The 71,477-nt window shown below is 44.1% G+C and overlaps 2 protein-coding genes across 6 annotated transcripts; one reads left to right on the top strand and one right to left on the bottom strand.

The window, feature by feature from the left end:
- Positions 1 to 34,887: 34,887 nt before the first annotated feature.
- On the bottom strand, positions 34,888 to 40,417 carry ZIC1 (Zic family member 1). Its single transcript, XM_516806.8, has 3 exons — positions 38,373 to 40,417; positions 36,763 to 36,926; positions 34,888 to 36,089 (listed from the first exon to the last, which is right to left on the bottom strand). Exons 1-3 carry the CDS (start codon positions 39,352 to 39,354, stop codon positions 35,892 to 35,894), a joined length of 1,344 nt encoding a protein of 447 aa, XP_516806.4. The 5' UTR covers positions 39,355 to 40,417; the 3' UTR covers positions 34,888 to 35,891.
- A 2,327-nt stretch (positions 40,418 to 42,744) lies between these two features.
- ZIC4 (Zic family member 4) lies at positions 42,745 to 63,414 on the top strand. 5 transcript variants are annotated; one of them, XM_009446648.4, is made up of 5 exons: positions 42,745 to 43,122; positions 46,659 to 46,743; positions 53,002 to 53,619; positions 58,213 to 58,528; positions 60,601 to 63,414. In XM_009446648.4, coding segments are annotated over exons 2-5 (1,005 nt in total). In that variant the 5' UTR covers positions 42,745 to 43,122; positions 46,659 to 46,673; the 3' UTR covers positions 60,602 to 63,414. The 5 variants fall into 5 exon arrangements, with proteins under 5 accessions (XP_009444923.1, XP_063663336.1, XP_009444921.1 ...); XM_009446646.5 differs by lacking the exon at positions 42,745 to 43,122 and adding an exon at positions 43,607 to 44,100; XM_526339.9 differs by lacking the exon at positions 42,745 to 43,122 and adding an exon at positions 44,791 to 45,509.
- Positions 63,415 to 71,477: the final 8,063 nt, after the last annotated feature.

Below are 71,477 nucleotides of genomic sequence, written 5' to 3'. Positions count from 1 at the left end.
ATGGTGGCAGAAGAATGAAAAAAGGAAGATTATTTGCTTCCTATTTATAGAAGAAGAATGATTTTGTCTGCAAAGATTGAAAAGTTTGACAGTATGTAGTCTGAAACCAGGCACTTTCAAATGTTGTTAGTGAAAGAGTACATTGAAGCAACTTCATTAAAGGAGAATTTGGCAATAACTATAAAAATGAAAATGCTTAGAGGCAACAATCAACTTTAGGAATGTCTCCAATAATTATCTTCATACATCGGTATGAATGCTCACTGTAGTATTATCTTTAGTAGGAAAAAAAAGTTTTTTAACTGAAAATAAGGTTGTTCATAGGATATTTATTCAATAAAGTATGTAAATTTATTTAAAAATTGCTAAGAGCATAAATTTTAAATGTTCTCACCGCAAAAAAAAAAAAAATATGTTTGTGAGGTGATGGATATGTTAATTAGCTTGATTTAATCATTCCACAATGTGTGTGTGTGTGTATATATAAACATTACTTTGTACACCATAAATATATACAATTTGTATTTGTCAACAAAAGAATCTTAAAATGTGTAATCAAACCCTAAAAATAAATATTTATCTTAATAAAAAATAAATAGATAAAAAATAAAGTATGCACATCCATGCAATAGAATACTATGTGGCCAAACATAGTTTTTAAAAAGAATAGGGTAGACATGCATGTGCTATCTTGGAATAATAGCCAAGATACACTTTACATGAAAATAAGCCAGATACATCTGAGCCTTTGGAAAGGATATAAATTAAAGTATATAAATACAAATATATTTTTGATTGTAAATATAAAATTTATGGATTGATACACAAGAAAATGCTAGCTGTTGTTGCCTTTGGGAAAGAAGTTTAGACACCTAAAGTAGAGGGTCTTAACTTTCAATTTTGTACTCTCTTGTGTTGTTTAAAATTATATTATACTCTTTATCTCTTTTTCAACAGCAAATAAATGAACAAGTGAAGAAAGCATATGTACAATCATACTTACATATATGCACACAGGAGAGGGTGTTTAACTCTAAATTCTAACCCTTTCTAGCTGTTCCAAAGTAAAAATTCGGGGGGAGAAGGCAGTTAAATTTTTTGTTTGTTTGTTTTTTGTTTTTTGTTTTTGAGACGGAGTCTCGCTCTGTCGCCCAGTCTGGAGTGCAGTGGCGCGATCTCGGCTCACTGCAAGCTCCGCCTCCCGGGTTCACGCCGTTCTCCTGCCTCAGCCTCCCGAGTAGCTGGGACTACAGGCACCTGCTACCACGCCCGGCTAATTTTTTTTGTATTTTTAGTAGAGACGGGGTTTCACCGTGTTAGCCAGGATGGTCTCGATCTCCTGACCTCGTGATCCGCCCGCCTCGGCCTCCCGAAGTGCTGGGATTACAGGCGTGAGCCACCGCGCCTGGCCGGCAGTTAAATTTTTTTAAGTAGCCTGAATTCTGCAGTTTCCTAACATAACTATGAGAACAGAAACAAAAGACATGGCCCAGGTTGATACTAATAAGCTGAACTTGAACTTGGCCATGCCCTGAGGCTGACTACTTGGCTGTAACCTAGTCTGACTACGAATTGTGACTGAGTGATTGAGGACTAAAGTACCTAATTCAGAACACCTGGGAGAATGAACGGTCACTCTGGCAGAGAAGCACATCAAGCTTACACTCCATCTGCCTAGCCAGGCAAAGCAGGAGATGTACAAGGACTAGATAATTTAGTAAAGTTCAAAAAGTAGGAAACTCATTCTCAAATGATCCCACAGTGGAATACTATAAAGGTATTGGAGACAGACACCTCCTTTTCCCAGGGCAGTAAAACACATGTTGGCACACACACACATGCATGCACACACTCTCAGCATTTTGTCCTTTCTTGTACTCCTTGTAGGATTAGAAAAAGACACCTGCAAAAGTCAGAGAAAATCCAGAAATGACAAATGCATTGTCATGGCTAGCTTTACAAATAGAAGGGATAAGTCTTCAAACAACACAGGATTAAGAAGCTTTTAATCTTCATATAGATATATATATAAAATATGTTGAATATATATAATTGGTATATTAAACATGTTGAATATATTTAAATATATTATGTTTATTATAATATATTATTTCAATATTTAAATATATATGAATATATATGAATAATGAAGTACAGACAACAGACATGAACTCCAAGAGGAAAGAGGAGATTTGAAGCAAAATCTTTACTTGTTTCCAAATATTACCCAAGGTCTGTCCTGGCCAAAAAATTTGTGGGTACAGTAAGGCTACAGATACTTGTATCAATAACTAGAAAAAGAATAATTCCTTTACTTTGTAATATCTTTTTTCAATTAAATATATATATATACACACACACATATGTATGTGTTTTCCAAATGTATTTAAGGATTATGAAAACTAAAAAACACCACAAAATGATATTAAACAGGAAAAATATGCTGGGCGTGGTGTCTCACAACTGTAATACCAGCACTTTGGGAGGCTGAGGTGGATGATTCACGATGTCAAGAGATAGAGACCACCCTGGCCAACATGGTGAAACACTGTCTCTACTAAAAATACAAAAATTAGCTGGGCGTGGTGGCATGCACCTGTAGTCCCAGCTACTCGGGAGGTTGAGGCAGGAGAATTGCTTGAACCTGGGAGGCAAAGGTTGCAGTGAGCCGATATCGTGCTACTGCATTCCAGCCTGGTGACAGAGCAAGACTCCATCTCAAAAAAATAAAAAATAAAAAGGAAAAATAAAAATAATCATATACCATATGAGGATGTAAGCAACTGGTACTGTCTTACAGTACTGGTGAAAAATTTAAATGGTACATTTTTGTAGTTTTCACAAAACTAAACTTATACTTGCCATATCAACCAACAATTCAACTCTTAAATATCTACCCGCCCCCATGAAAATAGATATCCAACAAAGACTGGTATCAAAATGTCTGTAGCACATTTATTCCTAACAACTTAAAACTGGAAACAACCCAAACAGCCATCAACAAATATATGGAGAAACAAATTGTATATTCATACAACTGAATACTACACAGCAATAAAAAGGAATAAAATACTGAAATAAACAACAACATCATGTGGAGCAAATGAAGCTATCTGCAAAATAATACATACTATATGTTTGTGTTGATACGAAACTCTAGAAAAGGCAAAACTAATTTAGTGACACAAAGCATATCAGGGTTTGCCTGGATCCAGGGTTTCAGAGAATTCATTAGAATAAAGTGATGAAATGTTTTTATATATCTTGATTGTGAAGGTTGTTACATAGGTATATAAATTTGTCAAAACTTTATGAAACTTTTGCAAATGTGCACTTAAAATGGGTTTATTTTATTGTATGTATACTTCAATATAGTTAATTTTTAAAGCAAGCAAAATATGGCAATGCTAATATTTTAAACTGTGCAGAAATTATCTAATTGTATAGTTAAGGAAAGATTGGGAAGGGAAATGGATTAATAAAAACAGTTTTATTTACTGAGTAGAATCAGTAAAATGAAATTGGTGGAATTGTGGCCAAAATTTTTCCGTAATTTATTGAGAATGCTATTAATGTTGCTAATATCTTAAATGTTTACTATGTATAAAATTGTAACACATATGTACTTATTTATATTATGGCGAGCAAGTACATAGAAATAAGACTTAATTTTTCCTATGTATATTTTAAGTCAACAGCTATTTGGAGAGTCTACCATATTTAAACTATATTGACACATTGACACAGAGATATAAAAGATTGGGATTCTGGTCTCAAGATGCTTTCAATCTAGAATGAGAGATATATGTTTATCAAGAATACATTTAATAATTTAGTGGGGTTTGAAATGATTAAAGTGTAGTTCTTAATATTAAGCTACATATAGCATATGCTTTTACAAAATTTTGAAGTTGGACCTGTGTGAAGATTGAATAAGGGGGGAGGGAAGGAAGTGCAAGTGGAGACTTACCAACATATAAAGAAAAGAAAAAAAAAGTAAGACTCAATAAAAGAGAAAATACTAATATAAGTTATTGAATAATATCATCTCTAGAAAAGAAAAATATAAATAAAACATAGAAGGAAATCAAAGAGTAGTAGAAATGTAAGACTTTTTACCCAGGGTTCCCAAATAGAAAAAATATAAATTAATAAACAGGTTTATTTCAAGAAGCAATTATTTGTATTATCAAATTATATATACATGTATTATACAAAGTGCAGTCATAGATATATATAAAAAATTAATCCAAAAGTTAATCCAAAAATCCAAGAAACCCTAACACAATAAAATTATTTTGAGCTCTTAAAAAAGTTATCCAAGTTTAACAAAGAAGGAAACAACAGACACTGGGCTCCACTTGAGGGTGGAGGGTGGGAGGAGGGAGAGGAACAGAAAAGATAGTGGGTACTGGGCTTAATACCTGGATGATGAAATAATATGTACAACAAATTCCTGTGACACGTGTTTACCTATGCAACAAACCTTCAAATGTACTCCCAAACCTAAAATAAAAGTTAAAAGAAAATGTTTTCCAAGTTTAAAGACCATGCTCGTTTTCTCTGATTATTTGCAACTCAGTTTATCAAAAGACATAGTTACCAGAATACATGTACCTAACCAAAAATGTCTAAGTAACAATATGAACAAGAGATCTTCATAGAATTGGAATCTGGGAAGAATCTTCCAAGTATATAACATGTCTATGATATAAATTCACCAAAAATCATCCAAGAGAAAACCCAATGAGCAAATCAAGATTTGACAAGATAGATGCAGTTGAAGGACTAGAAAAAATAAAGTTCAAAATTATTTGTCCTTGTTAGTCACAAATATTATTTGATATTCTCCTAAGCAGCAACAAATATTTAACAACTTCTAAACAGTTCTCAAGAAATACTCATGAAGTGCCTCTGTACTAAGATTGGGGAATAAAAGCACAGGCTCCTGGTGGACAGTGAAGAAAGGAAAAAGGCTAAAAGGAAATCAAGGTGTTGGGAAAAATAAGGACAGTTTGAAATTCAGTGGGTTAAAATTTAAATGTTCAATGGTAGATTGTTACAAAAAAATTGATTTAAAGGGCATAAGAAATTATGGATGAAATGATACCAACTCTGGGATTTTCTCGATAATAATATAGGAATGGGGAGTAGAGTGAGAGTATGAAAGAAACATGAGTGGCCATTAGTTGACAGTTGTTGAAGCTGAGTAACTATTAATACATGGGGGTTGTTATACTATTCATCCAGTTTTTAAATTTTTTTATTTATTGTTTTATTTTTTGAGGGAGGGTCTTACTCTGTCACTCGGGCTGGAGTTGCAGTGGTATGATCATAGCTCACCGCAGCCTTGACCTCCTGGGCTCCAGCAGTTCTCTCACTTCAGCCTCCTGAGACTGAAGGAGTCTGCAGGCATATGCCACCATCCCCATCTAATTGTTTTGTATTTTTTGTAGAGATGGGAGTCTTATTTTGTTGCCCAGGCTGGTCTCAAACTCCTGAGCTCAAACAATCCTCCTGCCTCGGCCTCCCAAAGTGCTAAAATTACAAGTTGCCTTTCTATATTTAAAATGCTCCGTGACAGCTTTTTAAAATGGAACAAAGAAGAAATTAAGTAATAAATGAGGAAGAGAGACAAAAAGGACAATTTAAGATGTCTTTATAATTGACTGTCCATGCTGGAACAGGTTGGGAATGAAAGGGAGCAGGATTAATAGTTCTAACTTCTATCAGCCTAAGCCAGGGTTGTCTTCAGCAGTTTAGGATATATGGTCATTCTACTTTTAACCATCAGGTTTCAAACAACAGGGTACTAGGATTTAACATTTTAACGAAACAGAAAACGTACAGAACAACTTGGAATTGACAACATTTAGATCATTAGCAGCCAGTTGTTCTTTAAGTCTGTGTGAAGAACTAGTTTCAAATGATTGTCATGATTATTGATCCTTCTGTGCTATATAAGTTGAAAACTGCTTACCGGGGATTGAATCTAGCCTACAGAAGTATGTGTGTTTTGGCCTGCAATGTACTGGGCAGAGGGCAAAAAAAAAAAAAAAAGAAAGAAAGAAAAGAAAAGAAAAAAAAAACTTTGAGTTAGTTGACATTTCCAAGCTGAAAGATATCATATTAAAATCTTCCCTTAAAAAACTTGAGAGAGTGTTAGCGCTAGTTGGGCATTGTCACGTGTCAAAAACGGGCTGCAGCACAGCATCCTCTCTCTGGTTTTCCCCACTTCTTACCTCTCCCTAGTGATTTCTAACGCTGAGAAGCTTTGCTTATTTTCCTTCTTAGGCTCCTACAGGTGTCTGAGTTTTCAACCTTCATTCTAGATCATTGTGTCAATGCCAAGAGCATTGACACAATGAAAGTAAGGCTGGCTGTAGAAGCTGTCATTTTATAAGTAATTTGAAATATAAATCAACAAGTCCAAGCAAATAATTTGAGCATTTTTTAAGATTTGTAGGGTCTATATTGTACTACAATCGTTTAAATAAACCCAACAGAGGAAGTAATTCAATTTGAAAATTTATCTTTAATTTGTCTACATTTCAAATTGTTTCATAACTGCCAAGGAAATTTAGCCTGAATTTATATGAGTTCAGAGCTCTCTTACTAAAAATGACAACAGCCAATCTATAGTCCATTGGCAACATACACAGTTCCAATCTACAGCCCACTGGCAACATACACTTAGAGGCCCTGGCCCAATAACGGCTGCTCACCTACTTTTTTCAATAAGCTCAGAATGTCAATGGGTGTGCAACTGTTGGCAAATCTTTATTAATTACAAGGCTCATAAGCAACTGTGCAATGTGGAAGGTTGGGGAGAGAGCTCCATTCTGAAAAAAAGAGTTCAGAAATAAATGGGGTTTCCAATGACAAAGCATTCCAAAATAAGATAGTTTTGACAGTAGAGAGAATAGCATAGGAAAGCAAGGATGCTCGTCATGGACACTGGTGTCCAAAAAACAACTAAAAAAAAGGCTTTCAGCTGGGCACGGTGGCTCATACCTGTAACTCCAGCACTTTGCAAGGCTGAGGCGGGTGGATCACTTGAGGTCAGGATTTCGAGAACAACCTGGCCAACATGCAAACCCCATCCCCACTTAAAATACAAAAATTAGCTGGGCCTAGTGATGCACACCTGTAGTTCCAGCTACTTGCGAGCCTGAGGCAGGAGAATCACTTGAACCAAGGAGGCGGAAGTTGCAGTAAGCTGGGTTTGCACCACTGCACTCCAGCCTGGGCCGTAGAGCAAGGCTCCTTTTTTTTTTTTTTTAAAATATAAAAAAGACTTCCAGTCTCTAGCATAGGCCAGGCATGATGGGTCACATCTGTAACCCCAGCACTTTGGGAGACCACACGGCAGGAGAATTGCTTGAGGCCTAGAGTTCAAGACCAGCCTGGGCAACACAGTGAGACCTCATCTCTACAAACAATTTTTTTAAACTTAAAAAATTAGCCAGGTGTGGTGGTGCATACCTTTATTCCCACCTACTTAAGAGGCTGAGATGAGAGGATCACTTGAGCCTAGGAGGTCCAGGCTGTAGCGAGCTATGATTGTACCACTGCACTCCAGCCTGGGTGGCAGAGCAAGATTCTACCTCAAAGCAACAACAACAACAAAAATCTTTAGCACAAAGGAATCAAAAAGGTACAGGAGGTTTCATAAGAGTGACCTAAATGTTTTAAATATATACACATATTTCTGGCAAAAGTATGTGTGACCTGAACTGATGTATCTTGTGAAGTGAAGAACTGTTTGCCTTCTTAGTGTTGGTCCTAATGCAGAGAAAAGAGGAATCAGAGAGGCCAGTTTGGAAGACTTTAGTTCCTACTGGTTTCCATGATGAAATTTCCACTGCAGGCAGGCTAGTGTCCACATTTGTCTCTGTATGACCATTCAAAATGTTTAGCCTCACCCGCATCTCTGGATTTCCACTGAACATTTTTTATATTAGTATTTTAGGGTATGGGTTATTGAAGTTCTTGGTGATAAAGTACACGAGCTAAAACCTATTTAGACACCCATCTTAAACACTTTGTATTCCTTCATACAATTAAAAACTATGAAATGATTAAGAGAAATAAGTTAGAGCTATAAAGAACAGCAGGAATCTCAGTACATATTGTTCAGTGACAAAATTGTGTGATACCCAATGTGACTAACTTATTCACTGTATATACTCACAATCTCAGAGTCCTCTCTTCCTATTGTCTCCTTTCAAACCCCCTCCAAAGACATCTTTATCTCCATGATCATATCTCCCTTATTCATGTTCATGTTCAGTCACTAACATCCATGTTACTGAATTGGATGATCAGCTCTCTTATTTCATCTGAATTGACCTGCCATCAATATTGACACAGCTGATCACTCCCTCCTTCTTGAGACATTGTCTTCATATGACTTCCTGGACACAACCCTCTCCTGGATTTTCCTTCTCTTCACTCAATATTTTCAGTCTTCCTTGTTAGCTCTTTTATATCTTTAGGACCTCTGAATGTTTGAGTGCCCAAGATTCAGGCCTTAAACTTCTATCTATGTATTAATTTTGGTGGTCTCTTTTAGCCTCAAGGCTTCAAATACTGTGACTATGCAGATGGCTCAAAAATCCATCTGCCTGTTCAACTACTCCACATAAATATCTGAAGGCATCAACTAACTTGACATCCCCAAAACTGAGTTTCTGATTTTCACCTAATACACACCCCCAAAACCTTCCCCTTCCACAATCTTCCATATGCCAGTTAATGAAAACTCTATTCTTCCAATTAGTCAAGGTCAAAAACATGTCAACCTTGACCTCTCTCTTTCACATCCCAAATATAATCCATAAGAAATCACTGTGCATGCTACCTTCAGAATCATTCCAGAATCTTGACTGTTTACCACTTTTTCTGCTACTTCTTTGTCAAACTTACTAAGCTCTCTTCCCTGAATCATTGTCATAGCCTCCTAACATCTGCCTGCCATTAGCTCCTTCAGTCTCATCTCAACACAGAAGCCGTAATAATCCACTTGAAATATGTCAGATCAAGTTACTTTGCTGAAAACCTTGCAGTGCCTTCTACCTCACCAAGGATAATATCCAAAGTCCTTACACTTATTAACAAGAACCTAAATGACCAGTTTTCTCTCTCCCCCAGTTCTCCAAATCCCTTAATCACTCTGACCTCTCCTACTTTTCCCTCCCTTGTTCACTATGCTTCAGACTCATAGAACTCCTTGATATTGTCTAAGCATTCAGGTCATTTGCTGTTTCCTCTGCTTATGATGGAAGTCTTGGCTCAAATATTACCTTCACATTGAACTGTCCTATAACCACCTCTTTTGTTTCCTATATATCTTCATGACTTATTTTTCTGCACAGCATGCACAGTTTTTCAAAGTATCATAGTGACATACAGTCATATGCCATATTTCAATGACAAGACCGCATATATGACAGTGGTCTCATAAATTATAATGAAGTTGAAGCATCCCCATCACCTAGTGATGTCTAGCCATTGTAGTATTGTAGCATAACACAATACTCACATGTTTGTAGCAATGCTGGTGTAATCTACTGCACAGCCAGTTGTATAAACGTATAGGTCTGCCAGGTGCAGTAGCTCATGCCTGTAATCCCAGCACTTCGGGAAGCTGAGGCCAGTGGATCACCTGAAGTCAGGAGTTTGAGACCAGCCTGGCCAACATGGAGAAACACCTTCTCTACTAAAAATACAAAATTAGCTGGACGTGGTGATGCATGCCTGTAATCCCAGCTACTCAGGAAGCTGAGGCAAGAGAATCGCTTGAACTTGGGAGGCAGAGGTTGCGGTGAGCTGAGATCATACCATTGCACTCCAGTCTGGGCAATAAGAGTGAAACTCCGTCTAAAAAAAAAAAAGTATAGGTCTACCTCATTTTATTGCCTTTCACAGATATTTTGTTTTTTCACAAATTGAAGGTTTGTGACAACCCTGCGTAAAGCATGTGCTCACTTTGTGTCTCTGTGTCACATCTTGGTAATTCTCACAATATTTAAAACTGTTTTATTATTATTATTATATCCATTATGGTGGTCTGTTATCAGAGATTTTGGATGTTACTATTGAAATTGTTTGGGGGTGCCACAAACCATGCCCACACAAGATAGCAAACAATCAATAAGTGTGTGTTCTGACTTTCCACAAACAAACCATTCCCCAGTCACTCTCCCTCTCCTTGGACCACCCTATACCCAGAGATACAATAATATTAAAATTACGACAATTAATAATCATACAATGACTTCTAACTGTTCAAGTGAAAGGAAGAGTCACACATCTCTCACTAAATCAAAAGCTAGAAATGATTAAGCTTAGTGAGGAAGGCTGTCAAAAGCCAAGCCAACAGCTAGGCCTCTTGTGCTAAACAGCCAAGTTGTGAATACAAAGGAAAAATTCTAGAAGGAAATTAAAATTGCTACTCCACTGAAAACACAAATAATAAGAAAGTGAAACAGCCTTATTGCTGATATGGAGAAAGCTTTAGTGGCCTGGATAGAAGATAAAACCAGCCACAATATTCTCTTAAACCCAAGCCTAATCCAGATTAAGGCCCTAATTTTCTTCATTTCTGTGAAGGCTGAGAAAGGTCAGAAAGTACAGAAGAAAAGTTTAAAGCTAACAGAGGTTGGTTTATGAGGTTTAAAGGAAAAAGCCATCTCTATAACATAAAAGTGCAAGGTGAAGTAGCAAATGATGATGTAGAAGCTGCAGCAAGTTATCTAGAAGATCAAAAAGGTGACTATACTAAACAACAGATTTTTCAATGTAGAAACAACAGCCTTCCATTGGAAGAAGATGCCATCTAGGATTTTCACAGCTAGAGAGAAGTCAATGCCTAGCTTCAAAGCTTTGAAGGATAGCCTGACTCTCTTCTTAGAGACTAATGCAGATGGTAACTTTAAACTGAAGCCAATGCTCATTTGTCATTTCAAAAATCCTACGGCCCTTAAGAATTACGCTAAATCTACCCTGCCTACGCTGCATAAATGGAAGATGAAAGACTGAGTGACAGCACATCTGTTTAGAACATGGTTTACTAAATACTTTAAACTCACTGTTGAGACCTACTGCTCAGAAAAAAAAAAAAAAAAAAAAAAATAGGTCTTTCTCCATATCAGAAATCAGGCTGTTTCACTTTCTTATGATTTGTATATTTACTGGAGTAGCACTTTTAATTTCCTTCTAGAACTAAATAGTACTGGTCTTTGACAAGGCAACTAGTCTCTCAAGAGCTCTAATTAAAATGCACGAGATTAATGTTTTCATGCTTGCTAATACAGCAACCATTCTGTAGCCCATGGATCAATGAGTAAATACATTTACATCTTATTATTTAAAAAATACATTTTGTAAGTCTATAGCTACCACAAATACGGATTCTGCTTATGGATTGGGAAAAAACAAATTGAAAACCTTCTGGAAAGGATAAACCATTCTAGATGCTATTAAGAACATCCTGGGCTGGGCGCGGTGGCTCACACCTGTAATCCCAGCACTTTGGGAGGCCAAGGCGGGTGGATCACCCGAGGTCAGGAGTTCGAGACCAGCCTGACCAACATGGAGAAACCCCATCTCTACTAAAAATACAAAATTTGCTACGTACGGTGGCACATGCCTGTAATCCCAACTACTCAGGAGGTAGAGGCAGGAGAATCTCTTGAAACTGGCAGGCGGAGGTTGCAGTGAGCCGAGATCAGGCCATTGCATCCAGCCTGGGCAACAAGAGTGAAACTCCATCTCAAAAAAAAAAAAAAAAAGGAACATCCTGGATTCATGGAGTGGTCAAAATATCAACATTAACAGGAGTTTGGAAAAAGTTGATTCCAGCCCTCATTGATGACTTTCAAGGGTTCAAGACTTCAGTGGAAGAAGTCACTGCAGATGTGGTAAAAATAGCAAGATAACTAGATTTAGAAGTGGAGCCTAAAGATGTGATTGAATTGCTGCAGCCTCATTATAAAACTTGAATGGATAAGGATTTGCTTTTTATGGATAAGCAAAGAAAGTGGTTTCTTGAAAGGGAATCTATTCCTGGTGAAGATGCGATGAACACTGTTGAAATGACAAGGGGCTTAGAATATTACATATATTTGATGAAGCAGTGGCAGGGTTTGAGAGGATTTACTTCAATCCTGAAAGAAGTTCTACTGTGGGAAAATGCTCATGGCCAGGAGTGGTGGCTCACGCATGTAATCCCAGCACTTTGGGAGGCTGAGACAGGAGGATTGCTTGAGCTCAGGAGCTCAAGACCAGCCTGAGCAGCATAGCAAGATTCCATCTCTATTAAGAATTTTAAAAGTTAGCTGGGCATGGTTGTGTTTGCCTGTAGTTCCAGCTACTTGAGAGACTGAGGTGGGAGGATTGTGAGCCCAGAAGGTCAAGGGTGCAGTGAGCTGTGATTATGCCACTGCACTACTCCTGGGCAATAGAGTTAGACTCTGTCTCAAAAAATAGAAATAAAACAAATAAAAATAAAATAAAATGCTTTTAAACACCATCTTGTGCTATACAAAAATGGCTCATAAAAGGAAGTGTTAATTGATGCAGTAAATTTCATTATCTTATTTTAGAAAATTGCCGCAGTCACCCCAACCTTCAGCAACCATCACCCTGATCAGTCCACAGCCACCAACACTGAGGCAAGACACTCTACCAACAAAAATATATTACTTGCTGGAGGCTCAGATAATCATTAGCATTTTTAGACATAAAGTATTTTTAATTAAAATATGTACATTGTTTTCTAACACATAATACTATGGCACACTTAACAGACTAGTATAGTGTAAACATAAATTTTATATGCACTGGAAAACCAAAAACGTTTATGTGTTGTGCTTTATTTTGATATTTGCTTTATTGCAATGGTCTGGAACCTAACCCTCAATATCATTGAGGTATGCTTGTACAGCACATACAATTATGTGTGGTACATAATACTTGGTAATGATAATAAATGGCTATGTTACTGTTTTACAGATTTACTATATTATCCTTTTTTGTTATTTTAGAGTGTATTCCTTCTACTTGCAAAAATATATATATATTAACTAGAAACAGCATCAGACAGGTCCTTCAGGAGGAATTCCAGAAGAAGGCATTGTTATTAGGAGATGACAGTTCCATGCATGTTATTGCCCCTGAAGACCTTCCAGTAAGACAAGACGTGGAGGTGGAGGACAGTGATATTGATGAACCTGAACTTGTGTGGGTCTAGGCTAATGTGTGTGTTTGTATCTTAGCTTTTAACAAAAAAGTTCAAAAAGTAAAAAAGAAATAAAATATTTTAAAAATAGAAAAAAGCTTGTAGAATAAGTATATAAAGAAAGAAAATACTTTTATACAGCTATGCAATGTGTTTGTGTTTTAAGCTGTTACTACAAAAAGAAGTCAAAAATTTTTTAAAAAAATTTAAAGTTTATAAAGTAAAAAAGTTACAGTAAGGTAAGGTTAGTATATTATGGAAGTTTTTTTAACAAATTTAGTGTAGCCTATGTGTACAATATTTATAAAGCCTATACTAGTGTACAGTAATGTTCTAGGCCTTTACATTCACTCACCACTCCCTCACTGACTCACCCAGAGCAACTTACAGTCTGAAAAGCTCCAGTCATGGTAAGTGCCATGTACAGATGTACCACTTTTTGTCTTTTATACAGTATTTTTACTGTACCTTTTCTAGGTTGAGATATGTGTAGATACACAAATACTCACCATTGTATTACAGTTGCCTACAATATTTAGTACAATAACATGCTAATACAGGTTTGTGGCCTAGAAGCAATAGGCTTTACCATGTAGCCTACATGTATAGTAGTCTATACCAACTAGGTTTATGGAAATGCACTCTATTATGTTTGTAAGACAACAAAATTGCCTAATGATGCATTTTTCAGAACATACCCCCATCGTTAAGCAATGTGTGACTGCCCTTACTTATTTAATTTTATGTCTGTTTGCCTCCCCTAGAATTTAAGCTCCATGAAGGCAAGAATTTTTGTTCATTTCTTTCAATGTTGAATCTCCAGTGCGTTCAATTAATATTTATCAAACAGAGAAGTGAATTTATATGATACTGTATGTTTTCTATGGAGCATGTGTGTGTGTCTTCAAACCAAGTTTAGCTTAGGGAGGGTTGGGAGTAGAATAATGGTAAATGGGTCATGATTGGCAGTGGGTGAAGGAGACTATCAAAATACTTTATCCCTCTATTGTTTTCAGTTTCATTAATTATTTTTATATAATGGAGTTATTATTTGTTAATGATAATATAACGCATGACATTACAGTATGCCTGTGGACCAGGGCATATATCTAATTCAAGCTGTGGAAAATCTGATTATCGGCCGGGCGCCGTGGCTCATGCCTGTAATCCCAGCACTTTGGGAGGCCAAGGTGGGCGGATCACCTGAGATCAGGAGTTCGAGACCAGCATCAACATGGAGAAACCCTGTCTCTACTAAATATACAAAATTAGCAGGATGTGGTGGTGCATGCCTGTAATCCCAGCTACTTGTGAGGCTGAGGCAGGAGAATTGCTTGAACCTGGGAGGCGGAGGTTGCGGTGAGCCAAGATCACACCATTGCACTCCAGCCTGGGCAACAAGAGCGAAACTCCGTCTCAAAAAAAAAAAGAAAAAGAAAAATCTGATTATCTTTCACAGGAATTTAATTTAGAATTGGGTCAGTGTGGACTAAGTCAGTCAGAGAACTGTGAGGACTAGAACCATAGGCCACATGAATTTGAAACAAAGGTCAACCAATACCACATATCAGGTGAATTTATGGAGAGATAAAGGGACCATGGATAGGGAAATAAAGCTTACATGAAAGGAAAAACAGGAGCATAGATGCATCAGATGAGTGGAGACAGAAAGCCCATGGCCTCCTACTTCTCAGTGTCATTCGCATGTAGAAACTACATTTTGTTTTCTGTCCATGTTCTTTCCTTTCATAAGAATCCTTCAACTTAAACTACTTTAAGTAGAATTTTATTCCTTGAGATAGTAGATTCTTAACTTAAATACACAATATCTTTTCCTCTGGATAAACTAAGGCAATACCCCAACAGTTAAAAAAATGCAAAATACCAGAAAATGTACTCAATGCTGAATACAGGCTTTTAACCAAAAGGTATGAGAAGGCCAAAACCAAGGTGGATTCTTGCCTTTGCAGAGTTGTTCAAATATATATTAATTTGTACTACTCTCATTATTTCTTTTTAAGGTTAATTGCTATTAAAACTATTCTTTAACAGAAATCCCTTAATTCTGCCATACTGTCCCATCAATTAAAACAACTATTTTCAGCCTCAATATCCCAAATGCTTGGTGTGTAGATTTGCATGTAATTCACTACTAATAATGAAGTACCTAAATTTATTAGCTGTTTCCCCCTTTCTATGAATTCAAACAATTTATAAATTCCCGTATGTGTTCATAAGTAGAAGAGAAATTAATGGGGGTTACAGGTAGCTCCACAGAGTCACACATTATCCTCAGCCTAGTTTACTATGTCCCAACCCCGACTCTGGAATATCCAAAGGCAGTATGTGACACTAGTGTGAACATATTGCCACCTTCCTATTGTACAGGTTGCTTACTCAGAAAGGCATTCTCTATCCTCTCAAGTTAAGGTAACCAACCAAAAATGTCTATCATGTTGTTCTGTCTCAGTATTATACTTAGCAGTATCCAATACTTTTCTTGTTTGTTTCTTTTTCTTTCTTTCTTTTCTTGTCTTTCTTTCCCACCAGAACATAAGTTCTTTGAGACCTGAAACCCAAGATGCTGTTTTGTTTATCACCATTCCCCCAGCACAATATTTCCCCAGTAGAATATGTTATACTCAGCACAAAAGAGGCTTTCAGCAAATATTTGTTCAGAAGAATAAATGACTGGTTTAATTAACATGCCAAGCTAGGTGCCCCCCACACCAGGGCCTTTACCTTTCTCTTTACTCAGCTAGACTCGCCTACTCTTGTTCTTTTCATGGCTGGCTCCTTTACATCATTTAGGTCTCAGCTCAAATGTTGCCTTCTCAGGCAGGTCACGACTGGTTACCCTAGCCTCTCCACCCTCTAAAACCTTCTCTATCCCGTCACCCTGTTTTAGTTCAAGGAAAGCACTTGTGACTATCTGAAGTTACTTTTTCTGTCATTTCAGTGTTTTTGTTGTTACCCATCACCCTACTAGAATATAAGCTCCATGAGGAATTTTGACTTATTCATCTTTATATTTCCATAACCTAGAAGAGGTCCTGGCACATAGGAAGCATTAATAAATGCTTGTTAAACATGTGAATAAAACATTGAATATTGCAGTTTAAAAATACATGCTCACACATGGTATCACCATTTTTCAGTATTGGGATACAGACAACAAAGTAAATTGCTATATGTGCAAGTAGTGTTTTCAACAGTAAAAATTTCACACATAACACAGATTAAAAGATTGCCAAATTGTATTTTTAAGATGCACTTAGAATCTCGTCTGTGCGCAAGTAGCTTAGGATCAGTAGCTGTTCAACTCTGATTACCCTCATTTAGCTTCTAAGAGAAAATATTTTCTTGTATAGATTGGAAAATGAAATTGCAAAGGAATCTCTGCTACAATTAAACCACGTCTATTCAGAGCTAAAAAACATGTGCCACTATCCAGCGTATATGTGAATGCAAACATACACAATTCCTAGAGGAAGAAAATTCCCAATCCAAAAAATCCCTCCCATGCCTACATCCCCAAATGTAATTAAGTCACATTTCAAAACAGTCTCGGATCTAAAAGAAAAAAAGTCCTTCTATAAGCCAGATAACCACAATTACTACCACCAAAAGTCATTGGTTACTGAGTTGCCCATAGCTGACTGACTGGAACTGTCAAATGTAGAGATAGTCACTACTAAGATCAGTTCTGTCTTACAGTCCTGCAGGTCTCCAGCTTTGTAACCATTCCTAGTCAATCTGTAGGCACCTGTGACGTCTCCCTTTCACTCATCATCTTTTGGGAGCCTTTCCTGATTAACTTCATTCAGTCAATCATTTGGTCAGTCAGTCAATCAACTATTATGTATGGGGTATCTATTATGTAACAGTCATGTTTGGTATGCTGGAAATATATCAGTGGACAAAAAAGACAAGAATCCTCACCTTCATGGAGCTTACATTCTAATTGCATTGCATTCATGTTAAAAACAGGTAAATACAGAGATGGCGAATAGTAGATATTTGGAAGAGATGAATATAGAGAGTCATAGATAGATACACCAACAGATGGGAGTGTTGATACATAATTATTCTATATCTCCTAGGACACCCCGAATTATATAACTAAAGATTATATTTGGTATGAATCAGGTATGTTGCTTTCCAGTTGTTTTCTTGTAACATTATGTGTGCATGTGATCTTCATTATGGGTTTCTCTTGGGCAGAAAATATGTTCTTCATTATCTTGGTACTATATTCAGGGAGCAAGTTGTACAGTGTCCCAAAATAGACTATGAGCTCATTAACTGACTGTTAAACAATACGTTGCATTTATAAGATGCTTTTTAGCTTTTTAACTTTTTAAAGGCACTTTCCCTCATAGAAGTAAAAAGCAGAACACAAGTTACCAGAGGCTGATAATGGTAGCGGGAAGGGAGGGATAGGGAAAGACTTGTACAGGGTACAAAATTACAGCTAGATAGGAGGAAAGACTTATAGTATTCCATACTACTGTAGAATGACTGTAGTTAGCAATAACATATAGTTTCAAATAGCTAGAAGGAGGATATTGAATTTTCCCAACACAAAGAATTGATACATAGCAACAAGAAGAATTGAAATGATGGATAGGCTAAAATTACGCTGATCTGATCACTATACACTATATCTATTGAAACATCACTATGTACCACATATATATATATGATTATCATATATCAATTCAAAATTTAAAAATTTAGAGGCATTTTCATGTACATTATTATTATGAATAACATGTACATGTTCTCATTCTAATGCTAGATCAAAAAGAAGGCTATGGATTGCAGTAAGGGCCATAGTACAAGTAATATGTTTGAGACCACCCGCTTTGTTTGCTAAGAGCCCAACCAGAGTCTTGTTTTGCTTTTTCTGAATGTCTAACAAAATTCAGACTGTAGAAAGTACAGGCATCAGGCAGTTTTAAAGCACAACATTTGGCCAGGAGCAGTGGCTCATGCCTGTAATCCTAACATTTTGGGAGGCTGGGGCAAGTGGGTCATTTGAGCCCAGGAGTTTCAGACCAACCTGGGCAACATGGTCGAACCCAGTGTCTACTAAAAAATACAAAAAAAAAAAAAAAAAAAAAAGCCAGATGTGGTGTTGCACCTGTACTCCCAGCTACTCAGGAAGCTGAGGTGGGATGATTGCCTGAGAAGTCGAGGCTGACTGCACTCCAGCCTGTGAGACTGGAGTAAGACTGTCTCAAAAAAAAATTAAATATAACTTATTAAAATGCAGATTTCTGATCACCACCCCTACCCCAGGCATTCTGGTTTATTAGACTTAAAGTGATGCCCAGGAATTTTTAACAAACACCTCCTAGGTGATTTGGATGCAAGTCCTGAGAAACACTGGTCTAGAGAAAGCTTACTTGAGTGCAAAGGATGGACGAGGGAAGGTCAGTCAATTTGATGCCAAACTGGGCATGTTCAGATATAGTTTGGTACCAAAGCTCTGTTTCAGCAGGCATAAGACAGTGATAAGCCACATTTTCTAAGTGCTATAAGAAGAACCACTGCTGCTGGAGATGTGTTGACCAGGATCTAGCTCCAATGAGGAAAGAACTAGGATGCTTCTAATGTCCTAGTCTCATGGTAGGGTCTAGGGCTATAGACCTTAGATGAGATTTGGGTCTCAGGCAGTAAAAGCTGGTTATAGCAAGCTCAGGGAAGGAAACTAAGACAATACTACACTTTGTGAGCCAGATAAACTTTGGAAGAAAGATAATTTTGCCACTTTGTAGGACTTGCTTGTTCTCATCTCTCATATTCCAGATCTGGTTATAAAATGGGGAACAACAATGTAAACTAAAAATAAAGGCCTATCATAAAAACCCAAATCCAGAGATTATCATTTAATCCCAAATTTTATAATGAATTATAGCTGAGGATGTGAATGTGTTTTCAAACTCCAGCAGGAATGTCCTGGAAATAAAGTGTAAAGGTCAGCTATGTTACGGAAGAAGAAACAATGAGGCAGGAGTTAATTCCAAACTCCAAAAGTTCACGTTTTCCACCAGGAAAGTGAATGGCCCAGCATTATGCTATAGCAATAATCTCATTTTAAAATCTATAACTATCATTATTTTTGCCACACACTGAGAGAAGTTTTGTCATAATCAATGCACAAAACAACCACTAGCAGAATGTAACAACTAGATATTTCCATATATGTCAGAACAATTAGATGACAAACATTCAAGTAACTGCAAGTTTAAATTATTAAACAATATCTTTTTCTTGCAAGGTGTTAGAAATTGATATGTAATGTATAAGGGGGCCTGGAAAAATATGAGTCCCTATTTAAACCAGAGGGAGCATTTTTATACATGTGAAATTCAAGATTGAGAGAGGTTCACTGCTTTGTTGAACTACATATCCAGGTTGTCCAGGTTGAGAGAAACAAACTTAATACCCTTCTAATTTTAAAGTTCAAATATTTTCTTTAAAACTTCTGACTTCTCTGCTGATAGATAAATGGATATGTCAACATTTAGGGGGATTTTTCCTGACTTTACATGTCATATTTAACAATTTTTAAGAAAAAAATTTAAGCCTATGCAGAAGAAGAGAAAATACTGTCATGAATTCCCAAGTACCCATCACCCAGCAATGAAAATCTTGGTTCTTCTTACATTCACTCACTTCCTCTTCACCTACACCTATTTGAGGCAAATTCCAGGTATGATATCATTTCATCCATAAATAGTTCAGCATAGATCTCTAAAAGATAAGTGCTTTTTTTCTAAAAAAAAAAAAAGCCACAACATATGGTTTTATATAATTTAATGAAATTTTTAAAAATTACAGCTAAATCACAGGCATAAACATATGAATTATTTTATTGATAATTGGGAGGTTGCTCTAGGTGGTTCAAAGCTGAAATCCAGTGGTTTTCAGTGACAGTTTTTCATACCATAGTTTTCTTTATACCAGTACAAGTTCACATGATTTTTTTTTTCAAAAAGCCCCCACAAATTCTTAGTCACCATATCTTCTTACACTCAGAAACTTTTGAATGAATTATTTTTATTCTACCATACTTATTGGGCCCTGAGAATTATGAGATTTCCCACTTGAAGCTTCCATTTTCATTGATTATAATGATAATCAACTAAATTATCCTCTTCCTCTGGAGAGCTACAGAGCTTCTTGATTCCAGTGGTTAATAAAGGCTCTGGTATCAAAAGCAGCACTTTGTTAAAAGGAGTGAGAATAATGACGCAAAACCTCAAACCGGGCAGTGTTCAGAAAACATACTAGTTGTCTTTGAAAGCCATTTGCTTGGTAACAATTGTTAACTATATATCAGTTAAATAATAAATAGTTGCATATAAATATCTAGGATGTGCTTCAAAATAATCTTGAAGGAGAATAGTGAAAGGAAGTATAAACTAAATGAGATTGACCATAAATTGATAAATGTTGAAGTTGGATGATAGAGGTTTATTATACTCCTCTCTATATTTGTATATGTTTAAAATTGTTCAGAATAATTTTTTTATAAAGAGAAAATAAATCACATGAAAATGACAAAATATACACAAAACAAAGTACTCAAACACTCTTTGCAAATGCTCCTGCCCAAAGCCACTCATCTAAACAGCTAGCAAGTACTAATCAAACTGCTGTATGTTACACCACTCTCCAATTGAACCAAAGAACAGCAACAAAGGAGTGAAAACAGGAATTTATAGAATTTGAATGCAACCAGTTTCAGAGAACATGAATTATTCCCTGGTTTCATGAGGGTTACTATCGATGTTAAAAGCAGGACATAAAATTTTCTTTAAAAATACTGCCAGAGAACAAGTCAGCCTCAGGGAAAGGAAAAATGTGACTTAATATTGCAGAATAAATTGAAAATTTATGAAAAATTTGTCAGTATCCCAACACTTTTATAGTAAATACTTTAAGCTGAATAAAAATGAACAACTAAACTATAATAAAAGTAAGAAAAGGCTTATTTGTTAGTGACAAGGAAATCTGTATTTAAATCTAACAAGTAATAAAAGGGGGAGGAATACTGTACTATTCTGCAAAGTTTAAGTGTTCTGATGGCCAAGCAGTGTCTTTTTTTCAAATCCTTTTCTGGAGTTGTTAGAACTTGATCTCTGCTTGATCTGACACCCTTCAACCATGAAGTGGACATCCTGGGAGCAAAATGCTCTGACCAGCCCTGGGGCCCAGCACTCACAGAGCCTAAGCCCATCATGGGAGTCCAAGCTAGCTAACTGCAGATGGGCATGCCGACAAAACTGCCCCCAAAAGACAGAGGCCTAGCGAGGATTCAGACAGAAAGCTCACAGCACCTTTTAAAAATTTCATATTGCCTTAGGTTCCAGAGCAAGGATGAGGAGAAGAGAAGGAGGAAGAGGCAAAAAGGGGAAGGGAACAGGGATGAAGGAGAAGTTTGGGATACATTTTGTTCTTACTTAAAAGAGCACGTAACACCCAGTATCTTCTAAAGGGAAGCAAAAAGTTTAAAAATTCTAATTTTATGTATGTTTCTCTTATGGCAAATACTATATTTTACTTTGTATATGGTTTAACTATATATGTCTCTTCTGTTAAATTCCTGGAGTGAAGAAAGTATTTGGAATTTATTTTTGAAATGCCATAGTCTATATAACAATGGTCATATTTGTCTTTAATGTTTGTTGAGTTAATTAATTAATCAATCAATTAATCCATGCAGGTGCAGTCAGCTGATAGGTAACAAGCCACAGCTGCAGAACCTGTAGGTTGAATAATGTACTCAATATATTTCACTCTTCACACTGATCCAGCAATGAGAATATGTAGAAGAGTTGTTATGCTTTCTTCTTATTTTTATTACTTAACATAGTGGGATTTGTATAGCATTCAGTGAATATAGCAAACATATTTCACATCTATTTACCAATGTCCAGAACCTAAAGTTCACACTGTACCAAATGCATGCCTTTTAACAATTGAATTTAACATTGCTTCCATCTTGTAGGTACATTCTATCCCCGATTCAGAAAAATATGTATTATTATTCATATAAATAAAACATTATGACAGTATTTTGTTTTCAAATTAAGAGAGAAAGGTAGGTTTTCTGTATTTTCCCTTGTTTAATAGAGTGCTTATTTCTGAAACAAGACTCTCAGAAAAAGAAAAATTTTAACAATGAGGTTTTACAGTATGACTTGTCAGTTAACTGCATTTATACCCAAGTCAATTAAGTAGACTACCCTTATTTAAATGTTTTTACAAATAAAATTCTATCTTTAAAAGTTTTTTTAAAAAATCTATAAGCAACAGTAAGCCAAATCACTCCTCTCAGAACTGTATAAAAATTTAGAAAGCCTCTTGTCCAGGGCACTGAAGTTCACAAGTAAAAAAGCTAAGAGCCAAGGACATCAACTGACTTTACCAGATCAGAGAGTGAAATCATAACTGAAACATCACCAAAAATCACATAACCCTGATAAAATATTGTCTAAATTGTAAAAATCACCTATTTGAAGACAAACACACATAATGACATTAAAATTTGGCACTTCCATTTAATTATTGGTGTAAATCTGTAAATATTTATTGATTTGAAAACTATAATAATATTAGCTGAATTTTTTAATCTAGTGGATTTCCTGGGATTTTTTCCCGGCCAAAGTGTTATACACATAGTCTGGAATATATCTTAGACCCATAAATTTCAGCCTGCTGTACCAAAAATAGCAGAGCCCTCAAGAAAGATTTATAGTATGTGAAAGAAGTGGTATATAAAATAGAAACACAGCACTGAAGTTACTGAATGCTGATTAACTGTTGCCCTCAATTCCAAATATTTTTCAATCTCATTAACACACATGTTTGAAATTTAAAATAAAAGTCTAAGTATTACAAGCCATAAAAATAGTTAATAATTGTTAAAGAAAAAAATTTGGACCCTGAACTTTTGCTTGTTTTTATTTATCCCAAATGAGGTTTATATTCATTGTTCTTATATTTGTGCAGGTATCTCTTTTTTTCTAATACTCTTAACACACCAACTCCTGAGTTATTTTATTGATGCATGTTTATGAAATTTTATACATGTATTATTGTGACCAATTTAGCTTTCTAAAATTCACCTTCATAAAGATTTAAATACCACAAATAGATTATACTTTATATAAGAATGAGCTTCCTTTTCACTCATATTTTATAAAATAATTATTACACATTTCTGAGAAATAAATATATATGTGTTGTGTTTACCATGTAATTAATGGTTAAAAATAAATTACTAATTTAAGAATAAAATCATCACCAACATAATTCTGGATAAAAGACCATCTACAGTGATATGAAATTTCCAAAAGAAAATTAAAATTTAGTTCATGATTTTTCTGTCTATTAAACACTAAACAGTTTGCCCTATAAGTACTTTTCATACTTTTCTGGATATTTGTACCTCCTATAAAGTATAACTAAACAGCTTTTTATTCTGACTCTGTAGATACTGACAAATACATTTACATGCATACTTATAAAGATAATCTTGTATTTTCAAGAACTGCTATTTACTGACAATATGCAATGACACATGTGAGTTCTATTTTTATACACAGGTTCTTCCAGGAGGAGTTTTTAATTCAGTTAGTTAATTTCAAGGAAATTAGTTATGACAAATGAGATAATATTCAAGCCATTAGAATTTGCAGAGCATTGTTTCCACTTACATAAAAATTATCTAAATTTGGGTGGGTTTTAAAGTTTAATTCTAATTTCTCTTTGTTCTTTTTCCAGCAAATCACTTTAGTATCACCTGTGGAATTCCGTTATGAATGACATTTTTTTTTTTCACTTTGCAAGGAAGAGCTCAAGAGAGAATTCACTTCACAATGACCCTGCTCTGCCCTGTATTTATTCGGCAATGATCCTCAGAAGAAGGATTTTGAAAATGCACTGGAACTAGAACCAAGAGCGAATGTGATTTTGAAGACTTTATTGCTGCCTAAAATTCTATTTTAAGCTACTTATTATAATTCTTTTTAAAACAAAAGAAAAAAAGGAAAGGTGCTTTTGCTGTTACAAATGAAAGGCTGTGTTCCTGATGCCGAATTTCACTGCTCATTTCTTTTGGCCTTGTCGGTATGGGGAGGGGTTGTTGTTTCCTTTTTACTTAATAACAACAATAATAATATCAGATATTGGCTAAGGATCTGACCAAATGGAAGGGGTGATATGAACAAGATAAATCCAGCTTTAGGAAGCAAATACCCCCTCGGCTGACAGCCCCTTGTGCTGGAATCTACAAGGAAATTGTAGCAATGCCGTTCCCACAAGAACAAATATTGGCACTTCCACTAGGAATCCCCCAAACCAAGTGGAAAGTGCGGAGCTCATAAGTACAAAAGAGTGGACCCAAGGGGCAGACCTGGAGGGAGGAGGGTGAGAACTTAGTAACAATGCCTTAAGAAACCAAATCACTGTTTCTTATTGCATTTTACCTTTTCCTTTCCCGCTGCCTCCTCCCAGAAGAAAAAGATATATATATATGTATCAGCTGCCAGCAGAATAGCTTGCGCTTTCTTTGCAACATTTCGTGCCTGATAATTAATGATGCCCACGCCGGGCACCTGTGGCCTGGACTCGGGTTCCAGCCGCCAGCAGCCCCTGACGTCAGTGGCGGAGCTGCCTGCGTCAGGTCCCCAGCAGCCCCCGGGCGGCCCGGACTGGAGCTCCGGGGGCATGCAGGGAGGGAGTCCCGGGCAGGGTCGGATAAAACCTCAGAACTGTCGAAAGGGGCTTTCCTCGCACTCGCTCGAAAGTCCTGTCGCAGTTAGAATGCCAGTGTTTGCTGCTCCGGGGGACTCACAGGCACCTCAGACTGCGACAGAGTCTGGAGGCCCAAACCCGTTATAGGCTCCTGGGGTAAAACGGTGTTGAAAGTTCTAGAAAAAAGGGCCAGGGAGAAATAGGGCAAGTCTATGAACAGTGAGTGCTTCCTTCCCTCCACTCTTACATGGGTCAGCGTAATACTGTTTTCCACTGACTCCAAAAATGTGGACCTTAAACGAAATGGACCCACCGTTTCTACTTTAGCTTGACACAAGTTGGAAGTTGGGAATCCCGGAGAGTTTCTCATCCGTGAGCTGGTGCTGGTAACCGCCACTGAGGGAAAATGAACTCGACCTCGCACTTAACTAACCACAGTCTTCCCTCTTTCCTTACTCTCCCATCCTTCTCCAACTTTTTCTTTCTCCATTCTTCTCACCTTTACAACCCTCCCACACTGGGGAGTTATCAAGATTATGGAAAGGTTTGATTTTCCAAGGGGGACTTTGGCCTCTATCGTCCAGAAAAGTGTGTTCAATCACCCGCAGTTGCCCATGTACTAAGAGTCGGGGGACCCGAGTTTGGGAAGCCATCGGCGCATGCTTGGGACTGAGTCTACAGAACTACTTCTGGAAAAAATCCTGCAGCTCTCATGGGCCCTATCCTCTTGGGATTTCTTCAACGTAGGCTGTTGGGGAACAATTTCTCTTCCCTAGAATCCTGAGAGTATCTTTTTTCATGATAGTAGTTGCCTTTCTCGTTTAACTTTCCACCTTTTCATCTACAACCGGAGGACAGGGGGGAGTGGAGGCAGAGACTCCTTGAATAAAGATTTGAGACCACAACTGATTTTTGTGCGTTTTCTCTTGGAATAAATTCGGGTCCCAGGAACCGCGCCTGCATGGCTCCGCCAAAACCCGGCGGCAAAAAACAACACGCAGGTGCGGAAAATTGCGTCTGCCGCTGCGATCGGCACCCCAGGACAGCAGCTGAAGGAAGTCAGCCATTGGAGGGCTGCGGAGCTCAGAGCTAGAACACAATTTCGCTTCGCCCTCCCGCTTTCACCAGAGAGTGGCTGGGAACTCGTGCAGGAGTGAATTTCTCCCCTTCTCCAGTTGAAAGCAGTTAGCGGGCTCTGTTACTGGGGGAAAGAGAATAAAAGCATTTTCTGGGAATGCGCTTTTAAAACTTAGAACTTTAATGACAAGTAAGTAAAAGAACACCTTTCCCGAGCCAGTCAATAAATACCGCGTGAGCCGCCTCACCCGCCAAGCAAGTGGCCTCCCAGTCCTGGCCGCAGCGACGTCTCCAACTCCAGCCCCATCTGTGAGGCCGAAACGCTGCAGTTTCAGCCGCTGTGCGCCAGACCAGGGACTTAGTGGCCAGCCTGCCTTCCCTTTCTGAGCTCCAAAGTCTGGGAATAAGTCGAACCAAATTAAATAGAGATGCATCTACTTTCAAAAGGCTTTAAAAACCTGTGACTATCCCCTTTCCATGTGCCCCACTGCCTGGTGGATATAAATTGTCACACTCTAGTATCTCCAGCGAGTAAAACAGAAACACACACACACACACAACACACACACACACACACACACATATGAATCTCAAAAAAAGTATTGTCGTAACTGTGACACTGTCTTCACAGCCTTGACTGGTGTTAGGATTTCTTAGAACGGAATTCATTAAAAGGAGGTGATTAACCTTATTTATAAGCATTGCCTCAAAGTGGCAACTTAAAGGATTTTAGGAATTATTCAAAAAATGTTTCTGTTTTGTTGTTTTGCTTTGTTTTGTATGTTGGTTGTCGTTTTTATTTGGGGGGCTTTGTTTTGTTTTGCTTTTAAGGATCTAGGAATGTGTCTTTTACCCGGTGTCCTTCGCTGCCCTTTTCAGGGAGAAATTGGACTGCCTGACACTTGATTAAGCCTCAGGACTTAGAAAGATCATTTCCTCGAACACTAATTTGAGCGAAATCTGGATTGAGAGTGTAGGTTTACACGCCCAGCTCGAATGTCTAATGTATCAAATCCTCGTTAACGAACTGCCCGCTCCGTGGCCGTGTCAGCCAAAGGTCAGCCCCTTGCAACAGGGCACCGTGGTTCAAAAGCCCTCTTCCAGGGCCCTACCTCCCCCTCCCACCCCAAAATCCATCTTTCACATTTCAATAATAAAGCGCCCGGAGCTCCAACTAGAAATGCCAAGGTTGTTTTTATTTACTTCTTTCTTCACATTAGTGACATGTAAACGACGTGACCTAAGGCAACTACTGAAAAATTAAGTTTATTTTTTCCAGTGGGAAGGAAGTGCAGTTAGTGGACAAGGTAATTGTCGAAGCATCCTCAAGAGGCACGTATATTTGAGAAGCTGTGACTCTTAGAAACCTTAACTTAAAATAGAAATAATAACAATTTCACAGCATTCAAATGGAAACCGCCCAGTAAACTTTGTTGAAGACCTTAGTGATTAGAAACTGCTTAGGGAAAGGGACAATTCTCTTCCCCCGCTGCCCCTTTCCCCTTTTAGAGACCAGCAGAAAGCTTATTCTTAAAAGATGGCTTTGGTGTCAACAGGGCCAAGAGGATCCAGAAGAGTGGGCCTGCACTCTTTTCGCTCCCGCCTCACTGGGGAGCCCCGCGACATTCCTGACTACCCTGGAGCGTACGGCGTATAAACGTATACACCCCAGCGGCAGAGGCCGAACTAGCGCAGCAGTTCCAAATCAGCCCAACTTCTCGGCGCGCGCCTCAGGCCACGCGCGCGCACGCTGTCGCGGGCCAAGTCCGCTAGTAAGGTGGCGGGGCGGGGTAGGGGAGGAACGCGACTTACCAGGTCTGGGATCTAGATTTCGGGCAGAGTTGGTAGCTGAGAGGCCAGCAGACAGATTCAGTCATACCGGAGACGGGCAATTTGGGGAGGGCTACGGCGCGAGTGGAGGGAAAGGAAAGCACCAATGCGGTTTGGGTGTCCCCCTTCCCTTGGTCCATGCCCGCACTCCCGCCGCCGCCTCCACATACTAAGCTCGGCCTGGCCAGGAGAGGACCCAGAGCCCGCCTCGCCGCCATCCAGACAGAGCCTCCGGCGCTCCCGGGCTCTGGCGCCGACCCCAGGGACGCCTAGGGGCGGGGAAGGGATGTCCCCACTCTCCAGCCCAGGAGAGGGTAACAGCGTTGCCGGCACGGACGCTAGCTGCCGAGCTGAGCAGCCGGACAAGTCCGCTGCGCCGGGCCGCTGGCTTGCAGACCCCGACCCTCTCCCGCCCCAGCCCCTCCCTTCCTCAAGCCCCTCGCCAAATGAAAAGGGTTCTTTGGGCCTTGGCCTTTTGGGGAAGACGCGGGAACCCACGCTGAGTTTGAGTTTTCTGTTCAGAGCAAGGCCCACACAGGTCATCGTTAGCTTGGAGTCCTTAGAGTCTAGATAGCCCACTCCCCACAATACTCAAACACAAAGGGACCCAAATCACGAATGGGTTTCTTCTGGAGTGGTCCCTGCGGCGGGGGTTTGGAGGAACGAGGGTTTCTGCGCCCCTGACTAGACGCTGGGAGCCCTGGCTTCCGGGACCTAGGACAGAAGAACTCGAACCCTCATGCCCCGGCCACTTTCTTCCTAGTCATGAGTAGTGAGGGGTGAGTGGCTTCTGCCAGGCCTCTGTGGGCCTAGCCCTCGGTGGCAGTGGGTGAGGGTCGTTGAGTCCGGCAAAGAGACATGGAGCAGACGCTCTTCAGCCATCCTTGCGTTATTGAGCTCGGAGACTCGGGAGTTTGGGTAGGAAAAAAGGCACTGTCCTGGCAGGAACATTTCCAAAGCCTCCCTCCCTGCGTCCTCAGGTTCCACGCTGAAGGCTTGGGGAGTGGTAGTTGTCGGGTGAAATGATACTGTGGTCCCCGTATTCCAAAACTGGCACAGATGGAACTGGCCCTGGGATAGACTGCAGTGTGAGCCCGGCACTGACCTAGGCATCCTGTTCCCAGTGAGGGAAATGAAATGATAAGCTCCACAAAGTGGGTCTACCTGTTCAAATGAAAGTAAAAATCTAGAGTAGGATTGGAATCTGTCGTCAACCACTTCTGATGTTATGGGACCCAGGATTCTTACTAAAACACCCAAAGGCTGTAGATGTTAGTCGGTCAGAGGTTAGAGTGACCCAGGGACCCTCTGTTGCCCCTCCCCTTTGTTTACAAGCGTTGGCCACTCCACCTAGACAGATTATACGCTCACTCTGGAAATGTCAGCGCATTGGCCACAAAATCCCATGCAGATCCCCAAGGACTTCACTAGAGAGGAAAGCAATAATCCAGCGACTGAACCCAGGTGTCTCTCACCAAACCCTACCCTTTCTGGTCTCTAGGCCAGGGCAGTTCCTCCACCAGTCCCGACATTTGCGCTACCTAAGCACGTTTGGATTCAACAGGACCATTTCAACTCCAAGACAGGCAAGCTGACTGGTATTATTTGCAAAGGGTCAAGTGGAAACCCTAGAACAGTCATTCAAGCAATTGGCTCCTAGTATCTCAAATGGGGCGGTGGGAGGCTGGGGAAATGCCAGAGAGCAAGAGGAAGTAGGAGAAAAGAGTGGGAGAGAGAGGCGGAAAGACAAAGACAAGCCGGCACCCAGACTTGGATCTAGGGAAGGGCCTAGGGAACCTCCCCCAAGCCGCTGCCCGGTCACCTGGGGCCTGAGCTCTGACTAGGGGTAGGCTAAGTCTTCTCCGAGGGGCTAGGGATATGAGAACAGCCGGGGCGGCAGCTCGGGCTTGGGAAAGGATAAGAGAAGAAGGCCTCCCTGGTAGGCCCGGTGTAAACTGGAAGCCCAGCCACCCGATGCACTGGGGTGTGGCCGGCTGGGGCTCGAGCACCATGCAGCCCCCGGCCCTCGGCGGAGAGGCCCTGACAGGCCCGCTCAACTCGCCGTTCCAATGGCAGCAGCCCCAGGTTGCTCTAGCCTCTGCTGTCGGCTCCGCATTGTGAACTCACTTAAACCAGCGCGGTTTGAAAACAAACACGTGCAGCTACCCCGCCGCACTATTTTGGGAGCCTGGCCAGCGACTTTCACAGGCCGGAGCCTCTGCTTGGTTCTCTCTCTAGCCCGCGAGGGCGGGGGAGTCTCATGCATATTCATCAGCACGTGGAACCTCGGGCCACAGGCCGCGCATGCGCACATCTCGCCCTGCCCGGCCAGAGCCTGCCGCGACGATTTGGAAAGCGCCCCGCCAGGCTGCGGGGTGGCGGGAGGGTCCCTCAAACGCTGACGACCCAGCCTTCGGTGGAGGTGTTGTGGGGAAGTCTCGCTGTTGCACCCCCTACACCTACCCCCGAAGACTGTTTCCATGCTTTCAGTAAATCCACCAATGCAAAAATTTCCCTTTACGCACTCCATCCCACCCCTGTCCTTTCTCCACAACTTTCAGTTTTCTTAGTCAGAGGCTAGCATTTTCCCGGATGAATGGAAATGTTTAAAAAGGAATCGCGATGCGAGCTTCTCTCACCGTTTGTGTTCCCGCTTACTGTAACTTCATGGACATTGTTACACGAAAGACGTAAAATAACAATTTTTTAAAGTTTGCTAAGGTCGGACGGCTTGGGTTTGCTTGCTATTGTTGTTTTTAAAGATGTGATTCCAATATGTTTATACCCACGCTCAATAGTTGATTCTTGTGTGTGCTATAGGTGAAAATGTCACTGCGTAACTTTCACAACCGGTGGATTTTCCTGGATATGCTTACAGAGATGTCTCACAACCATCAGAGGCAGCCAAAGTATTGTGGACAGTTGACACAATGTCAGTCTGTGGCATCTTCACTGCCAAGTGATATTTCCACTCTAGATAGCTAAACCCTATTTTTTAAAAACTCACCTTTGGTATATAACATCAGTTGGAAACTTCACACTGTTTTAGTTCTTCACTCTAAAGTGGATATCAACTTTAGTAACTGATGACAGATCCCAGCTTCCACAGTAAAAATAGCCTCTGGTTTGGCCTGATGTGTTTCCTCTTGCTAAGGAAGGGACTCTGGAGGAAACCAGCCTTGCATAGATTTAAGGAGAACATTATTCATATTTTGCACCTATTACACCATTGTATTTGCAATAAACTTTAAGGAAAAGGATTGAGTGTGACATAAGTTAACATTTTTTGTATTTCTTGCCCCAAAATAGTGCTTATCATTTTTTAAAAATTGCTGTATGCTTACCCATAATAATCTTACTTTCTATATCTAACTAGTTTAAATGGTACATATTACAGAGGATGGACAGGGTGGTTAAAAGCCGAAAGAGCGACTATCGTGGCTAACTTGTACCTTTAGCGGCTTGACGGCACAGACAAGATCAATCTTTCCATTGCCAACACTATTTTCAATAATTCTAAAACAGTTGATATCAACTGTGACTATCTTTATGAAAATGCTTTTCCCCACAAATACGAACACATGATTCTAAGAACTACACTTGATGCTACAAGGAAGCCAGAACTCTGTACCTAGAGAGGAGGAGATAAATTTGTAATCGGTATTATAAGTTGGAAAAAGAAAAGAAATGTAACTTGGGAATGTGTAAGAGCTGATGTCTTTATATCTAGTCCACAGCCAAGGGCACAAGTGCCTTTATTTTGAGTGTGCCAGACCACCTGCAGTAACTCCTCATAACATTTTAAACTAAATCTTCTCTTTAAGGTCTAGGGCCTTCTCCAACTCACTTCCCGAAAAGCAGTATGCTCAGGTAACAACTCCAACAGCACCGACTCACAAGGGGTCCTAGACACTGATTTAATGTTGGCCTCAAAAAGAAAACTTCTGGAAGCTTTTGGGGCTAGGTGAGGTACTTGAGGGTATAATTCTCTGGCCAGCCCTTTAAAAGTTCTGAGAAAACTTCACAATAAAAGCATCTAAATGCCAGGCCCATCAGCAAAGAAGGTTAGTGCTACTTTCATTGTCAGGAAAAAAAATAATAATAAGAAAGAAAGAAAAAAAAAAGATAAGCAGATGGGGCAATTGAAAGGTTACATCTTTCTTTTGGAGGTGGTTTGCTTTTTAAAGGTTAACTTGAATGCTTGACTTTAAAAAATCAAAATCATCAGCTGCAAACGCTTAAAGCAGTTGGGGGTAGCTTTTGAAGAAGAAAACAAAGGATCTGAAATGTTTGAAATTACTTAGCCCCCATATAAATGGTGCTTGTATATTTATATGCTTGCTCTACAAATGCACACACACACATACCACAACTCATTTCTCTTCATTTCTCAAATATGATTGCTTGTACTCAGGCATTTTCTGTTGACACAACATAACTTTTTAATAACTTGTTAGCTGTTCTAATCATTTGATAGTATTCAGAATACAATGCAATTGCAAAATGAACCAGGACAGCATTCTGCCTAAGTCAGAATCTAAAGCTACACACAGGAAACAGCTATTTGCAGCATCTTCAGCTCCTGCTAAAGAGAGTCTAACAATATATTTTGCTGTTCACATTTATGTATTTCAAAACCTAATAGCCCATGAAAAAAGTATGAAGAATACATCTCAAGAAGCAGATATTAAAGGTACCAGCAAAATAATAGACTACATTTAACTTCGAAGCATTATTTTAGGCCACCTACATCATTAATGACTTTTTCTTTGTGATAGGTGTTGGAAAAGAGAATGCACAGGAGGGTTGGCTTAAATGTTGGCTTTTATTACGTTTACTTGCTGTGAGTAAGATTATTCACAAATGCAAACACACTACTCTTCAAATGTTTTCTTAAAAATTATTTGGCCTTCACAGTCTAAACAGATATTTGAAATATGGAGTCATTTTGAAGTAAACATTTACCCCTAAAATTTATCTTTAAAATATCCTACTAAATCATATGTCATAGTGTGATATTTAATTGTTACACTGTGATATTAAAGCAAAAGGGGCATCAGGTACACAACAAAAATTAGACAGTTATAATTCCCAATTTGAGGTAAACTACATCTAGGAATAGGAATGTTCAAAGAAAAGATGAACTCATCATTTACTATCTTCTTAAATGCACCAGCAAAATTACAAAAGTACCGCTATTATCATGTTTATCATTATCACACTCATATCAGGTTATCAGACAACCTGATCTCAATGAAAGTGGGAAGGATTATTAATTGCGGTGTTATCTTTTCTAGAGAGAAGAGATGTCTTTATTCCTCTTTCTATTTTTAACTAATGTCTGGACCTAATGTCTGGAGTCACTTCAAATGCAAGTCTGTTAATCAGTTTCAAACTTCCAAACCAATTGGGGCTAGCTTTTGCTTCGCAAATTTTTGGAGCTAGCAGCAATTCCTGCTTAGGTATTCAACTTCCATAAATCTCACTAAACCTTGCAAGGTGGCGCTCTTTTCATAAAAAAAGCCAATATTATTGTTATAATCAGAATAACATTTTTTAAAAAGTTAAACACCACCCTCCCCAGTGTTTGATGTGGTACAGTAAGTGCAGCAAAGTCCTTCCTCAGCAAATAAGACTTTGTTGACTAACAGTGACAAATATAAATAGCAAGAGATGAAAAGACAAGTCAACAAAGGATTCTTAAAGAAATTGAACATTTTTATCTTGTAATTGGCCAATGGTATAAACTGAAAAATTAATTTCACTTTAAAATAGATGTATCTTAAGGGGTTGTTATACTTTGTGGGGTTTTTCCTCTTGTTTTCTTTCTCAGAGTCAAATATGGCCTGTGGCTTCCTGAACAAATAGAGTATATTAAAGAATCAGGTCCATGGCCCCTCTTGCCCAGTGAGGTCAGTTTCTGCCGCCTGCTCTGCACCTCCACACCCTAGCAACTACAGCCAAGGGCCTGATTTGTGATCTCCGGCTACGTTGTCTGCCTAATGGGGCGATCATGCAAGCTACAACCAGAGACAAAGAAGCCTGCGTTCCTACCAGCGCAGCCAACTTCATGGAAGCAGCATAGCTTGCAAATCTATCAAACTAAACTGCAAGAAAGACAATCTGATTTAGAGAAAAGGCATTCTGCTACAGTCATTAAGCACAAGTAATTTAGATTTTTTATATTGTCTCCTCATTTACAAATTTACTGTATCAATGCCAACCAATGGAACGAATTTCTTAAGTAAATGAGAAATAAATAAAAGAGATAGAAAGATAATCAAATTACTTAAAATAATCCTCTTCCCTAGATGTATTTTTGAGAGAACTAATAACAGTGGCAAAATCATAGGAATAATAACATATCATAGGAAGTAATTAATTTAAATTAGCATCATGTTTGAAGAATATAAGTGAAACGCTTTATGGACATTTACTTTTGTACAAAGAAGGAAGGCCTGGAAAAGCATGCATCGACATCCTGAAAATTAGTTATGGTCATAAATGGTTTAATTGAAGACAGCAATTTAAAATATGATATTGTAAATCTGCAACTCAGTTTCAGCCCGGGGAATTTAATCTAGGGGGCAGCGGAACCCTCGGCTGCAAGTTCATTTGCAATGTTGCAGAGCGAGCCCCTGAGCTTCTGACAATTCGTCTACATTAATATTGATGTCGCCTGTGCAATCTATTCCTGTTATTTTTATGGTTGTTATTCTACATCTGCAAAGGTCATTTAAATTATACTGCGGCCGAAAATTTGTTTCATAAATTTTGATATAAATACTAATTACACTCTCTCGGAGAGCCAGCAGGGTAGCATTCATTTATCACGTTTATACGACCTGCAGTGACAGAAAGGGAAGGCAAGGGAGACTGGAGAGCTTTTCTGGAGACCCTTTAAGACTGGCAGAAGAGGCAGCAGGTTGCTGGTGGGTGAAGAAGAAATTCCTACCACAATCACGGAGATTTAAGAATCTTTAATAAGGTACGAAAGGTTACCAAACAGTTCTGGAAACTAAAGTGTACATACGAGTTCTTCTAGCCATAAATATTGAAGAGCTGTAACATGGATAAACCGGCCCTTTACATGCGGATAAATATGGAAACTAGGAATTATATACATTATGTGGTTGTATCTTTTGCCAAAAGTAACGGACAGTTATAGTTTATATCTTTTTTAATATCACTTTACATAAACAAATGGAACAGTTTGACACGCAGATCCAGGCTCGTACTATACGAATTCTTGACAGGACGTGAAACAACATTTTACTGCACTAAAGTACTTAGACTTTGGGACGAAATGTTTGCACTTTATACAAAAAAAGCACATTAATACCAATAATATTGGGTTAGGTCGACGTGGAGACTGTAATCGTACAAAGTAATTCACATTTTGGTACACATTTACTAGAACATTCTTGCCATTCAGTACAAACAGTTGGCTTTCGGCCGCCCACCCCTCCCCCTCCCCCCGCCCATCCGGTCCCTCCCCCCTCCCCCAATGCAAAGACCACAACGCCACAATCCCACCCACCCGCTCCAACCGAGATATAACTATTTACAGAATTCAACAGTACAGTTTTAAGCTAATAATTCTGTATTTACAAGAAAACAAAGAAAAAAAGAAGCCGAAGCCCCAGAGAGCCCGTACCAATCCGACAAGAAACTGGCCCTCGGGGTTGGCGGCATTTGGTCAGGTGGCCTCCTCCCCCTCGACCCCCTACCGCACCTTGGGTACCAAGCCTTTGCCAAAAAAAGAAAAATAATGAAAGCGAAAGGAAATTTTTAAAAGGTTGATGCTTCCTCTCTTACTCGTCCTGGGTCTATTGGCAGATTTTTTAAAAAAGGATTGCGGGGTCTGTGTGGGGGTTGTTTTGATTCGCAGGGTTCTTTCAGTAATGTTGTGTATACGTGTGTGATCAGTCTCTTAAATAGGGTTTTGTTCGATGTTTTGTTTCTGATTTTAAACGTACCATTCGTTAAAATTGGAAGAGAGCGCACTGTGGCCGGCTGTGTGGTGGACTGCGGAGGAGGAGGGCGATAAGGAGCTTGTGGTCGGGTTGTCTGTGGAGGGAGACACGATGGTGGGAGGCGTGGAGGATTCGTAGCCAGAGCTGGCGGCCGGCGAAGGCTGCGAGCCCTGCGAGGAGGATTCGTGGACCTGCAGGAATAAAGTCGCGTTTTTACGGACATAAAGAGCCAGTGCGGCGGCCGACTTAGAGAGGCGAAGGCCGCGAGTGCCCTTCCTCCTGGACCCCTTGGAGCCCCCTGAACACAGGCGAGGCCCGATCAGCGGGACTTTGGGCTTGATTTCTCTGCACAGGCCGGCAGAAACCGTGCTCCTGGGAAAGTCAGGGTCCCCAAGACTCACAAAAGAAAAATAGGTCTGGGAAGAGGGAGACTGGATATGAGGCCAGAGACTGCACTTTCTTTCCCTGAACTTTGCTTGTCCATGTTTAGGTGAGCCAGAGCTCAGGCCTGGGCGCAGGAGTCCAACTCTTGCGTCTCACTGGCAGCTGCAAGGGCAGCAGTTTCCGCAGCGTCAACCCCCTGCAAAAGCCCTAGCTCTGGGCCAAATTCAGTGGCGGCCTTTGCTCATACTCGCCTCTTTTAACTTTTATTATTAAACCAAAAATTTAAAACGGCCTTGGACATTCCCATCCCCTTTTCCAGGTCCCGCCCTACCTTCTCTGCCCAGTTCCACTGAGTGGAACCTTTGCCTTCCCGCTTCCTCTGGCTCCCGCCACCGCCTGTCTGCCACTCGCCGCCCGACCCCAAGCCGAGAGCCAAGAGAGCTCCTGCCTCAAAGGGGGCGACGAGAGCGCGGCGATTACCTTCATGTGTTTGCGCAGCGAACTGGGATGCGTGTAGGACTTGTCGCACATCTTGCAAAGATAGGGCTTGTCGCTCGTGTGCACGTGCATGTGCTTCTTGCGGTCGCTGCTGTTAGCGAAGCGCCGGTCACAGCCCTCAAACTCGCACTTGAAGGGCTTCTCCCCTGGTGCCAAAGTAGAATGAGAGGGGTCTAATTAGAAAAAAATACCGCGGCCGTTTTTCAAAAACTAAACAAATAGACAAAAATTAAAACAAAAAGCCAGCAGCCCAGGATTAGCACTTTGCAAGCTTAAAAACCCGGAACGTCAATAAATTCTTACATCTGCAGTGGAATTATAAATATCTTAACTCTATTGTAATCCCTAATACAATTGGATCTACATTTTATTTTTATGTTTAAAAAAATTAATAGTAGGAGGAGTCGGTTTTTAGCATCAGATCTGGAAACTCGTATTACCCACAGCTACACACGATTTCGGATTGCTTCCACCTGGCTCCTGGTTTCTAGTTTTCACGTTTGCGGCTTATTCTCCTGCCCTATTGCTTTTCTCTCCTCCCCCTGCCCCCTCCCCGACGCTCCGCATCCCCTGGTCGCCTCCTCCAACCCACCCCACTCCCTACATACACTCACATTTTATAGCGTAATCTGGGCCGGAGAGAACTCAACGCCGCAAATTCTTCCCTGACTCGGGCGTTAAACCCGAAGTCTCAAGCATGGTTCTCAGATCTCACCCGGGAAAATCAGAATAGGAAAGGAGACCCAATTCCCGGCCTCTTGGGGGCAGGGGGGCCCAGAATGTTTTGCCTGATGCCAGGCTACAACCCTGAGCTCGTGGGAACTTTTTTTTTTTAACTGTTCCGGACCTGTGTCTTGATTATTTTTAAAGGCCAAAGAGGGGAATCTGGTGTTTTGAAAACACCCTCATGGAGTCTAATAGACAACAGGTTCTTCCTTGCCTTCCTCGGACTTTCTCCACCCCTCAAACCCACTCTTAAAACCAGTCACTACTAAAACTGAACTCTTCAAATATGCATAAAGCTCCAAAAGCCTCCTCAATCCCAAATTATTTCCTTTCCCCACTCTGTCTCAATTCTTTCTGTCTCTGTTTTGTTTCTTTCTACGCCCTTAACCAGGCCTCCTCAATTTCCTCAGCTCTTTCCTTTGGCAAAGTCCTCAGTGAAGTGCACGGAGAGAGATGTTGGCAGCAAGCAAGGGTTTAGATTTGTCTGCAGCCTGAGCAGCTGGCGCCTCCGCGGCTGCCGGGAGCCAGCCACTTTCTCCGGCTTCGAAAGCACCAAGGTCTCCGCCAAACCAGGTTTGGCTTCCTGTTCTCCGACCTTTTTTGTTTCTCATTTAAAAAATCTATATACCCAGCTCCTCCTCGTCCGCCCTGTGTGTGTGTGTGTGTGTGTGTGTGTGTGTGTGTGTGTGTTTTCCATAATTTCAAGCCAGAAACTAAAAATCAGCGCACACTTTCCCTGCCTGCCTGCCGGAACCTGACGCCCGGGATCCCACCGAGGCTGCGTTTGTGCGACCTGGCCGCTGACTTTCGGTTTGGGTCCCAGGCCCAAGTGGGAATGGGTAGGGGTCCTACAGCTGTTTCCGTACCTGTGTGCGTCCTTTTGTGGATCTTTAAATTCTCGGAGCGCGCGAAGACCTTGCCACAGCCAGGGAAGGGGCAGGGAAAGGGCTTCTCGCCCGTGTGCACGCGGATGTGGTTAACCAGTTTGTATTTGGCTTTGAAGGGCTTGCCCTCGCGCGGACACTCCTCCCAGAAGCAGATGTGATTACTCTGCTCCGGGCCACCTACGTGCTCCACGGTGACGTGCGTAACTAGCTCGTGCATGGTGCTGAAAGTTTTGTTGCACGACTTTTTGGGGTTGGCCAGCTGCTCGGGCTCGATCCACTTGCAGATGAGCTCTTGCTTGATGGGTTGGCGCATGTAGCGGAAGAAGGCGCCGGCGCCGTGATGCGCGGCCATGTTCACGTTCATGGGCCCGTAGCCATGCAGCTGCGGCGCAGCATAGTGCTCCGAACGCGGGCTGGTCACCTGGCCGTACTGCTCCGGTCGCGGGTACATGTCCCCCGAGAAGCCGAGCCTCATCTGCCCGTTGACCACGTTAGGCGACGCGTGGCCGGCAGCCTGCTCGTGAAGCCCGGGGAAGAGGAGGTGGCCCGCGGCGTCCGTGTGGCCGTGTGGGCCCCCGAAGCCCCCGGCCGATGCAGCAAAGAGGCTGTGCTGTGCGCTGGCTGCCGCCGCCGCGTCGCCAAAACCCCGGTTGCGGAACAGAAAGTCCCGCGTGGAGTTGAAGGCTGCGCTGGAATAGGAGCCGACGTGGCCCGGGTGATGGTGATGGCCCAGGGCCGCAGCAGCCGCGTAGCCTGGCGCCTGCGACGTGAAGGCCGTCTGGCCGGCCGAAGCCAGCTCGTGCGAACTGGGGTTGAGCTTGAAGGCGCCCATGCCGTCGGCGAACGGGTTGATGCCCAGGCCCACGTCTCTTTCGGCCACGTCGCCCGCGGAGTGGTGGCGGGACGCGCCAAAGGTGGTCACGCCGATCGCTGGGTACTGGGGGCCGGCGTCCAGGAGCATCGTGGCTGCTCGGGGCGAGCCCCGGCCTCCCCCGCCCCCCCCACCCTCGCCAGCCGAGGAGGGAAAATCGGGAGGAGGAGGAGGAACAAGAGGAGGAGGAAGAGGAGGAAGAAGAGGAGGAGGGAGGGGGAGTCGACCCACCTCGCGAAGTCCTAGCCTGCAGGCAATGGCGCGGCGCGCCCGGGCGCTGGCCGGGCCAAACGCAAAGTAGCCGGACGGCTGCGGGCCGCGAGTAACGCAGGCTCCAGCGCCCGCCAGGCAGATTCTGCCGGCCCGGCTCGCACTTTCTCGCCGCTCAGTCTCTGCCGAGAGGGCCGCGCGTCAAGGCTGCCCGGGGAAAGGCATGGAGCATCTCAGCCCCCCCAAAAAAACTTCCTCCTGGATTTGTAGCATAGAGGAATGTGAGCGCCAGTGCCGCGACTGCTTCGCCCTCTCTCCGCCTCGCGCAGCGCGCCCCTCCTTACTTCTCCACTAGCCCCTCGCCCTTTCTTTTCTCTCTCTCTCCTTTCTCTCACGCTCGCCTCCTCGCTCCTTCACTCTCCGTTTTTCCCTCTCTGCTTTTTGCAAAAAAAAAAAAAAAAAAAAAAAAAAAAAAAAAAGTGGGTGGGGGGAGAAGAAAGAAAGAAAATGCCAAAGAAAAGGCGCAAATCATGCACAATATTGTCTTTTGCGGTTTATCTTCCTGGGGAGAAACTTTCACCTCCTCAGCCGGGCGGTGAGCGCGAGACTGATAGCAGCAATCATTCCTGCAGATAAATGAATTGAAAGGACGACACCGTCCCCCCCTTGATGAATGGGAGCAGGGGGGAGGTGTCACGTGCTGCCGACGCTGGCGCCCATTGGTGCGTCCGCATTCCCCCCGCCCTCAGCCGCCGCGCCAACGGAGGGCGCGCCGAGGCGCCGCGCGCAGCTCATTGGCCCGCCCGCCTCATCAATCCCAGGTATTGTAAAGCGCTTGACATCCCCTTTTGACAAACCAGGGCTGCCAGAAGTAGCAACTTTTTTTTTAGCCAAATTTTTTCCCTCTTCTCACGGAATTTTTTTTTCTTTTTTCTTTTCTTTCTTTCTTTTTTTTTTTTTTTTTTTTGCCACGATTACTTTTCCTTCTCACAGTCATATGCATTCCTCTTCCTCCCTTGCCCTCCCGCACCCCGGCGCTGCCCTTCCCGAAAACAACTCTTCGCTGAGCGATTAGAGACTTCGGACGTCTCCGGGTGCAGCAGGCGGGGATGGGGCTGGTAAACACAGCAAAGGCACTTCCAGAATGTCCCGATTCAGCAACTTTCTTTTCTTTCTTCCCCCTTCCCCCCTCCCTTCAAGGGCAGCAAAAGAGGCTTTTGTTATTTGCTCCTTTTGAAGTTTGTTTCCCTCTTGCTTTGTCCCCCTCCTGTTTATAATTTAAGATCTTGGGAGCACACGGGCACTATGCTCTCTTTACAAAAAATGTAATTTCTCAGTGTAACCGGTAGCCTCTGTATTTCTCGCTTTTATCTAATCAGACTTCCGGCACCACCGCACCCCCCTCCCCGAAAACATACACACACACACACACACTTACACACACAGGTGGATGAAAGCGCTTAAGTTCCCAGGTTATTGAGGTTTGAATTTTTTAATGGCAAATTTGAAACGTTGTTGCCAGTTTCCTTTACTTTTTCTCTCTCTTGCGTTATTTTTCTGTTTTCTGCCTTTCCGTTGTCTCCTTCGACTGCCCCCGCTAACCCTGTCTCTCCTCACTCCTGTTCCCTACTTGGGCCCCTTTCATTCAGGTAAAACTGTAAATTTCCCAATGCGCTATTGTTCCCTTGGGCTACCCAAAGCTCCCTAGAGATCCCCGAATACTTTTTTGGTATTTAAATCCCCAATAGATAGGACCAATGTAAATTTTGTGACATTCAAACCTTTTCTAGTTCACAAATCAGTCACCCTTGTCACAGTTATTGAAATTCCGCAACTCGCCACACCAGGACGGTGGAAAAAGCGGGCGCGGTCTTTGTTGCCGACCAGGCTTTTGATCGCCAGAGAAAATTTACTTACCTTCAGATGAGTGAGCAGAAAAAGAAATAACACTCCCTTTGATTTAGTTAGGAAAATGCAGACATTTGGATTCAGTGCAAACATACAACACTCGCTTGTTTTCGCGATGCGGCCCTCGATTAACCTGTCTTTGCCTAGCGCAAAGTCTATTCAACAACTGCGCGTAGTTTCTTTTTGTCCCTTCCACAAAGAGCCATTGACTATATATTAAAATGATTGTTGAAAGGTAGGGGAGTATGGTACTTAAAAGCAGGAAAAAAAAATCCCTGTGACTCAATCAATTAAGCCGAGCAACATTTATGCATTTCAAAAAATGCACGCGGATGCGGGGGGTTGTGGGGACGAAGGTTGCATTTCTCCGCAGCTCTGTTTAAAACCCAGCAGTCCTGGCCGAGGGTTTAGCTGAAGCGTCTGCATATTCATTAGGTCTAATTATTTTCTAGTAAGGAAAACACAAAAAGCCAAGAGTCGGAATCCTTCAATTTACCCTTTGTTTCTAACTTCATTTGGCTTCTTTGCAGCTGAATCAAAGCCCTAAACTCTTTTTCCAAACAAAGAAACCTCAACTCATCCTTTCATAGGCGGCCCGGTTAGGAAACTCACCGTGCCCCAGCGAGAGGAAAATGAAAATGAATATATTTTTTGCCCTGACGCCAGCGCTGACTGCACGGGCTGGAGGAAGGCAGGGTCAGCGTCCTCCGCTCCTCGCCTTTCTGGTTTTCTGGTCTTCTCACCAACTAGATTCTCGCTTGGGGCTGGCCGGCGGGACTGCCCTTTCCATGGGCTGTGCTTGCTCAAAAGTCGGCTTGGGTATCCGGGATGATTTCCCGGTGCCTGAAGGGACCTGGCTGAGCATTTGTGCTTGTGCCGGGAAATATAAATTCGGAAAAAAAATTAATTGTTCTGTTCCCATCAACAAGTCTGAGTCTAGCAGCCCAGCATTTCCCACCAACTTTGAGTGGAATGGAATGAGGAGTGGAGGTAAAGAAAGGGCCGAGGTATCTTTAAAAATTATTGTACACTTGGTTGGAAAAAAAAAGATATATCGGAGGCACTAAGTCTTTTTACCTACAAGGGGAAGTTGGATCCTGCTTCCCCTGGAGTTTAGAAAACCTCATCTGCATGGAGAAGTTTTCTCTAGAGGCTGTATTCCTCTCACTAGGGAGAACAGATATTGAACCCACCTCGCCCGCCTTTCAGGAAACACACGCGGGCGCACACACACACACACACACACAACAAGGGAGGGGACCTAAGGGGGGAAGGGTAGCTGTTGGGAGGGGGAGAGGGAAAATAATTCTTCAAAAAAGAAAAGTCAGTCTTCTCCTCTCCAGTCCGTGGAAAATCCAACGGGGACGTTGACAAGAGGGTATTTTTAGGAAACACATCCAAATATACAGGGTAAGAGTGAATGTGAGAAAAAAAAAAGTTGTGGGTTGTAGAAGTTATCAAGTGGGATTTGCGGCGCTCTCTGCAGGAAACGCGAGCGGCTCCAGTTCAAAGCCACATGCACCAACGTGACATATAAGCCATTAAAATATCATCCTGACGGCTCATTTCTGCTTCATCATACATTCCCTAACTGCTTCCTGAAAGCTGGAAAAGGAGAAGTGAAGGATGACCGCCTCGCTGGAACCACAAAAGAGAGGCTTGGAGGGGTTTGTGGTCCCCTCTCAGCCACCCCGAAATGATGTGCAGAAATGAGGCGATCCTGGCAACAGGTGGAGTGGGGTAAGTGCGTGAGTCCAGGGGGCAGACAGATGAGACCTGTACCTCCAGCGACCGGGTAGCAAGTACCCTCAAGGGGACCACTGGCACCCAAACCCCAGTGGGGGAAGAGGCCCAGCCAGTCTTTCTACCCCATCTCCTCCTTCATCCCACCCCCCTCCCCCAACCGTGGATACAGGCCCCACCCCACTGACACTAAGGGGAGGAGGGGGCCCTTCCGCAAAGGGGCAACGCAGAGGATGAGTCCATCCCTTCTTCCCAGGAGGAGGGAAAAGGGGTACAAATGGGGCTCCCACTGGCACAGGAACCAGGAGCAGTTTGTTGCCTGCCTGCCTTCCCTTCTCTCCTTGTGAATTGCCTGGGTGCCCCACCGTGGGCACAAGAATGGAAGTCGTGGCCCAGAGGTTCCCTCGCGAAAAATGAGCAAGGCGGGTGCCGGGAGGGGGCCTTTACAGGAGGTATCTCTGCTCTGTCCCCAAGGGGGTGGCTAGGAGAGTCTCTGCTTCCCCTCTCCAGGGTCAAAGCGCCAAGTTAGCAAGACGATGGAACTTCTCCGCCCCAACCTGACGGCAGATGCCGCCTGAGTCCACCTCAGGGCGGCTCCTTGCCCTCCCTCACCCTGGTCCTGCCTCAGGAAGCTGACTGCTGGGATCTGCTCTCTGCGCGCGGCCAGCAGTGGGTTCGGGACTTGGCTTTCTTTATCTCCAATGCGAACAAGAGCAGCAACTAGCTCTCTGGGGAGCAGGCCGCAGCTCCTAGGATTCTGGCCCCTAGCCTAGACCCAGGGGCATTGGAAATTAGGGGCCAATGAGGAGGGAATAGAGCTGAGCTGTGAAAGAAAGCTAGGACTGGCTCAAAGGTTGGATCTGAAAGTTGGGGTTGATGAATGGCCCATGTCAAAGTCTTAGGAAAGCGGAGGGGCTTTTGGAGGGTTGCACTTCGGCCGTCACCGTCTTCAGGAAACTCCTTTTGGATTCCAAGGTCATGTTTTCCCCGCTTTCCGACAGTATTGTCCTCGCAGCGACCCACACCACTGCATGCTGCTCTTTTTTCTCCTGTCTCAGCCGCCTGCAGGTTGGGGGAGGGGTGATTCAAAGGGAGGGCTAAATGCCCAGCCTGATCTACTGATACAAACTCTATTCTGGGCACCCGGAGGCTGCCCACACTTACTTCAGCCCCGAGCTGGGAAACCCAAGCTTCTCCCTCTAGAGAACAGGAGAATGAGTAAAGGCCCCTGCACAACCCAGCCTCAGCAAACTCCTGGCGCTTGAGGGTCGAATGGAGGGGAGCCAGAAAGGTGCAGGGTGCAGATGAGTAAATCAGGCAGCGGGCAAAGGCTGGGGCCAGTTTCCTCTCTGGCTCAGAGCTCCCTGCCAGCTTTCAGGGTTTTTGCTCTGCGCCCGCCAGGGACAAGTTGCAGCGGAGAGGTGGGCATGCCTTTCCCGCGCCTGCCGGCTAGTCAGTAAGGAGCAGCTCGGGAACTGAAGTCTCTAGCTGCAGCTGACCTCTGACCTTGGGTAGTCCTGCGCCGGCTAGGTCGGCCCCACAATTTGCAGCTTCCGAGGCTCCCCCAAATAAAAATGGTGCTTTTTGCACCTACCCACTGTCCCACCTTCTTGGCTCTCCTCCGGCACTATCAATCACTGGAGCTCCCTGGCACCCGTTCCTCTTCTCAAGGTGGGGCCAGGAGGGCAGATTCCAAAAAGTCTCCAGGATGTGCTATGGACTGGCAATTAGGAGGCCGTGGTTGATGTGGGGAGCAAGCATTTGGGGAAAACGAAACTGAGTTTCTACATTCCGTGGTTGTTTGGGACCTCAGGTCCACGGGCCCCAGGATTGCTCCCAAATTCTCTCACCTCTCTTTCAGCAAGATGACTGGCTTGTTTGCTAAGTGGTGTCAGAGTTTGAACTAAAGGAGATGTTTACCCTAGTTCCCTGTGTAGGCTGTGTGATGGAAACGCTACAGAGAGCCTCCTAAGGTCCCTGTTGCCTGCCCTAGTCCAATCTCTGCAATATTTGTTTGCATGTCTATGGGTCTGTAGTGCACAAAAGGCTGACAGGACCTGGGACAGAAGTGATCCAGACCTCTTAGAAGTTGGGTTGGGGCTGCCTTATGGGTGGACAGGGATCTCTAGGGAACCTCACACCCATTTCCCCCAGAAGCAAAAGAGTAAATTCTATTATTGCCAACCAACCAGGACTTTTCCATGCCAGACATCCTGCCATGAGGAAATTTCAGAGTGAGGACGCCCAGCATGCCGCCCTTCTGTAGGAATGCAAAGTTAGGCCTCCTTTCTTTCCTGATTTGTGCTGGAAGGAGCTTATTACCTTTGGGGAAGAATGCCTTTTGGTTAGAAAGAATTGAAAATAATAATACCCTCTGGGAAAAGGTGAGTCTACCCCCCTGCCTCCTAGGCCTGGACCTAGAAAAGAGGGGAGATGGAAGGGTAAAAGCCGCCAAGCTAGTTGGAATTCTGGTTGGACGTTGAGGGGGAGAGAGAGAGAGAGATCTTTGTGCGTAGAGAACTGGATACCGTTTAAGATAACAGAGTCCCACTTGGATTTGGCCTGTGGTTCAACAAGTTAAACAACTGCTTGTTCTGTGGGCAGACATCCCCATTGACAGAGGACTTGCTGTGTTTGTCCAGCCTGAGACCTTTTCAATGACTGTTTTTCTTTCTAGGCCAAATTGAGGGTGGGGGCCGGATAGATGCTTCTGTCTGGCTGCTCAACTGCCTCAGCCTTGCCTGACAGATGCAGAGGTCCTCAGGATGGCTTTAAGTATTTAAGGCGGCCAATGGCTTGGTAACTTTAGTCACAAAGTGAATCTGATGAGTAATGTGTATATCTTATGGGAGGTGTTATTTCTACCCTTCTCAACTATGAAATGTGGATGATTTGAACCAAATGATTAAAATTATACCTTTTTAACCTGACAAATTTTATATTAACTTTAAAAAGTCAACCGGTGATGAATCCCAAATGGGTCTGGGGTGTGGGAAATGTGAGGCTAAGGAATTCTGCACCACCACAGGCAGAACAGGATTTGAAAACCTGCAAAGAAATTCCTCTCCTCTTGGTTCCAACAGTTATAAATCAAATTTTAGCTGCTAACCTCTCAGAGTTCAGTAGGCTCTCCCCACCACACCTCACTAAATTTCAGTTAATAAACTTCTGAAAAATAATAAGGTTTCTTACGCAATTAATTCAAATTTGGGAAGCTACAGATTTTTGAGCACTGACTAAAAGAGAGATTACTTCTGCTTGCAAGAAACAACAAAGGAGTTTCAAATGAAAGCCTAGCTGGGAAATTATAATTTTTCAATGTTTTTATCACCAAAGATATATCATTTTGCAATATGGGCTGTTCCCGGCAAAATCCTTTTCTTTAGCTTCAAAATTTGAAAATGGTCAAAGAAAGACCGAAAGATCTTCAGATCAACTCCTTCTTTCATTCATACATTCAAACCACAGGATGTTGCCACACAGACGTGTAAAATTGTTTAACTAGTGACTGTCACTCTTTTCTTCCCAAACAGGCTCAAAGTCAGAAAATGAGATACAAGACATCCTTGGTGATGAGGAAACGATTACGGCTTTACCGAAACACTCTTAAAGAGTCAAGTAAGTTAAAATCCTCCTTTGAATATTGGTTTGCTGGTTTCTTTTCTTCTTCTTCTTTTTTTTTTTTTTTAAGTAGGAAGTTTTGTTTTGTCTTTTGTTTATGTTGGGTTGAGAGTTTGGGGGGAGTTTCTTGAGTTCAAATGAAACTTAGAACTCCTTAGTGTTCAATACATTTGCACACAAATCAATGACACAACGTCCCACCAGCAGCCAGCTAATCCCCCTCAATGCCTACTCATCTGGACGTTCCAGAATTAATATTTGACGATTCTCTCATTGAAACAACCACCCCTGACCTTCTGCAATTCCACTGTCACGTTATTCTATGACATATTCATCTTGAATTCATTTCCAGACAATTTGATTGGAATGAGGTTTGACATGTATTGGCTTCCATGAAAGAAGCAGACTTTGATCTGGATGATGGGGTTTACATGATATACATCATCTTTACCAGGGATACCAGCCTTCTGCAATGTGGTAGTGACGAGGTTCCCACAATGTGGTGTCTGAACAGGGAGTGACTGACAGCTGCTCTGTCAGGAATACCTTCATTGTGAAGAATTTAATTTAATATTCCATTTAGAATAAGCATATGATTTAGGGTGGTATTTTCCCTTCCAGGCGTCTAGTTTTCCTCATTTCAACTATATCACTAGCTGATGGTTGCCTCCAAAGATGTTCCCTCATTGGTAGACAAAGGAACCTTCCTAACCAAAGTCAAATAGACAACCCAGGAAATGGCTCTCTATATTATCTGGGGATGATTTAATGGCAAAAGTCTCAAGAGAGGTATGAGTTGTTATGTAAATTCAGTTGTTTTGATTCTTTAATACTGTTTTGGAAGACCCAAAAGCAATGTTTCGTAAGCTTTTGTCACAGGATGTTTTGTAGAATCCTTGCTTGGAAATTAAAGCATATCCAAGTATATTTTCTTCCATACTCAGTTCCATTAATGATGTTTAAAACTCAAATTTCCATAGCAGAGGAGAAGAATATCCTCTTTTATTGCCAAAATCCTAACAGATCTCATCTCCTTTGCACAATTTGGGCTTAGAAATACGGATGGCCTCCTGGGGCTTATGTTATTTCTTTGCATAAGAATAGAGGCAAACTCCCTGTGTAGGAATCTTGAAGTCTGTTTGTGACTAGCCTCTAAAGAAATTTACCTCTGTTTAGGGTGGCAACCTGGCCAGAAACAGGGAAGAAAGAACTGAACAAGTGACTATTGATTTAGATGCAGAACATTCAGATGACAAGACTTGTTTCTAGCCAGGTTCTATACAGTGGCCCTCAGCTGAGTAAGGCCCACCTCCTGATCTGGGCATAACTTACAACAAACAATCATCATTTAATTTAGCATTGCTTAAAATATTAAAATGGAAAAATAGCCCAGCTGTTGATCTGAAATATCCTCCATTTTTTTTTCTTTCCAAGGCAGTGAGATCAGACATTCAAACCAGTGATTTAAGGAGCTCTGGCAGATGGTAGGGCCACCAAATGTTCTATTTCTAGAAAATAACTAGGAAATCACTTGTTTATGCCACTGTATTCGTCTGGGTAGGTGAGCAAAAGTGCTTAGGGCATGATTCTGGGCACTGGTTTGCAGAGGCTCTGAAGATCGAGAGATATTTGGGGTCTAGTGGTGGAATATGCTCCAAATAGGTCCCCAAGAAAACAAGCTTCCACTGTTTCATTTTGACATGTGCTAAAGATCTGTGGGTTGTGAGATACTCTTTTTCTCTACAAATGAAGCAGAAAAGTAGACTTAACAATGTTATATCTCCAGGCATGGGTAGGAATAGAATGTTTCAGTCAAGCATTTGGTGTTGGGGGCAGGTATAGTGAGATGTTTCTGGAAAAAAAATCTGAAGAGAACTGAGGAGACACCATTCCTTAGCCCGCTCAATTGATAATCTCTGTAGCCTGGGTTCCCTGCTTCCCAGGCTCTGGAAGACTCAAAATGATCTCTCTAAAGACTAAAATATACCTCTCAGTTGTTGATGCCCCATCACCTTGAATTGGATACTGCTTTGGGGCTTATTTCAAAGATATACCTTGAAGATCCTTATGTAATCCCTTATTGCTGTCTCTGGGGAAATGTCCTTCGAGGAGAATGTCTGGTCCCATTGCTGGGTTTAGCCAACCAACATATAGACCATATAGCTCTAAGGAACTTGCAAAGATCAGGCAACCTCAGTGACCTGCAGGTCTACTGACCCCTGGCTACTCAAGCAAGAAGAAGCTACCTAAAATGGGTCCAGATGTTTTCAGCTTTCAAGAGAAGGCTGCATCTGGGAAGGAGCTCCATGGGGCCAGCCTACTCTCCAGGATTTTGGCTGAATCAGATGTGTTTGCCCTTTTGCTGCTGGCACAAAAAAGTCATACACAAGTTCAAAGCTTTTCAAAGGCAAAGTGACTAACAGAAAGTGTGTAGTATGCTAGCAGACTATGTGTATAAAACCTCTGTTTCTTAACCCTGGAGTCCAGAGAGTCAGTGGTTAGAATTCCAGAGGGCCCGTAAACTTGGAGGAGAAAAAAATGCCTCTTTATTTTCACAACCTTCTATTGGAAAGTTAGTGTTTTCTTCTATGATGAATATGCGCAGCAAATACTGGACTATTAGAAGTTCAACAGACTCACCAGGCTTCCTAAGGATTCCACAGCCTGAAACAACTAAAAACCCCTCTTCTCCTATCTATCCATACTGTTATTCAAAGCTTTTGATGGAGGTGGGGTCACAGTGTATATATTAAGAAATCTGGCCGGGTGCAGTGGCTCACGCCTGTAATCCCAGCACTGTGGGAGGCCGAAGCGGGCAGGTCACCTGAGGTCAAGAGTTCAAGACCAGCCTGGCTAACATGGTGAAACTCTGTCTTTACTAAAAATACAAAAATTAGCTGGGCATGATGCTGGGTGCCTGTAATCCCAGCTACTTGGGAGGCTGAGGTGGAAGAATCGCTTGAACCAGGGAGGCAGAGGTTGCATTGAGCCAAGATGGCGCCATTGCACTGCAGCCTGGGCGACAGAGGGAGACTCCCTCTCAAAAAAAAAAAAAAAAATCCGTGTTTGTGCAAATCAGAGTCTTAAAGCTAAAGTGAGTTTGACAAACATTCTGAACTGTTAGTTTTAGATTACCTAGGGTCCAGCAGAGAAAAAAATATTTTAATTGCCGGAATATTGCAGAAGTTCCCCTGCACTTAAACCTGAATACCACATAAGCTGAACAAGTTTGGTGTTAAGATGCGGATAGTAAAAACAACTGGGCAAGGAGTCTCAGGTAAAAACATACTCTGGCTTTTGTTTTGCTTTTTGGAGTCCTTCATGGATTCAGTCCAGAGTTGCCTAGACAATTGCATCATTCAACATACACCTGTGAGGTGAAATGACTCATTGAGATGTGTAAACCTTTCACTGGAGACCTGGCCATGCCACTGCTTGGATGAAGGATCAGAGCAGGGGAAGGATCAGAGAGATGGTGCCTGTTGGTGGAGGAGTAAACCATGGGAGAAAGTGAAAGCCAGGGAGACATATCCTGAGAGTCTAGTCACAAAACTGCTGTGTGGAAGCCCTTGGTTTTGAGAGTAGGGAGTGGGAGTCTGGCAGTCAAATACTCTTCTCTAATTTTTTTTTTTTTTAAATACTGAGGAGTATCTATTGGTAGAGTTATCCAAGCTCTTCTTGTAGGAGGAGCAGAAAGACCTGGACGTGTCTAAGTGGAGAGAAATTGTTGTGGAAGTTAATCCCTCCCTAAAGTGCACCCAAGGGAGGAACAATGCATTAAATGAAGGTCTCAAAGAATCTGCCAACTGTTATACATCAGTTAATTATTTTAAAAAAAATTTTTTAAGGCCTTATTTACTGACCAGCAAATGTATAAGAATAGTCCTTGATGCTGGGGATGGGAGGAGGGGCAGTTCAGTCAATTTCTATTCAGCATTGCTGGTATCTGCCAAAACTTCTTGCCTCTGCTAAGGGGCATGGGATATTTTACTCAATCTTTAAAACTTTTCTTAAAGATACAAGCCTTTCTCTGTTTGGGGGACACTTTTTATGGCCGCCAGGGAAGCCCAAGCAATTAGACTGGCATTTTCGGCTGCAGCGACAAGGCAGGAGTCCCGGCCAGCAGCCCTTTAAATCGCCGGACGACGCAGCTGACCTTAGCCGGTCGGCTCAGACAAAGGACTACCGCCCGCCCCCAAAGCCCCCCAACCCCCGACCCTCGGCTTTTGCCACACTCGACTGAGCCAGAACTTAAGTTTTTTTTAACCAACCGACCCCCATCCCGCCAAAGTGGCCCCCCTAGCACTGGAAGGCATCTTGTCGGAGGCGGCCACGGGCCTGCTGGCCCTCTCAGAGCCTGGAAGGGGAAACGCGGCGTGCACTTTCTACAGAGGCCTAAGACGAGGTAGGAGGAAGCAGAGGAGGCTCGGACCGCAGGCAACAAGTAGCCGAAGCTGAAAGTGGAAGTCACCCTTAAATCCCCTTTCCCAGAGGCTCCGTACGACTGCAGGGTATAGCGCTCAGGATCCCTGATTTGCCCAGGGAGATCCGAGAGCGAAAACCTGTTTCTCCTGGATCCACGCCCGACTCCTTTGTTTCTTTGGCCAGCAGGCCTGCGGGTGGGTGTGACTTGTGGCGGGGAGAGTCCTTTCAGGAAGGCACGGGTTCGAGCCCAGCCTTTTCAGGCCGTCACCACTTCCCGCCTTATCCTGTCCCTGGTCAGGGCCAGATCCTTGGGTTTCGCGCGTCTTTGAGCTCTCCAACACCGGGGAGGAGGGGCCTGCAAGGCTAAATGGGAAGAGAGTATAGAGGAAAGAGAGGGGGAGGGGAGGAGAAAGGAAGACGAAGTGAGGTAGACGTTTTGGGGAAAATAAGAGAGACGAAAAGGACCAGAAAGATGAGGGAAACGAGACATTTCGGAGAAAGCCAGAAAATAAAATTAGGCTCAACGGCTGCTAGCCTAGGAGTTTCTCAGCTCCTGGCTCCTGAGTCAGCAACCTCCTTCGGTCCTTCGATCCCGACCCCCTCCTCTCGCAGGCTGCAGGGACAAACTGCCCAACGAGACCGCCATCTCTGCGCACACGATGCTGCCCATCAGCCCCGACTGAGGTCCCGCAATGCTGCCTCCCCAAAGTTGTGGTGAATGGTGGCATAACCCAGCCCCGAGTACTTCCAGGAGCCCTGAGTCAAAGCTGATCCACTCAGCTTTCCGGAGAGGAGGGGGAGGAGGCTCAAGGGGAGAGAAAAGGATTTGTGCCCGGGTCAGAGCGCATGAGCAGTGGAAGCTTGAGATGCTGTGGGGGTGGGGTGAGGGAGGGAAAGAGGGTATATGTTTGGGGGAGAGGTGTGTGAGGGGGTGGCGGTTGGAGCGGGGAAGTGTGAGAGAGAGAGAGAGACCGACCGCGTGCGGCAGGACCTGTCATCACTGACGTCGGACCCGGCCGCGGGCCAATGGGCTACCCAGGCGATTGTTCCTCTCTGTGGGTCCAGGCCACGGCCCTGAATCTCTATTGACTTCCTAACGCGCCCTGCTGCTACTTCTGTAGTGTGCAGGATTTCGCGTAGGCATTAATAGCCAAGGGGGTGGGCGCGCCCAAATCCAAACCTTGGGAAGAAGAAGAGAAAGAAAGAAAGAAAGAAAAAAAACTTTACAGAAGTTTTTTTGTGTGGTTTTCCTTTCCCCTCCCCACTGTCAGGTGGCAGTGGTGTTAGCGGCCCGGTACAGGGAGCTCCGGGGAGCGTGGGTCGGCAAGCAGCCGGCCGCCCTCTCCTAGCCAAGCGGGGCACTGAAAATATATATGGCTGGGGCGCTTCAGAACCACCACCACCTCCAACATCATCATTTCTGTCACCTCCACTCCCCGCAGGGCATCGTGCCCCGGAGAGCCCCGGGGTGTTAGCCGCCAAAGTGCGCTTGGGGCTCAGCTCCTACCCCTCTGGAGCAGAACCCCCAGCAACCCACAGACTCAGCCCTGCGCCTTCCATTACCCCTTACATCTACTCTGCCGCTACCATCCCTCTCTAGCTCATGGCGCGGCGGGGGACTTGGCCGAACAGCAATCCGGCCCAATGGCGGCGGAGGTGTTTGGCCTTGCTCTGTCCACCGGGTTCACTGCTGGCGCTGTCTGGCTCTGAGTTCCACGGCTGACTGCAGAGGCCGTAGTGCGGCAGGGCTGGGCCTGCCCCCCGGGGCCCAGGGAAGAGCGCGCAGCCCACGCCACCCGTTCTCATGCGCGCTATTTGTTTCGACAACAGGTAGCAGCTCTGGACACCATGGCCCCCAGCTCACCGCCGCCTCCAGCCCCTCGGTGTTTCCGGGCCTCCACGAGGAGCCTCCCCAGGCCTCCCCCAGCCGTCCTTTGAATGGACTCCTGCGTCTGGGGCTCCCTGGAGACATGTACGCGCGGCCGGAGCCCTTCCCGCCAGGGCCTGCGGCCCGCAGCGACGCCCTGGCAGCTGCCGCAGCCCTGCATGGCTACGGGGGCATGAACCTGACGGTGAACCTCGCTGCGCCCCACGGTCCTGGCGCTTTCTTCCGCTACATGCGCCAGCCCATCAAACAGGAGCTCATCTGCAAGTGGCTGGCGGCCGACGGCACCGCGACCCCGAGTCTCTGCTCCAAAACTTTCAGCACCATGCACGAGCTGGTCACGCACGTCACCGTGGAGCACGTCGGCGGCCCGGAACAGGCCAACCACATTTGCTTCTGGGAGGAGTGTCCGCGCCAGGGAAAGCCCTTCAAAGCCAAATACAAACTTGTAAATCACATCCGCGTGCACACGGGCGAGAAGCCCTTCCCTTGTCCTTTCCCGGGGTGTGGGAAGGTCTTTGCTAGATCAGAAAATCTCAAAATACACAAACGAACTCACACAGGTCAGTATTCGGCGCTGTCTGTCGCGTGCGGACCCTCTGGGGAAGCAGGCCCTCGGGTCTGGATTTCCTCAAGTCCCAACTGAGGGGAGGGGGAAATATTTTGGGGTTGTTTCCATGAGCCAAGGCCATAAAATATTAATTATGCGCTTCTATTCTTAGAATCACAGAAGTTTCCGGAGGCTGTGTGTAGGGAGGATAGTGCGGGATTTCTGTTCTGGTGGGGACAAGGGTGAACATGCCTAAGACCCTGTGTGTGCAAACATGTGCTCTCTGCTTAAGAGTTTGATTTTAAGATATTTTAAAACAGCATTGTTCCCCAAAGTCGTAAAGACATAAGAACAGCTGTCTAACTTTTTTCCTTGTCCCTTTGGAATTGCGCAGCAGAACTCTTCCACCTGTCGTCCTGATAACCTGGCCCACCTGGACTGGGAGGTTACCAGGCCCTGGAGCCTTCTTTAGGAGTTGGGGGTCGAATGGGCTAACTTTGTACGTATTTTTGAGCCTTGGTGGCCAGACACTAGGGATGTTTGGTGGACCCTCACTTTCGCTTTAGCACAGACCTATCCACCTTAAATATCATTTACCAAGCTGCTAAGGGAAATGGGGACATGTGTCAACTACATCTGCTACTTCTAGTTAACAGAAAAAAAGGAGTATCGTTCAAGAGCCTGCAAAATTGAACTCCTCTGGCCAGAGCATCTCTAATTAATACAACTGCAAGGAGAAAGTTTTCACACTTCCAGAACAGCCTGTGAAGTTACATTAATTAGTTTAGCAGCCATTGTTTGTACTCTCCTTAGTTAGGGTTTTCTCGCTCCTCCTCACTGGAAGTTTAAGAAATCAACATCTTCTCCCCTCCCCCATTTTGGGGGCGGGAGAAGGGGACTGGTGGGGACAGGAGAAAATAAAATGAATTCCAGCTTGGTGCCCCACTTCTCCTACTGCCCGGTGCCTTGCCTTACTCGCCCCTATTCTTGCTGGAACATCGACAATTGTTGGAGTCAAAGAACTTCCTAAGGCTAGTTGTTCTAACACCTATCTTCTCCCCAAACTCTCCGTTCCCGGGGAAGGTCCATGGCCCGGACACTGGCACATGCGGAGACCAGACCAAAGTCCACTTGGAGCCTGGCACTTTATTTCTAAAGCTTGTCTGGAAGTGTACGGTTTCCCTGAGCTCTTTTCAGGGTTTCCCACAATGTCGCATGGATCTCACCCCCTCACCCGAGGTTTTAGCTTCGGGAAGGGGCGGTAGGTCACACTGGAATCCTGGCCCCAGGCCTGCTACTCCGGGAGCTGGCGGCGGACACCCGGAAGGTAGACTCGCAGTCCTGAGCTGGAGAAGGAACTCATCTTTAATGACAGGGTTTTTTTTTTTTTTTTTTAAACAAACAAACTTTTACAGCTCTTTGCCGGCCCACTGTTTGAATTCTGTGAAGCAGAAAATGGTTAAATTCTTAGCACAGTCGACCTACAGCAGAGAAGCAAGTTCAGTGCGCCACGGCTGGCTCAGGTTTTCGTGTTTTCAGGACAGAATTTTGTGCGTTCTTTCGGTTCGCGGTCCTGATTCATTAGCGGTGGGGGGTGGGGGAAACAACAAACAAAAACAAACAAACACGACCAACAACGAACTACAGAGTCTGGCCTGCTCGGGCATTTCCCTCAAATCCCCCTCCTAGTCATAAAAAGAGGAGAGAGAGAGTGAGAGAGAGAGAGAGAGAGAGAGAGGGAAAAAAATGTTTCTCAAATGGCAATAGACCTCACTACAAATTATTCATGAAGACAGTTCTCGATTCAACAGGAAAATAATTGCCTTTTCAAATATTAATGGCGTTTCATTTCCTCGAGTAGCGGAAGCGGCAAACAGGAGCAAATTTCTCAGGAGCTGAGATTCTCCCTGACCTGAATCCGGGGCCTGGCTTTGAAGGCGACTGTCCGCACCGAAAGGATTCACTTTGTGGCGGTCACAGCGATCCCGGAACAATGGTGCCTCGGGGAGGGAGGCGCGGGCCAGCTACCGCGCTCGGCCTGGCCACCGCCACCCAGCTCCTCTCCAGGGACCCCTCGGCCGGGGCCGGGAGCTCACCACACCTTCCCCGGCGTCTGAGGGCGAGTCTGTGCTGGGGATCCGAGGTAGAGGAGAAGAGACCGCGCCGGGGCGCAGTCGCCGGGACAACCAGATCCAGCCACAAGTGAGAGAAAATGGCGCTGGCCCAGCTAGCCCGAGCTTCCGAACTTTGTCCGGCGGACCCGGCTCAGGGTCGGAGAGGAGGCCTTTCAGGACTGCTGGGCCTCTGGGATGAGAATCTGGGTCTTTCACAGCGCAGCCCCAGGCCTAGGACGCTCCGAGCGGGCTGCAGGGGCCTAGCCCAACGCCGCCTCTTCACATTCACCCACCCACCCAGGGCGCAGTGCAGGGAGCTGGAGGGAGGGGGAAGGACTGGAGGCCGGGTGTTGGCGGGGGGCGGGGGTGATGTCAAGCGCGGAGACCAGGGCGCCTCCTGCAGCTCCGGAGCAAGCTGGGGCGCGGCCTCACCTGGCCTCCTAGGGGCCTGCGAACTTCCCGGCTGCCGGTATCACTCAGTGCACTGCTGTTTTCTCCTCTGCTCCTCGTCTGGAGCGAAATAATTGTTTTTGTTTTACGTGAATGTCCAGTGAGGCGCTCACGAGATCGGATAAGCGTTTGGCGGGATTTTTGTTGGGGGTGGGGGTTGTTGGGGAGGGGCACCAAATTCTAATTCCATTTCACCTCTGTTTTCTCAGAATAACCTTGGTTCTTTTGCAGGCCCTGAATTGTATGTTTTTTGTAATTTTTTTTTTTTTTGAAAGAGAAGAAGGAAGAAAGTTCTGGGTTTGCAAATGCTGGCAGGAATCAGAGGAGATAAAAATAGGGGCAAATAGGAACACTGATTTATTCCGCATCTTTCTATCACTGTTTTATAAAACGGTGCCAGTGTCCCGCGAAATGGCAGGTGCCAACACCTTCCAGAGTGTTCAGTGTACTAGCTGTGCTCCTGTAGGGTGGGAATCCAGCGACCGAGTGGTGCCGGAGACACGGGCTCAGGAGCCGCTGATTGCGCAGAAGCGCAGGTTGTGCGCAAACCTCTCTGTCCGAGCCTCAACAGGGCTCGGGAATTGGGGCTTTGTTTGTTCTAACCAGCCCCAAAGCGCCTGTTTTTCCTGGATGCGGCGGGAGAAGCAACTACAAAGGCAACAGTTCTCCAGCTGCGCGTATTCCTCCTCAGCTAGACGCTAGGTAGCCGGTCCCTTAACTCAGAGCGCTGGGAGGCAGCCATTTGTTTAAAGCGCCCAGAAACCTTCTTCCCCCATTTCCGCAGCACTTGCAGCTCCGGCAGGAATCTAGGCTTCCGGGTTCTCGGGGTCCTTTCCTCTCCTACACGTCAGCGAATTCAGGGGGCTGTGAGCTCCCCGATTGGGGCTCGGTCCGGCCAATATTGTCACTCTAACGTGCACTCGCGCCTTCCCTCGGCTCTACAGGGCATCGCAGCCACCGATCCCAGCCCCTCCCCGGCCTATGCCAGCCGCCTGGTCGCCCTCCGGGCTGCGGAGCCAGGCCTGGCCTGACAGCAGCAGCTGTTTTCTTCCCGAAGCCGCAGCGCTCAAGGGCGTGGTTGCGGTAGAGACCTCGGATCCCATTTGGCCTGTGCGGACCCTACCGCGCCAACCCCTCGTCTTAGGACCCAGAGGCCCGACAGCCAGGTGGGGGTGGTCTGGGCAGACCGGTCGACATCGCAAGTCAGTGCGGACTGGGAGGGCCAGCTGCCCACAGCACGGTCTCCGGGAGGCCTCTGGAGCAGCGTAATGAAATATTATTACTGGCGAGCGTATCTGGAGGGATCCCGGAAGGTTTAGGCAAGATTTGAAGAATGCTGCTAAATGTTTGCCCTCAGGGGGTAGAAGGAAAGAGGGAGGGGGCTCCATTCCTGTAAAAATCTCTTCTGAAGTGAATCATTGCTCAGAATACCTCTCCCTGCAGCACGAATCCACTTTATGCACAAACAATGTGCATCGGCTGCGCATCCTTAAATTATTTCATCGCTTTGGCGTTTGCGCAAAACCTACTTTAGGAAACAATTTGGGCCAGGATGGGGGTGGGTGGGGGGGATGAACGGCTGGGCGGGGTAGCGGCAGAGAAGTTTGTCTGAAACAGCAACTTTAAATCGAGCAGATGTGAGCTTCCCCGTTAACTATATTGTGAGCTCCTCCGTTAATGTATTTCCGAGCAGAAGTGCTTCTGGTTCCAAGTGGAGAAAATTTGGAGGAAACAACCCGAGTGGATCAGGATTTTCGAGGATGGAAACTCGACTAAGATGGAGTCACTGTCGCTCCTCCTCCATACCCTCCCCATGAGCCCAGACGAGGAAGGCGGGAGGGATGGAGGCGTTCAGGAGAGGGCACCGGGGGCGCTCTCTGCACGAGGGAAAGGGGTGCTCGACCTGAGGCGCCGTGGAAAGGGATTTCTGAAAATATTTTGTAGTTATTTTCCAGAAAATGAGAGACGAATGGGGGAGGGTGGCAAGCACCTGACGGGAACACGACCTACAAGCACTAATGTCTCTGCGTTGCCTCCGCCAGGCGAGAAGCCCTTCAGATGCGAGTTCGAGGGCTGCGAGCGGCGCTTCGCCAACAGCAGCGACCGTAAGAAGCATTCGCACGTGCACACTAGCGACAAGCCATACACGTGCAAGGTGCGGGGCTGCGACAAGTGCTACACGCACCCCAGCTCGCTGCGTAAGCACATGAAGGTGCACGGGCGCTCGCCGCCGCCCAGCTCTGGCTACGATTCGGCTACACCGTCTGCCCTCGTGTCGCCCTCGTCGGACTGCGGCCACGAGTCCCAGGTGGCCTCCTCGGCGGCGGTGGCGGCGCGTACCGCCGACTTGAGCGAATGGTACGTGTGTCAGGGCTTGGGCCCCATAGCGGCTGCCCCCGCTGCGATCCTCAGCCCCGAGCTACCACCTGGCCCTGCTGCTGCTGCCGCCGCCTCCGGTATTAGGGCTGCCTCTGTGATTGCTGCTTCCGCACACACCGAATGCAGAGTAGGCCACGTTTCTGAGGCATGAAGAGGGCGAGGGCGGAAGGAAGGAAGGCCGGCCGGCCACCTGTAATAGTTGCTGGAGCTCACTGAATACGCTAATATAATGTCCATTATTTTAAAAGATAAATATGGTCCCCCTATTTATTCTATAGTCACAATCAGCACCATCACCCCCACACGCGCCTTCATGACTGGGTATCATAAAACCAGGGTTAGGGGCGAAAAGAGACAGGGAGATGGAAAAAAAAGTTGGAGAATTTATGTGCAATCCTGTCAACTGCAGATGACAAAAGTAAAGCCACAAATTTCCCGCATGCTTCGCAGAATGGGAAATATTTTTCTCGAGGACTGGGCCGCTCCCACCCCCACTCTAACCCTCCCCTCCCCCACATTAATTCCAACCTCAGAAGTTCAGATCAAGGGAAGGGGGCAAAGGGAATTCCAGAGCCGTTTTCTTGACTCCAGTTTCTTTCCTCTTTGCCTTCCTATGGTTTCCCCTTCCCTAGGTATCCTTTGAAACAAAAAACACACAAGTCCTAATTTTTCCAACCTCCTCTATAAAGGAGATAAGGGAGATTCATCGTCTTTTCAGCAGGGGGTGGGTGGGTGGTGATTAGACGCTTCCACCCCTATGGAGTGGCCTGGGCACACAGATAAACATCTGCCTGTCGTCCACAGACTCAATATACATTGTATACTTGGAGTAGGGAGTGAATTCAAAACAACAAGAAATACAGACAAAGGAACACCAGAGAGGCTTCAGGATTCAATGCTGTGAGGCCTCCCCGGGCCTTTTTCCCACCCCAACCCCTGTAGGGGCGTTGCCTGTGTAGTCTTGTAGGTGCTTGGGCTCCGGGGGTAGAGCGAGCTGATGACGTCACTGAGTCGAAGCCTCTAAAGTGGAGAGACCTGACCTAGGCGGCCGTGTCTGGGTGAATTGCGTCAATTCGGTGATGGTCTTTGTCAGTAATTGCACAATGTTCGTCTTATTTTTAAAAAGGTGTAGGAGGAACTAGAGAAATGATCCACAATAATAAATATTGTAAAGGCAAACACCCAGTGGGTCTAGATTGAATGTGTATTTGATATGCTGCGTATGAAGTCCCCAGAAAAAAAGAACCAGATGTTGAAGGAGGGGGCGAGAAAGGCCTTTGCAATTGCTGCCAAAGGGAAAAAAATCAGGTCCTTTTTCCCCCCTCCCCCCATCTGCAGGGAGAATGCGGCTGCCCCAAAATCCTAGCTAAGACTTGAAGAAGTAAAGGAAAATAAAATAATAAAGCTTTGGCAGATTCATCTCAGTTCCCTAAGAATTTGAAAATCAGTGTGTGTGTATTGGGGAGGGAGGTAGGTTTTGTCTCTGGGGAGGGCCCCACAAAAGACCTCAATTTTAAAATCTGAGCCCAGCAAACAATTCCTGGCCCTGCCACTGATGAATTTTCTTCTGCTCTATCCTCTTCAGACGCAATTAGACAATTAGCACTCCTGCCCGCAGCCCCCACAACTTTCATCAGATGAAATAACATCCTAACTGGAGTGGAACTATTTTCATGATTCCAAATAAAAAATGCAATCTTCCAAATACACCCTTAGTGAATCCGTCCTTGAGAAAGGGGGACTGAAATTCCTGCCTACACCTAATACAATAGGGCCCAGAGGCTGCCTGACCCAGCGCGGGCAGTCGGCAACAAACAACTCCTTCCCATAGTGAAACACCAACCCCACCACTAAGGTGCAGAGGGCATTTGCGGAACTTGCTGCTTCTGCCAATGTTTAAAAAGTCCCCCTTCCTGAAGTAGGACTTTTTTCTTTGTCTTCTGTTTCTAAGCTCCCAATTTTGCTTTCTATCTCAATCTAAAATAATGAAATAAAACAAAAATGTTTGGTCGGCCACTAATCGCCTTTAATTTTTCATTTGCTTGTTACAGATGTCCACCGCGTTGCTCTCAAGGTAATCTCGCTCCGCGCAGCTGAGCGCCCCGCATCTCGCGCCTGCTACATCAAAGGGCCCGCGCACAAAGCAGTGTTTCTTCGCCACGGTGCATCTTCATGGTAAGTTAGGATTTCTATGGCAATGTGCAAGTCACACTGAAATCCTGAAAGGCCAAGCCTGGAGCCCGTCCAGGCTTTTCATTAAGGACATAATATTTACGTCTAACAGACCTTTTTTCTTGTGTATACAAGTATATATTTTTGTTTGACGCGGACTAAATCATTTTCATTTAATTTCCGGTAAACAAAACCCACGCGAATGGGCACTTGTACCCGATCATAATAAAAATGGATAATAATGTGAAGGAAGAAAAGAGCCGCTTGAATCGCCGCTCAGCCCCCTTTGTTTCTGCTTTCTGCGGTGATCAGAGGGCGCATTTGGGTTTGATGGCGAGTTTCTAAAGGCGAGGAAATGGTTTGTAAGAGGGGAAAGAAAAGGAGAAAGGTCTAATCAAGCTCGGGTTGTTCAAAGAGTCGGGTTTTGGGGTTGAAAGTGTGAGTTTGACGGTGCATCAGCATGCCGCGTTAGGCTCGCCATGGAAATACGCGCGGGGAGCGGCCGCTTCAAAGGCGGCACACTTCACTACAGACACTCTATTAAGATACATTTGCGCTGACCTTTGCTTTCACGCCATTTAATACTGTCACTGCGCTCTCCAGTATATACTTCCTTTCTAGAACCCGACTTGCCCACGTTTAGGGGTTCACTCTGCACCCTGATGTGGGAGGCTTTGGCGCAGGGGACACTTTCAGGAAAGGGAGGAGCACAAGGACTCTGTGCATCTTGACTGCGCCCCAAAGAGGCTCCAGGATCAGGAGTGAAAGATTTTAAAGCAGCCTCCGAAGCTTAACAAATGAGCATTCCAAGCTCAGTTTTGTGCAAATCGCCTTTCTGACTCTTGAGTAGGATGGAGGCTTAAATTTAATGGTGACTTGAGGGGAAGGGAGCCACCCTGGGGGAGTCTGAGGAGTTCAGACTGTGCCCTTGGGAATTTCCACTCTGGCTTTCCGTGCCACTCTTCTTCCTTTCCATCCCAAAAGTCTCTTGCGGCCCCTGAAACTTGTTTCTTTCTAAGGCAAGGTGTGTGGTACCCTTAGGCCTGGACTAGTCCTAGATGCAAACTCAAGAGCCCAAGGCCAAGGGGATGTGGGGAAGATGGCAGGAAAGTTAGAAGTCCATGTTCCCTTAATTGTCTTGTTGTTTATTTTATCCAAGTACCCCAGTGAATAGGGGAAAAATAAACACAGTGAAAAAAAAAATCAAACAGTGGAGTCTTCTTTAGTGCCAGTCCTTGTGGTTGAATAAAAAGGATGGTCCGCTTTCTATTGAGCTGAGAAATCTTTGAAGTGGGAGTTATTATCTGAGACATTCCTGCTTGTCGTCCTAACAACGCTGATGAAACGTAAAAGGTTCTTTGTCAGCGATTTGTTCTCCTCTCTGTCAAACTCCCTCTGCCCCGTTAGTTTCAAACCGTTTCTAAAGAGATAAAAATCAAACTTCTTTTAAAAAAATATCCACACACTGCATCAATACATAACTTTAGGTCTAAGTCTTGCTAAGGGATAAACAAAAGCAATGCCTATACATCAGGGTCAGGGCCTGGTCTGGTGAAGTATGCAGAAGTTGGGGGGCCCTCGGGACAAGCTTTGGGACACGAGGAAAAGAATGCAGAGAGGGTGCAAGCAGAATACATACCCTAAGTCCATAATTGTGTTTCTGCTTCTTTCTGCTCAGGTTTGCATTCAATCAGCCCAAGTTGGGTCACATAGATGGGTTTCCTTTGGGTACCCCTCAGGCTCCTAATATTCTTGCCCAGGATCTTTGGAACTTAAGAATGCAGCCAAGCAATTGTTAATATCTCCTGCTCCTTCAAAGCCACCTCTGCTAAAAATAGACCCATTGTGTGTTTCTTCTCACTAGCAGCAATCAACAAGCCCTTTCTGCCGTTAATAAGAAGGAGAATAGCTGAAGGAGAGAGATGTTTTATTAATTTCCTGTTTCCTTCAGAGTCTTGGCAATTGAAGTTTAGAAGGTTTGGTCTACAACACAGTGATCGAAAATGCATGTAAATGCCCATCCTTCCCTTCATTCACATGTGAAGTTGTTCATTTTATATTGTGCCCAGCAAAGAAACTTTCACCCAGTTCAGGTTTCCCCAAAACTCCTGTGGTGGTTTTAAAGGTGGTTTAAATAAATAAGGCTGTGCTGGTCTCCCTACTCTGTGTGTGCTGAATAAATGGCTTGTAAAGAAGTTTTTCCAAGCTGTAACCCATGCTGTTATTATAGTTGCTGCAAAATGTTCTTCCTGATATTGATTTTATTTGTTAACTGAAGGTCTCCATATGTTTGTTTATATTGCTAATTTATGAGAAAATGTAATAATTGCAATGAATGTGAATTATACAGACAGGCAAACATTTTGTAATCATAATTCACATATACACAAAAACCTGGCTGAAATCTTTAGACTATTTGTACCCTCTCTACCCACACTGTTTGTGATTTATCATCTGTCTCTTTAGTGTCAGTTAAATTATGAACTAACTTGAAAATAAAAGTTGTTTGACTGAAAGTGATTGTTGAATGAACAACAAAGTTGAAAGCCATGGCTTGATCTTGTAAATATATAAATGTAAATGATATTAAATCTGTGATTCCTTTTCCCTCCAAAGGCTTTTGTGTACATGGCGCTGCATTTGGCTATTTTCTTTGGAAATAAATAATGTGATGTTTCTCTTCCTCTTTTGAATCCTGGTGTCCTGTTATTGTTTCTTCATCCTGGACGAGATTCGAGGCCCTCCAGAAGCCTCCAATTCTCTCCTCAGTCTTTCTTCACCGCTTCACACAAATATCTCTGGGGGCCTAGTCTCAGGACAGCAAAATGGAGGGACCCCCTAAAGCAGCCATTGTGAGAAAGACTTCTCTCATCTCAATTTCACCCTAATGACACTGACATCATCAACCAATTTATTAATACTTTACAGAATGGAAAAAGTTGAAAGGATCCTCTCAGTGTCTACCAGGAAAGGCTACCTTTCTACATTTCCAGCTCAGAGCAACGTCAAATAACCACCCCTGAATTCCCAGAGAAAAGTCCAATAGCTGGTGGGAATCAAAACAAGGAAAGAAAAAGACAGGACAGTTCGGCTGTAAGACCTGAGTAAGCGCTGGTGGAGTGTCTGAGGCACAGTTGGCCGCAGAGATCTTCCTAGCTGGACCCTGCCCCCTCTGGGAGAAGTGATTGCTCAGACCTCAAGGCTCCATTCAGATACCTGCGCGAAGGTCTATGCCTGAAGACTGGGAGGCTACAGCCCACATGACACTTCCCTGGGCCCCGATTGAGATAGCTGGTGAGTTTTAGCATCCGATGCACGCACACTCTTATCTGGCCCAGCCACTGGGAGACTTATTTCAAATGAATCACCAGAGCCATCTTCCCTCCTCCACTGCGTGGTCACTGGACCTCTAGATACCCGCATACATTGTTGCCTCTGCACCTACTGCTCAGGAGCCACCTCAGTGAGCAGTTCGCCTGACACTTTTTTTTTTTTTTTTAACTCCTGAGGAGTTGGTTCCCGTGGGCTTGGTTGGAGCAAGGGGCTGGATGGAGTGGGAAGACAACGACTCCTGGGGTGGGAATGCTGTGTCTCCTTAGATAACACACTAGAGACTCAACTCGTAGGGCAAGGGCTGCAGTCCTGGGTAAACCATTGGGAGAAAGGATCCCGGCGCGCGAGAGACGCGCAGGTGTGATAAAGGAGGCCATGAGGGGAAACCAAGACATGTCCCTGAGGAAGGAGGTCCCTGGGCATTAACACTGGAGTTAGCGCCCCCTCCCGTTCATTTCGCGAAAGGGCCCCCTTCCTCCGTCTCGCGGACAGGTTAGAGGGGCCTCTCCTCGACCCGGCCTCTTTGAGAAACAGCACTCATTAAAGCTCTTTAACCGACTAAGCATTGTGGTGAGGAGCAGGTGGGGATTAGGAATGAACTCGAGACTTCCAGTCAAGGCTTTTCTGGGGCTCGGAGCTCTCCGCTCAATCCTGCTGCCTGGAGTCTTCACAGCTGTGCCTGCCCATGGCTCCAGAGAGGATACCAGCCCTTCTACCGACACCTTCCCATTCCCCCAGGAAAGCCTTGCACGAGAGGGCGCCCAGGAGTTGAGGCCTAAATCATTCCCTGGAATGCAGAGAAAAGACAGGGTGCCCGGGAGGCTCCGCTGCCCTTGACATTCCGCGAAAGAGTTTTGGAGAAGGAAAGGCCTGTCTTTGAACCTTCCAAGTTCTAATTGCGAGGCAGTAGAAGAGGAAAGAGAAAGTGCTCTTAGACACCTCAGTGCCCCAGCCACTAGGAGAGGTGAGATTTCCTTTGAGTCATTATTGTTTGGTAGAGTTGAATAGTGTAACCTTTGACAGAGGGTTGAATTTACTGGTCCCCAAGTGCCCTTGGCTAGCCTCACCCTAGAATTATCTCATTTGCTTTCTGGGGAAGTTACCCGCCTCCAACCCTGAACTGACAATGCTCAGGGAAGCTTGGGGGCGCTTTAGTCGGCTAATGATCCCTACACCTCATCCTGCTCTTTTATTCGCTATTCCTAATTAGAGCACCAGGTAGAAACTATGCTGGCCTGGTGAAAAGATCTTGGATAAGAGGAGGCAGTCTGCCCTCTTGTACACCTACTGTCCCTGTGCCCCTGGATACATGATGAAACGTCTCTGTGCTTCAGTTCCTTCATCTGTAAAATGAAATTAAAATGAACCTCCTTTGCAAGTTTGTTTTGAGTGTTAAATAAGATAATCCTTTAAACATTTAGAATGTACTTGCTAGTGCTAGTTGTTATTACTATTACTTATCTTGGTATTCTGTCTTTCAGAAACATTCCCCTAGCTCCTCACTGAATCAGGTGAATATTTTCAGTCCCTAGCAGAAACTGTGGCGCCCTCAGGGGCCCTAAACTCCATAGCAGCGTGCACCTCCTTCAGGCAATCCGAAGAATAGCTGAGAGCCCCAATGTCACTTTGTTCTCTGAGACTAACTCTCTGAGAAGTTTATTCTCTGAGAGTTCCAGAGCCCAGGGCACCCGGGCACTGAGACAAAAACGTAAATTAGTTTTTAAAGGCACAAGAAAAATTAGAGAGAATTGAGTTTATTTTGGTGAGGAACGAAGCTGAAGAAACCAATTGCCTTAATGTCGCCCCATGACTTGTTAAGACTGGCATTTCAGTAAACACAATGGCTCAGTCTGCCTTGTGTCAATTTATTTTATCATAAGCCTCTGCGGTTTGGGCTTTTCAAGTCTTGGGTGTGTAAGGTGGGAAAATGCGAGTTGAGAGAGGGGGCAGGCAGCTAGGGGGCTGAGGACAGGGTGTTTGGGCAAAAGTCACAAAAAAGTACATTTTTCCCAAGAAGGCATCAGGACATTTTTCACAATCATGATTTTTTTTCTTACTAAATCATCATTTCAGAAAAATTAATAACATCTTGATCAACAAGTGACTGAAGATCCCAAAATTACATACTTCACCAACTTCATTTCTAGGCATCAGGATAGGTTTGCATTTTCACCCAAATATCTCCAATGAGAAAAACAAGTGGGAGATTCCTAGGAATGTTTTGGAGCTCAGAACCCAAAGTCATTCAGGAAAAACAGAAATTCAGTAGACATTTTGAGGAGGTTTTGAGTTTTGTCCCTGAATTGTCCAAATTGCCCAGTGGCTTTGCAAACATCCAAAGCAACTGCATGGATAAGAAGAGAAAGAAAAAAAGTACCTTAGGGCATGGGTACAGGTCAATCTAGTGTAAATGTGACCATGAGGATGCACTTTGAAACTTGTCCTGCCTTCTTCCCCCCCCCCCCCCCCATTTAGAGCCAGTGTAGACTACGTGAGCCAAAATGCAGGGAAAGCAATTCAAAACAAGGTGAGCAAGGCTGTACATGATCCTGAACCTGAACAGCCTTGGGAAATGTCTGCAGAGAGAATAAAGCAAAATTAAAGAATTACCTATCATCATAGCTGTGACATGTAGTTGTAGAATTGCAAAAATAAGAAAAAATAATCTACCAATAACAACATTAGATGATGTATATAGGCTATCAGAAGGATGATTTGGTTTTCCCTTGTCTATGACTGAAGGCTGGCCCATGTAAGACCGGATTAGCCACATGAGAATAGTATTCTTTGCCAAAAACTAAAGAGAAACTACTGACACCTCAAGGTCCTTGATTTGTGTCATTGCAAGGTCTTACTTAGGGTTTAACAGAGACCTCTAGCTTTTGAACTCATTAATGTATTCATTAATCCTTTAAAGAGTACACCCAGCATCTCGGTGAAAAATGTTTTTCCTAAAATGTTCATATTTCTAAGCCATGAAAAATAGGCATCTTCCCCCAAAAGATTTGCTTGTTTATTTCCTCTGAGAGAAGTGAGTTGCCTGATGCACATAAGCAGTTCCTCGTCACACTTTAGCCATTTTCACCTGAGAAAATTGTTTCAAACATACCACAAAATTTTCCCTACATTTCCTGCCACTGCATTTAGTGAGTAAGAAATTTATAGTGAAATGTTTTCTATTGCCCCCAAGGCTGGCAAACTTTCTTTTATAAAAAATAAAAAAATAAAAACCTGTTGTAGAAAAACAGCCTTTTTAAAAGTGTGAATTATCATTTCATTGTAAAAAGTAAAAAAAAAAAAAAAAAAAAAAAAAGGAGTGGTAATCCAACTTCCGGAAACTGTTGTGAATTATTTCACCAGACCCTTTTAAAAGGGGATTAGCAGGGCTTTGGGAGCAAAATCCTTCTGTTTTATTGAATCTCTGATTTTATGTTATAATTGCAAGCTGTAAAGACTCTGGAATTAGTATGCAGGCACTGTCAGGACCGATGCAGGTGCTATTCTAACGGTTCAGCTTTTTAATTAAGAAAAGAGGTAAGAAAATCGAATCATAAAAACACTTTTGTGAGAGCTGAGAACATTGCGGCAACTGCATGAATAAAGCCTTTATACCTTCCCCTGACAGGTCAGCTACTGAGGCTCTGACTTACGACCTTTTCAGAGCCAGACAATAGTTAACAGCTTTCTCACCTTGTCCCCACAGAACCTTTTCTTCTAGGACGGATCTTATGGAAATTGCCTTAAGTAGCTTCACTTTCACAAAAGATATTGCAGTTAGAATGGATAGAATGGATACATATCCATATTGAAATGCCTGCTCTTCAGTCCCAACTACAGATCTCTTGTTCTCTGGATCCCTTCTCATGGGTGGGGGAGGGTGGTGTCTAGGAGGCACAGAAAGTAGATGAGGGAATAAAATCTGCCCTGAAATAGGCATACAGGGGCACACAGACCCAAGGGCAAAATGAACACCCCCACCCCTCCATTCCTGAGAAAATGAAACAGAAAAAAACTCAAAACAACAACAAAAAACAACAACAAAAACAAATTTTAAAAAACACCCAAGTCCTGGGATGCAGGTTGTTCTGGGCTTTTCTGAAGTGGGCTCTTCTTGCAGGAAATAAATTTGGCCTGAACACTCCACAGTGGTTTTGGAGGCAGCCAATCCCAGTGGGGGTGCATTAGTCCTTTGTAAGTTTTTCAGCTCCCTGGTTACCCCGAAGTGTTCTTCACCTGTGAGTAAAATTTTTCTTACTCACAATACTTCATGGCAAGTTCCCCAGGTGTTCCACCATAGTAAAGCTGGAGCTGCCTCAGCCTTGGAACACTTGACTGTGTTAGACCTGTGGAGGCCCTGCAGCCCCCACTGTTCTCCTGTCTCAGGCTTTGCCACAGTTCGGATCCCAGATCGGGACTCTCAGGGAAGACCACACTCTGCCTTCCTTAGGCCTCACTAAAGCAGGCCCCACCCATCACCTTTTCTTCTCAGACCCTGACAGGGTGTGTGATTGGGGACCTGGTCCACGGCCAGCAGCCCAGGCCTTGCCCTTCCTAAGGAGGCCGGGGCGCGCCTGGGCCAGGCCGAGAACAATGCACGTATTAGGATATCAGCCGCCCTCGCAATGATCACGCGTTCAACGATTTTGTTTTCACGGCTGAGGGGGCTTTTTTCCAATGTAAATCAAGCGCTTTAGTTATTAGGGCTGAACACTAATCTCCAACAACCTTGACATAATGTGGTCGGGCGCGCCGGCCCACTTCGCACCTGCAGTCTGAATAGGGCTCCTTGTCAATGGGGGACACGCTTGTTGCCCTGGCTTGCAAAGGAGGGAAGTGAATAAGTCAAGCTTTGTGAATGCCCATGCGCTCTCTCCCGCTCTCCTTTGATCACGGAAAATGTCTTCTAATTTGTCCCTTTTTCATTGTAACAATGTTTTCAAGGCCCTTTCTATTTTTCCAAACCACATTTTTATAAAGGACATAAATCGCCCCCCGAAAACAAAAGGGGCGCGTCCTGGCCAACTGGCGCTATCACGCTTCAGCGTTTCACGGTTCCAGAAAGACTGTTGGTTCTTGAGGCTTCCATCTAAGCAAACACTGGGCTAGAAGGCCCCAGTTCTCCAGAGCTCCAGATCTGGGCTTCTGGGAGAAGGATGGCGACAGGGCCCCTTAAAAGGGAATGCAGAGGGCCCTCCTTTTTAGTGGGTGGGGGAGGTAGACAGTCAGAAGGGCAATGGGGTAAGACTCATATACTAGGCACCAAGGGGAGGATGTGTCTTTTAGAGATGTGATGCAGATTCCCTGAGCTAACTGGAACTCATCAGGCAGTTTCTGGATGTCATGAAAGTGGAAAGGAGTGATCCACCTTTCTTACACAAGGCAGGTTCTGGCGCTTACTGCACTCTGATCATGGCGTTTTGCAAACTTTTCTTCCCACTTCACCCCACGCCCTCAATTGGCTGTAGTCCTGCATTCTCCAAAGAGCCAAGGGAGTTGTGGGGGCATATGGAGGGGCTTCCTGCCCACAGACAATGCCCCAGATCTTTTATGGGAGGCCGCAGAGTATTTTAGGAAAACTCTCGCCCCATAAAAATCCTACGGGAAAACAAAGGATTAATACCATTTTATACTGGGCAGAGAAGCAACCTCTGTCGGATCTGGCTTTCATTCCGGATGGGAATTCACTCACAGTCTCTCCCCAGGAACACACAGGCATTAATGACGTTGATGTCTCATTTGGTGGGATATTAATTATCAGGTTGCAAATCAATGAGCAACCTCTGCTCCTCCTCCCTCACCTCCACTCCCAACATTGATTCAGTTTGGATTGTCACATGTATTAAGGACCCTCTTGCCAAGAACACTTTTCTCCTAGCGTTTTAACTTCCTCCCTTTATCATAGAAGATCAAATAATTTTTCTAGTATAGAGATGTCTAAGCCTTCTTTTTTCTTCCTCCTTAGTTATTACTTTAGATCAGGCTCTGGGTAAGAAAACTAACATAACCCACTAATACAGTATAAAACACTTTGATGTCTTGCCAAGAAACACACTTCCTTCAAGAGAGAAGTCAACATTTGTTTTTCACATTAAATGGCATGTAGTTGCCAGTGGAAAAAAAATTCTAAGGACCACTTTTTAATTCGATGGATAGCAACCGCAGGGGTCTAAAAGAAAATAACGACGATAGCTATAGACACAAATAACTAAATTACCAAAACGTTAGTATATCTCCAGGCTTCATTAATATGTAACAGACTCCCCAGTTAATCTCCAAAAGCTAGTGTTCCCCCTGTAAAATAGCACTCTGGGACGAATTGTACATGAGATCAATCACTGCTAACGCAGGAAGGTTTACTGCAGGAAAGAAAAAAAAAGCTATTTACACCTTCAAATAGAAGCTTTTCAGATTTAGGAGTAAGAGCCATACATCACCAAGAATAAATGATTATGAATTGGTAAATGCGCCCTCCAGCGATTAGCTATGCGATGCTATTTATCATTTCTTGGGTGGTGATGATGGTAAAGGGTTTTTTTCTTCCTCTCTTTTTCCTTCTTTTAAAACCATCTGACTGTTTGGAAGGAAAAGATTGACAGGTAGAGGGGAAGAAGAAAAAAAAACACTGAGGGAAAGTTTGCTTTTGCATATACTATAAGTCATCAAAGCATGGAGGTGCAGGTATAGATGGGGTCATGTACGGAAAGCTTAATAGGACACAATGCAGCCATTTCATTGTTTCGTTTATTATTAGGAGATTATTTGTCTATTGGTGTTGACACCTCAGCAGTTATCATTTTCCCCTCTCCTCTTCTCTTTTTACTCAACACTCCTCCCCACTACATTTCCCCCTTCGTGGGTAGTTTACCATCTGGGAAATGCATTCTCATATCTATTATTATTCTTTTGCCCCTCCTTCTTTTTCTCCTTCCCCTTTTTCCTCTTCCTTCTCCCTCTCCCCCATCCTCCTCCTCCTCCTCTTTCTTTCTTTTCTTTTTCTTTAATTTTTTAAAAGGGGAACATTCCTTTGTATGCGCGGGGCGCTGCGTGTCTGAGCTGGCGTCCTTGCGCGTGGCAGGGTGTTTGCGCAAGATTACTGCCGGGAGGCCATCCCAGCCACAGTCGTCCAGGGAAACGGCGCTCCAGCCAAGGCACGGGGTCAGGGACTCCTGGGGACCCTGCTTGCTGCTTGCAACACAAAAGCATATGCAGCCCCTAAACATTCCAAGAGAGACAAAGGCTGGAGCCGAGGACTGACTTTAACCCTCGTTGAAACTAACTCACAGCCCACCCCCTTGCCCGATAGAGCTTTGCAGGGTAATGGGGGAGGCTTTGTGACCCGCCTAGCGTCAGGAGCTCTCAGACTTACTTAGGCCCCCGCCTCTCCTGGGCTAGGGATAGGTGGTGGGGCAATTCCTGGTGGTAA

This window comes from Pan troglodytes, chromosome 2 (assembly GCF_028858775.2).
Source record: "Pan troglodytes isolate AG18354 chromosome 2, NHGRI_mPanTro3-v2.0_pri, whole genome shotgun sequence".
Lineage (NCBI taxonomy): Eukaryota > Metazoa > Chordata > Mammalia > Primates > Hominidae > Pan > Pan troglodytes.
The sequence above is the reverse complement of the archived record's forward strand: the minus strand, read 5'-3'. Positions and strand labels throughout refer to the sequence as shown.

Coding starts and splice junctions, on each gene's coding strand:
- ZIC4 (XM_526339.9), top strand. CDS start 45,375: ATGCCGCCCTTCTGTAGGAATGCAAAGTTAGGCCTCCTTTCTTTCCTG. Junction 45,510..46,658: donor ATAATACCCTCTGGGAAAAG/GTGAGTCTACCC, acceptor CTTCCCAAACAG/GCTCAAAGTCAGAAAATGAG. Junction 53,620..58,212: donor ACACAAACGAACTCACACAG/GTCAGTATTCGG, acceptor TGCCTCCGCCAG/GCGAGAAGCCCTTCAGATGC.
- ZIC1 (XM_516806.8), bottom strand. CDS start 39,354: ATGCTCCTGGACGCCGGCCCCCAGTACCCAGCGATCGGCGTGACCACC. Junction 36,927..38,372: donor CCACAAAAGGACGCACACAG/GTACGGAAACAG, acceptor CTTTGGCACCAG/GGGAGAAGCCCTTCAAGTGC. Junction 36,090..36,762: donor CGCTGCGCAAACACATGAAG/GTAATCGCCGCG, acceptor TTATTCCTGCAG/GTCCACGAATCCTCCTCGCA.